General features: G+C 50.8%; 3 protein-coding genes across 6 annotated transcripts; 1 reads left to right on the forward strand and 2 right to left on the reverse strand.

The window, feature by feature from the left end:
- Positions 1-1415: 1415 nt before the first annotated feature.
- On the reverse strand, positions 1416-3488 carry LOC306804933 (uncharacterized protein). 4 transcript variants are annotated; one of them, XM_079312151.1, is made up of 5 exons: positions 2979-3488; positions 2507-2602; positions 2226-2404; positions 1944-2044; positions 1436-1626 (listed from the first exon to the last, which is right to left on the reverse strand). In XM_079312151.1, the coding sequence occupies exons 1-5, from the start codon at positions 3379-3381 to the stop codon at positions 1491-1493; spliced, it is 915 nt and encodes a 304-aa protein (XP_079168277.1). In that variant the 5' UTR covers positions 3382-3488; the 3' UTR covers positions 1436-1490. The 4 variants fall into 4 exon arrangements, with proteins under 4 accessions (XP_079168275.1, XP_079168277.1, XP_079168276.1 ...); XM_079312152.1 differs by having other exon boundaries at positions 1517-1853; XM_079312149.1 differs by having other exon boundaries at positions 1416-1626; positions 2226-2602.
- Positions 3489-11369: 7881 nt separating this feature from the next.
- LOC306804951 (microsomal triglyceride transfer protein-like) lies at positions 11370-21443 on the forward strand. The gene is made up of 18 exons (XM_079312181.1): positions 11370-11561; positions 12605-12786; positions 12995-13138; positions 13597-13704; positions 14245-14361; positions 15155-15294; positions 15366-15519; positions 15701-15858; positions 16051-16216; positions 17174-17281; positions 17388-17600; positions 17700-17911; positions 18345-18442; positions 19116-19237; positions 19480-19707; positions 19881-20005; positions 20210-20380; positions 20630-21443. The coding sequence occupies exons 1-18, from the start codon at positions 11495-11497 to the stop codon at positions 20775-20777; spliced, it is 2661 nt and encodes an 886-aa protein (XP_079168307.1). The 5' UTR covers positions 11370-11494; the 3' UTR covers positions 20778-21443.
- A 3672-nt stretch (positions 21444-25115) lies between these two features.
- On the reverse strand, positions 25116-56484 carry ADAMTS14 (ADAM metallopeptidase with thrombospondin type 1 motif 14). The gene is made up of 22 exons (XM_079312180.1): positions 56289-56484; positions 55514-55917; positions 49272-49428; positions 48433-48629; positions 40987-41070; positions 38879-39035; positions 36016-36121; positions 35769-35912; positions 35093-35225; positions 34858-34971; positions 34545-34693; positions 34180-34355; positions 32549-32682; positions 32243-32366; positions 32053-32133; positions 31143-31306; positions 30516-30681; positions 29723-29855; positions 29376-29583; positions 28181-28307; positions 27663-27764; positions 25116-27138 (listed from the first exon to the last, which is right to left on the reverse strand). Exons 1-22 carry the CDS (start codon positions 56359-56361, stop codon positions 26813-26815), a joined length of 3459 nt encoding a protein of 1152 aa, XP_079168306.1. The 5' UTR covers positions 56362-56484; the 3' UTR covers positions 25116-26812.
- Between the last annotated feature and the right edge of the window lie 1065 nt (positions 56485-57549).

A 57549-nucleotide genomic window follows, 5' to 3' on the forward strand; every position in this document is an offset into this window, starting at 1 on the left:
TTTCTCACTGCAATGTTGATTCTGGACATCTCTGAGTGTACCTGCTGCCCCTGAAAACAACACTGATGGTTATTAACAAAAGGAAAAGACCAGACACATAATTTCCAGGTTGGCAGCCCAGTTGTCCCTCGGTTCCTGTCTTTTAGTGACAGCAGTCGATGGTCACTCCTGCTCCGGTGCTTGGATTATTTTATTTTATATCATTCTCTCTATTTTATTCCATTCACACTTCCCAGCCCTTCCCGTGCCTCTCTTTTTAACCAGCACTGCCACCCCCTGGTCTCTTGCTGCAGCTCTTTCAGTCGTTTCACAGCGGCCACTGCTGGAGCAGCACTTGGAGAACATTTCACACCAGTCTCTCTCTGTTCTATTCCTGTCACTCCTCCCAGCCTTTCCTGCTGCTCTTTCAGCACCTGCACTGCCCTGACAGTCCCTTGGTGCAGCTCTGTTTGGTGACACTTTGGCAGCAGCCACTGCTGATGCAGTATTATTAGACTATTTCATAACATTGTCTGAATTTTATTCCCTTCACATTTCCCAGCCTTTCCCGGGACTCTTTTTAACCAGCACCGCCGCTCCCACGGTGGCTCGGCCCAGCTCCATTAGTGACAGCGGGCAGAGGAGACCCGGCAGTGCAGCTTTTGATTCTGTTTGTTTTCTTCTCCTGATGCAGCTGCAGCAGCTCCCCAGCTGTGCCTCGGTGCAGCTCTGTCAGTGACAAGGGGCTCTGGCCAGGCGGGCTGAGCCAGGGCAGGGCCAGGGCAAGACACAGCGCAGCGCTGGCGGCGTCCGGCGCTGCTCGGAGCCTGCCGGCCTTGGCAGCTCAGGCACACAATGAACCCCAATTGGCGGCGATATCCAGCACCTGCTGTTTCTCCCCTCGTACCCTGGATGCATTTGACAGTTCTCCATTTCCTCCCTCAGAGCTGCAAAGCAAAATGCCCGCCTGCCCCGTGCCCATCCCCGCCCCTTCCCACCGCTCCAGCCTTGTCCCTCTTTCTCTCCCCTTTACTCTGCTCCACTTTCTCCTCCTCCTCTCCCTGCCAGCTCGCAGCAAAGACATTTCACCCCCTGGCACCAGCTGCCTCCTCTCACTCCAGGCACCTGCCCGTGAATCCAGAGCCGCCGTGGCAGCGGGTAATGGTGGGATAGGAGTGAATTATTGCAGGGATGATTGGGCTGGGCTGGGCCTGGCCAGGTGCCCGGTGCCAGCAAAACCGCTCTGTGCCTCTCCTGCTGACCCTGGGTGGGGAACAGAACACATCAGGAAAGGCTCGAGGGACTCGATAAAGGCAGTGCGAGATGTCTCCCCGATCATGGGAATAAATGGCTGAGAGAGAAAAAATTAATTTCATTTATTTTAAAGCAAAATAGGTCAAGGGGAAGAGCATGTGCCAACTGTTCGTCATCGTCTTCCAGGGACAGTCCAAAAGTCTCCCCTTCAGGGCGCTTGGGGATGATTTCCAAGAGCCCAGGGCAATTTGGATTTCCTATTCCAGCATGTTGTGCAATGAGGGCAATCCATGCACTCCAGCTAGCATGGCTGGCAGGATGGGTTGCAGAGACTTTTCCTTTGAACAGCCAGCCCAGCGCTGGCAGTGGGGATGAACAGGCACTGAGGTGACCCTGAGAGCAAATGCAAGGCACAGGGTGCAGCTGAGAAAGGACAGCCCTGTGCCGGGCTGAGAGGGGAAGCTGGGACTGCCCAGTGTGGAGAAGCTCCTTTCTCCAGCCCCTGTTACAGGGGAGCTCGGGCCTTGCTGCAGAGATACGGCTGCGGATTCGAGCAGCTCTCACTCCTGAATTTCTCCTCAGCCAGGCACACACACTCGGAATCGCCCAGGACAGGAACCCTGCAGGGAGGAGCAGAGGCAGCGCTGGTTCGCAGGGGAACACGTTGTGCCCCTGTCCCCCCATGCCCTGCCCGGCTCCCCGGCACTCACCCGGAGCTGAAGCTGCTGCCGTCCCCCCACTGCAGGTGCTCGCCCCATCTGCGCAGCCCCACCCAGTAATCGCCGTTCCCGCGGAGGCGGAAGAGCAAATCCTGCCAAGGAGAGAGCAGTGGCAGCTGCCCCGGCCCCTCGGGGGGACACGGCCCCGGGGCTCCTTCCCTGCAAGGCCCCGGCACAGGGCTGCAGCCCCAGCCCCACCAGCACCCAGCCCGGCCCACCAGCACCCCCAGGCTCCCCTCAGCCACCCCACAGCGCCCGCAGCCCCTCACTCACCATTGCCTCATCCTTGACAATGGCCAGGGAGGCCCCGAGCTCGGAGCACCGCTCCTCAGCCTCATCCCAGGTGCCTTTATCCATTGAGAAGTAGTAGCAGTCTCCATTGTATCCAACCCAGCCAGGGGGACAGCCCAGAATCAACAGAGGAGTCGCATGTGGAACTGGAACCTGTGGTGCTGCAGGGGGAAGAGGAGAAGGTGTGAGGATTGCCCTGTGCAGGGAGCAGGGACCCCGCTCTGCCCCGAGGGGCTGGGCCCAGCCTGCTGCCCCTCCCTTACCTGACTGCACAGCCAAGGCCACCGCCAACGCCAGCAGCAGCAACAGGAGCAGGATCAGCACCAAGATGTGCACGGGATGGCAGCTGAACCACTGGCCTGGAGCAGGAAAGAGCTGCTGGCTGCCAGAAGCACAGCCGGCCCTCGAAGCTGCTCCCCCAATGGGCGGGGAGCACAGGAGGGAGCTCTCAGCCTGTCTGCTCCTCCCTCAGCTGCAGCCAGAGAGCCAAGAGGCTGCACACAGGCAGGGACACAGCTGTGGGGACAGCCAGGGACACCGGGCTGGGGACAGGCTGCAGCAGGAGAGCTGCACAGCCTTGGGGGCAGCTGCGGCTGCCGCTTGCAGCCACTGCTGGGGCCGAGCGCAGCACGAGGCCTCTTCCACACATCGGGAAACAGCCACACACCTGCCAGCCCTGTCCTTGCCAGCTGACACTGGCCCTCCCTCGAGGCCACAGGCGTGCCCTGCACTCACCCAGCAATCTTCTGAGGATGCTTCTGTGCCCATGGCCAGTTGCTGATGTGCCCTGGGGATTCAATTGCTCCCTCACTCTACCATCGCTGTTACAGGTTGCATTCTCCATATATTCACCTTCTGCACGCTCACAAGTGGCATCTCTCTGCTTATGACAAGCGGCTTCTTGTGTCTTAAGCAAATTTGTAAGCCTATCTGCTCGTCCCTCCAGCATATGCAGGAGCTCCTTCAGACGCCGATGAATAGAGCAGAATTCACTCTTCTCCAATTCACAGCCGGAATCCCACTGCTCGGAACAATCAGCCCCGTGCTCCCGACAAATCAGGGATGCCGGAAAAGCCTTTCGGAGATCGGCCTCGGGAACAGCTGCACACCCACGGGGATGGCCCATTGCAAGGGACATGATGACAGTTCCCGGCTGGTCCCGGCCCTGCGAGACACCGAGGCACGGGAAGGTGCTGCCAGCTCAGTCCCGCGCTGTCCCCGCTGCCCGGACGCTGCGGCAGCACCTGCGGAGACAAGCGCAGCCTGCGGGAGTTCTCCGGTGCCCGCAGCCCCGGCCCCTCGGGCTCTGCAGCCGCTGCAGCCCAGCTCCGTGCCGGGACAGGCGCTGACAGCGCCTACGAGCTGCCGCCTGCGGGGACAGGACAGCTGCGCCTCGGAGTCCGCCTGGCGGCAGAAAGAACCAGCAGCCCCGGGCTGCTCAGCATTGTCCCCCGCATTCCCTGCCCGCCGGCCCGGAGCCCGGGGACACCGAGCGCTGCCACCGCCGCTTTGGGTCCCTGCCGGGGAACGGGAAGCGGCTCCTGGGCGAGAAGGCAGCGCCAAGGAGCCTCCAGAGCCCGAGGCAGGCAGGATGCGGCGCTTTGTGCCTCCACTCGGCGCCTGCAGTGCTTTGGGCTCTGAGGCACGTTCAAGTTCATGCCGAGCCAGCCCTGAGCCGGGCAGGGACACCTCCCGCCTGAGCAGCGGCGCCGAGCCCGGGGCGCCACGGCCCAAACTGTGCCGGGCACGGAGCAGCCACCTCCGGGCTAGCGAGAGCCACCGGGATGAGCCATCGCTGCTGCGGCACCGGCTCGTCGCCAGCGATCCGCGGCAAGGAGGAGACCGCGGGCAGCCGCTCCCTCCGCCAGCTCAGGCCAGGGGCACACGGGGGAAGCCGGCGCAAGGAACTCGCCAGAACCGCCCCGTTCCCCTGAGCGCGGCCCCTCCGGCCGCAGCGAGCCCGGGCTGGGGCACAACCGAGCGGGGTCGTACCTGTGCTGGAGCAGCTCCGGGATCGCCGTATGCCTGAAACGCCGTTTCGATCGCATTTTTCGGTCCCTCTGAAGGCGTCACTTTCAACGTGTCATTAATGACTAAATCCGTGGCCGGATTTTGTTCCTTTTGACTGTTCATCGTGCGGGGTAAAAGGCGTGAGGTGTTCTGGAGGCGGAACGCGGCGGGGTTGGGCGTCCAGAGCAATCCACTTAGAAATCACGTCAGCAAGTCGCTTAAGCTGGAATTATAACAATTAAAAGATGCAATTCTTTTGATATAGATATGAGGAAATTGAAGTTTGTATGGTGCTTACTTCTCTTCTACTCAGCTCCTCTGAACTACAAGATGCAGTTATCTTATTGTAGAGGTAAGGCTGAAGCAATTAATTCACGTCTTTAGTACTTCCTTTTTTACTTGTTTTTGCTTTATGCAAAAATGTAAGAAAATTACCTCTAGTTCTTAAGACAGTTGTTACTGATATATTAAAATTGTGGTTTAGGACAAATTTTGGAGAAAACCTCCTAAGGCCCCCAACCCTCCAAGGAGCAAACCCAAGCGGCCCATCCCCCAACAAATTTGGGAAGTAATTTCCTCTGACAGAAGTGTAAAGTATTTGTTTATTCAACGGGGAAAGCACTGCCGAGGCAAAAAAAAACCACAAACAAACAAAAAAAAAAAAAAACCCCAAAAAAACAACAAAAAAACACCCAAAAAAACCCCAAAACAAAAAAAAAAAAAAAAAAAAAAACCCACACAAAACCAAACCCATCCAAAACAAACAAAAAACCCCACAAAAATAAACAAATAACCCCCCCAACAAACAAACAAACACACCTCCTCCCCCCCCCCAAAAAAAATTTCCAAAAAACAACCAAAAGCCAGCAGACCCTCTATCCGCTCTGAAGAGATGACGAATTCCAAAAGTCTCTCATATGGGTGGTAATGGTAACTGCCTTTTCTCAGTTCTCAGTTTCTCCAGCGCTGGGAAATGCAGCTGCTCAGGCCAGACCGCGGTATCCACAGGTGCAACTCCTGCTGCTCCCTCCTGATTCCCAGTCCAGAGCAGGTTCATGTAATTCCAGGAAAAACTGTTGGTGGAACTTCTGTGCTTCATAGTCAAAGACGAACTAAAAGCGAAGGAGAGCTCCTCCTGCTGTCCCCCACAGTGACACAGTCCAATGAAACTCAGATCTCCGTGTTTTGAAGACAACCCCCTCAGACATTGTGCCGCTCCCGCTTGCCCCCCTTCACTCTCAAATCCTGTCATAAAACTACGAAACCTATTTCTGGGCTGAATAATCAAACGGGAATATGTTGGAACTATCTTATATAAGTACTGGTGAGCTCATTTAAGGCTGTGGGAAAACCCTCGCGGTAGTGATGAGTAAAAAATCACCCTCAGAATCATTCAGTTCCAGTATATTGATCATTGCTAGAATGTTCTCTTCTTTCCTTGTTGTAATTGGTTCCTTTTTTCTGCAATAATGTTAATATTCCTAATTGTCCTTCCCTCTTGGATCTGCTCCCTAAATTCCACCCTAATTCCTCTCCTTCCCCACGTTTATAAATACTCCTGACATGTTTTAACAATTCTTTTTGGCCATTTTGCCCCTGTGAATGGAGCTGGTGTCCCTGTACCATCTTTCCCAGAAACTTTTCAGTTTGCTGTGTGTTATTTTCTAATATTAAAGTATTTTAGTTCCCGAACAATCGGGTCAGATTTTCTTTCTGCAGCCGGGCTAGGATGGGTTGGAGGCTACAGGGACACAACAGCACAAAGTCAGCCCAGCACAGCACTCTAAGCTTCAGTGTGGCCTTGCATTGCTGTGGAAAAGCACAGCTACCAGCTGGCTCTACAGCACGTAAAGCCTTTCTCACAGCGCTCTTGGCATCTCCTGAGGCAGCTCTGGGCAGCACAGCCTGATCCTGGCGCTTGTCATACGGTGAATCCCCAGCCAGCTGAGCAACTGGGAGCTGAGCATTGGCACTGCCAGCACAACTTTCTCTGAGCCTGCAGAGACACCTTTCCACTGCAAGTCCCACAGGAGATACTGAGGATTGGTTAAAGTCAGGGAAGCCACATTATGACAATCTGCAGGAATGAGGTCATAGGAATTGCAAATGCTCTTTATCATGTTCTCAAAATAAGGATAAGCCAGACCATTCTACTTTATAGCTTGTCTGAGTTCTTTGATGATCTTTGATCTGATAAACCTCATTATTAAGCTTACATATTTCTACTGTCTTAGCATATTTCCCTGAGGCCTGTGTCTACTCAGCTCACAGCCCTATTGTTTCACATTCTTGCATATTCAGCATTCTTGCATTTCCCCATCCCGAAATTTGCTTTCACTCACCTTTCTGAGAGTTCTATACCTTTCCTATTTCCCGGAGAGCTCCACAAGGTTTTGCCGTTGGTGGGAGCGCTGGAAGAGATACTGGGAACACTGGGAGGGAACTGGGAGCACAGGGAATGGTGTGAGGGAACTGGGAGGGCGAGTGGGAGCAGCGGGAGTGAACAAGAAGGAGCTGGGAGGGGATGAGGAGCACGGGGAAGGTGCAGCGCTCGCAGTTCCTTGGCAGTGCTCTCCCCATCGCTGCCGGTGCTTGCCAGGCAGAGGGACACTGCGAGGGGACTGGGAGGAAACTCCCAGCACTCGGCAGCGGCAGCAGCCCCGGGTGTGACCCCTGAGGAGGGAGAAGTGACAGCAGTCACTCTCCATTGCCTCCCCCCCACCGAAAAAAAAAAAAAAAAAAAAAAAAAAAAAAAAAGAAGAAAGGAGGGTTACGAGAAATAAAAGAGATTTAAATTGTTTACAGTGAAGGAGAAAAACTCCTTTTCGGGAATTGTGTTTGAACTGGGGAAAACCTCGTTTCCTCTATGATTTGAGTGCTCTCATTTGAAGGGAAAAACCCCTTTTTTATGATTTTTGGAGTCACAGTAGGCGGAACATCACCGTTTTCCACTAATTTCATGTTTGACTGGAAGAAGAATGCCTTCATGGCACTGTTCAACGGATCTGAATTGAGAGAAAGCGCTCGATTTTGTTGATCGTAAGCGTGAAAGGCCGGCAGACTCCGAGGTCGCAGGACTCGCTCACGCGTTGTGCTGTTCCTTGTCCTTCCGCGAACCCTTTCTCAGCCCGCTTGGGGAAAGGTCCTTCCGTAGCGTAGGGGAATTTCCATGAGCTGTATAGTTTCGCCTGGTTGCTTTGTAAAATATTTCCCCGACCACCTCCGCCTCCTCTCCTACCCGGCACGATGAATGCAAAGAAGGGGAAAAGTCGCTGCGCCCCCACGTCGGCTTTAAAGAGCGGCGCCCACGCCTGGAGGGTCTGACGGGGACCGAACCGCCGCTGTCGGGCCGTGTTGGTGCCGGTCCGGTCAGGCGGCCCCGGAGCTGGGAGCGGCTCCAGCACAGGTACGACCCCGCTCGGTTGTGCCCCAGCCCGGGCTCGCTGCGGCCGGAGGGGCCGCGCTCAGGGGAACGGGGCGGTTCTGGCGAGTTCCTTGCGCCGGCTTCCCCCGTGTGCCCCTGGCCTGAGCTGGCGGAGGGAGCGGCTGCCCGCGGTCTCCTCCTTGCCGCGGATCGCTGCTGTTAGAAATGACAAACAAAGCTCTCGATATTCAGCAAAATTTAGATTGTTGTATTTATATACAAAGAGCAAGCGGCGCAGGGGATGCATGGAGGCCACTCCCCACTCCATGCTCCACAGAATTTTGGTTTTCAGCTCCCTTTTATAGCATGGTTTCCTTGTAGTCATCAATAATTGTCATTTTTTCGTTGTTATAATTTTACCAGGTAAGCAGTGGCGGTCCGTGGGATCGCTGGATGATGTGAAGTCTCCAGACAATTTGTCAAGTCCCACAGATAACCAACTGATCGTGGTAGATAAAGAAATGGCAGAAATCAGGATATCTGGGCCTAGGGATAGGCTGGAACTGATCACACAAAGGCAGGAAACCTGATTTTGCAGAACCTACTGGGCTGTGTGAAAGCCTTCTTTTGGAAACTGTTAGTAAAACAGAATAATTTAATCATACATTTTCCTTTCTTTAGTGTCATGCTTCATTTCAGACCTGATTATTCTGGTTTATGCAAACCCCAATACTTTTATGATTAACACGAATCTTTCATCAATTATCACACTGGCACAAGCACAGAAGAAGAATCTGAGAGGAATATTCTTCATCATTCTGCCCAGGCTTTGTCAAACACTCCAGCCCCTGCACTTCAGGAAATAACAAGTGACATCAGTGTCAGTGGGCACATTATTATCAATCACTCTTGCACTGGAAAACAGTCTTCATACTGTACTGCTCTTTGCATCACCCAATGAGTTCAGAGACTGCTGCTCAGCGAGCTCCTGAGTTGTGTCTTCTTTATAAATCTTATCAGCCCCCTGTTCAATTGTAAAAACATCAATAAAATGCAGCAATTGAGCATTGGCCCAGGTGCCTCAGGATTTGCAGGTGTTTTCCAAAGAAAGGAAAAAAAGAGTGCTTCTCCCAAACCACTGAGTTCAAAAGTCCATATTACCTATGTATATTTTTAAAAGGAAAAGAGGAACAGAAAAACATTAATATTAATGTGCCAGTGGTGCTCTAGTCTACTTCTCTTCTTCCACTTTTAGCATCTCTAAGAATACTTAAGAGTACTGGCAGCACCCCCACCAAGAGGGTCTCTCTAGAAGGATTTGGTGCTGGGTCCTCACAAAAATCTCCATCAACACTCTCCAGGGTACAAAGGGCACAGAGAAGCCTCAGGTCCATCCAGAAGCAGCAGAAACAGAACAAAAAGCAAGCCTGTAACACAGCCTAAAAACCCCTCTCAAACTCAAGGCTGATCTCCAATAGGCTCCCAGCCCATGGGCGTGGGTGGAGAGCACAGGTGAGGCTCATTGGGGTCATGAAAGTTCATTGGGGCCCTCAGGTGATCACTGACACACCTGGGGCCTCTTGACCCACAGAGCTCCAGAAAAACTCTCTGTTCAGGGATTTTGGAGATTTTTGAGTGCCACCAGTACAATCGTGTGGGAACTGCTCATTCCCCTTCACCTTTTATTTTAGAGGGAAGGATTGGTGGAGCTTGTTGGTAGCAATGGCAAAAAGGGAGGTGACAAGGCAGGAAAAGATGCTGGGGGGCAGGGGGTACTTTGGGGGCTGAAGGTCGTTTAGAAGAGAAGAAAGTTGAGGTTTGCAGGCTTTGATGCAACAGCCCCTGTTGCTTCCATCCAGGCGAGTGCAGCCTGGCCACTCTTTGCCAAAGTCCACCTCGATGTCACAGCTCTGGCAAGGTCCCCACGTGCCTCTCTGACCTGGGCATGGTGACCTGGTCACACTGACTGCCCCTGCTCTGCCCTGCCCATGGGTTTTAGATTAGGTATTGCAGCTGGAATCCCCCATGGATTTCTGGATAGAAATGGCAAATCACGTTTCCCTTGGGTGATACCTGAGGGGGTGGAGGAGCACCCAAGATTCCAGCAGCACTGATTTTCAGACCGTGGATCTGCCTATAGGTGTCCAGATTTCCATAAGGCACCTTTCCAAGAGCATGACAACCCCAGATGGATTTGAGAAAAGTGCTTCACAAAGTTTTATAACTCCCTCTGGTTTCTTCTGCTTTATTCTTTTTCACAGACTCTCTGAGTGACAGGAGGAAGAACCAGGTTTTCTCCTGGTTTTCTATATCCTAGGCCTGGAATCCAAGCCCTTAATTACCAATATGCCACAGGTCTGTTCCACTCCCTGTCAGCAGCTGTTTTTCACAGGCTACTTCCCTTTGCTTTCCTTTCCTTGTACTGTATTGGGCTTCAGCCAGAAAATACTCCATGACCTCACCTTCAGGGCTTGGCCTTTCCACAACCACTTCACTCTGAAATACTTTCTTTTTCCCCACCTTGGATAAATAACTAGAACTTTCTAGCTTTAGTTTGGTTTTTTGGGATTTGTTTTGGTTTTGCTTTTTTCAGCAGGACTTTCATTCTCTGGTGTGCTTTGCTCTCACATTGCATTGCACTGCAGAACACAAATACCCCAGAGCCATAAAATGGTTTGTGTTGAAAGGAACCTTAAAAAATCACCTAATTCTAATCCCCCTGCCCTATCCCTTCCACTGACCCAGGGTGCTCCAAGCCCCTCCAGACTGGCCTTGGACACTTCCAGAGATGGGGCAGCCACAACTTCTCTGTGCACAACAACAAACTGAAAGAAAATGATCTTAAAGGCCCTTCCAACTCAAACCCATTCTGTGATACTATAAAAGTGAAATTAAAATGCTAAAGAGAATTTTTTCAAGCTAAATATGGGGTATTTGTCCATAAAGATCACCAGAAGTAAAAGACATCACATATGGGAAAGCTTTAGCTGGTTTTCCCAGGCAGCTCTCAGCTGGTTCTGCTCTGATTTTCTGATCACAGCAGTGGCCCAAAAGTCCAGTGGTGATGCAGTGCTCTTGAAAATGCCCAAACACCAAAGTCCTGAGGTTTTGATCCTATTCTAATATGCAGATCACTTCCAGAATGACATGTGAAGTGCCTCCCTCTTCCACTCCCCCATTCTTTTTAGCAAAAACCCTTCCCAGGACCCTGAGCTGCATCACCACCACTTACTTTGGTGTCTTTGGAAAACAATTAAACTCAGCAATCAGAAAGTTCATGCATTAAAAAAAAAAAAATACTGTATGGTTAGTGAGCCAAGAGATTTCAAGATGGATTTCAAGATGGATTTCCTAAGCCCTTTCCCGTTTCTTTCTGGGGTTAGCAGTGCTCCCCATCCCCTCCAGCCTGGCCCTTTAAGTAACTTGAGCCTCCGAGCTGCAAATCCCAGCCTCCAACTAAAAGGATGGAAAAGCTTCTTTTCCCCCTTCCCCCCTCCTTTTGCATTTTTCTTTTGAAAGCAACTGTCTTCTGTCCGATGATGGGAAGAGCGAGATCACCAAAGGACAGAGCAGCTTTCTGAGCATCCCCTCCCCTCTCGGGACAAATGGGCAATTTCTCCACCCGCAACGCTTCTGGCAGCTCTTTTCTTCCAGCTCTCCTCCCCTCCCGCCGGCTTTTGGCGAACCTCAGCTGATTTCCAAACCCTCCGGGGCTGCTGGGGGCTGGCACAAAGGTTTAATTATTTGCCTTTTCTTGGCTAAGGCGGGGACAGGGAGAAGGTCGGGCCCCATCGCCTGACACTGATCTTGCTCACTTTTGTCGCACGGTCCCTCTCTCCCACCCCCTTCCTTCCCCGTCTCCAGCCCAGAGCTCACCATGGAGCCGCAGGCGGTTTGGGGATGCTTTTGCCTGCTTTGCTTTTCCCTCCTGACAGCAGCAGAAGGTAAGAGAGACTTTGGGCTGATTTAGGACTCGGCGGGGTCTGGATGCCCGGAGAGGTGAGATGCTCATCCCAGCATTTACCTTCCTGGTCTCCAAGCAGGGAACAGGGACTGGCAAACTGCAAACAGCATCTCCTGAGGCTGGGAAGTTTTAGGGATTGTGGAAATCCTTCCTGGGAGGGTGAGGAAAACCAGAGAGCTGGAGCTTTTTAAACCATTCACAGGGCAGAACTGTAAAAACTCTTCAGTCTGTGTCACAGAGCAAAGCCCCAGGGACTCAGCTGGATTTCCATTGATTCATTTGTTGTTAAAAGCAGCAAAGCTATAAAACATTGCAGAAACTCAGTAAGTGCATCAAATTTGCAAGAGGATTTCAAGTGATTTCAGAAAACAGATTTGACTCTTTTTGTCATGCAAAGGCAACCCTCCCCCTTCAATCACCATTGTATACAAGCAAGAGAAGGGACTCCAAATAAGTCTAGAGAAATAAGATTAAAGCAGAGAGTTTTGATCTAAAGCTGTCTTCATTTTGCTTTAGAACAGTGATTTGATTATGAGTTACAAGTTCTGATGGAAAACCCATAATATGAAGAATTCAGCTTTTTTTTTTTTTCCCCAAAAAACAATGTCTATTGTGCCCCAGTTAATGCCCAGTGCTGAAAAGGCACTGGAGATATAATTCCTGTCTGTGGGCATACTCAGGAAAGTTCCCTTCAGGATTAAAGTGTGTTTATTTGACATTTCTAGAAGTAAAGAAGCATAGTCCCATCTCTGGCCATCATTTTTCAGGTAGGGCTGGAAACACCAGCAGGGATCAGCTGCCAGCCCGGAGAACACCAAATATCCAAAAAATATCCAAACCAGAGGCACAAACAGTTCCCCACAAAACCCCTCCCATCAGCTAGACTCCCATCCCAGGAGCTGGAGTGATACAGATCATCAGCATCCCTGCAAGTCCAGCTGCTCTCTGGGATGGAAGTCTCCAGATATGGGAAGTGGAGGTGATCCATGGTTCTGCACCTCCAACATTTCCATCTTTCCACAGGGGGTTTGCAGCTGCTTTCTTTCCAGCCCAGGACCCTGTATCAGTACCAGTACACCCTGGATGTCCAGCTGCACCACACATCCCCACCATCCCCCTGGGGAGCCCGGCTGCAGGCTGAGACACTGATCCATCTGCAGCGGCTCTGGAGGGACAGAGGAGGGGAAGAGCTGCTCCAGCTGCAGGTGTGTGGGGTGGAACAGCCAGCACAGCCAGGTATTCCTGCTGGGAACACCCCAGGAGGTGCAGCCCTCCCATTTCTAGCCCATGCCAGCTGAAAAATCAAGTGGTTTTTTGGACTCTCTGACCAAATCCATTACCTGCAGGTAAAATGCACACCAGCTTTAGAGCAGGCACTTGGTCACTGCTTTCTTCCATCTCCTGCTGTTGTAGATCCATGACCTGAAGGTCCAACACCAGCCAGAGGAACAGAGGAGCCAGAACAGCTCTGGAGGTTCCCCTGCAGAGATTACACTGAGCCCAGAGGCACAGGCAGAGCTCCAGCAGCCAGTGTTCATCTCCTGGCACAGTGGGAAGGTCAGCTGGATTAAAGCTCCTGGGATTGTTCCTGCCCTCATCCTAAATTTTCTTGGCTGTGAAGCCCATTGGAGCTCCTGCTCCACCTCTGGTTTCAGAGCAGAAGGAACTGGACTGAGTGGCCAGTGTAGGACCCTACATGAAGTGTCATCCTCCAAAATGACTCAGCTGGGGCTGCAGAATCCCATGTTAAAGCTCTTCAGTCCTAACCATGGGATATAAGCTCCTTTCTGACCTTCTCCTCTAAAGCTATGGAATGCCAGGGTGGGAAGGAAAGGGAAATTTTGTGGTTTGCATCCACAGAGCTCATGATATTGAGGGGTAAGGTCCTCCTTGAGAGAATTCCTCAGGTGCCTACAGGGTGTTCCCAGGCTCCTTTTTGCCAGGGAAGGCAGCAGAGAGCCTGCAGGGACCCCAGAGACATCCCCTCACCCAGGCACCACCTTCTGCCCTCCCAGGTCAAAGCTTTCTATGGGAATGAAGCAGAAAACATCCTGATCTCCAACCTGAAACGAGGCATCATCAGCCTGTTCCAGCTTCAGCCCCACGCTGGCACCACAGTGGAGGTAGGTCCAGAACTGGGGCCACATCTGCCCAAAATCCAGGGATGCACCAGGGGAGCTGGCCCAGGAGCCTATCCAGCTCACAAGCTTCTGCAGAGGGGGCAAAATTCAGGATAAACAAGATTGGATCTGCTGCTCCAACCAGGCTGTGAGCAAGGATGAGTCTTGGAAAGGCAGAGGACTTGAAATAAAATAACAATTTTCAATAATAGGCACCCTTATGAAATCATAGCCTTTCCCTGGACAGTAGGAACAGAAAAATCTCCATAAGCATTCCTACCAAGCAGGATTTGTTTTGCCAGCAGCCAGCTAGAATGATCTGTGAACAAGATGAAATAACCTCAGAACCCCAAATGCAGCAGATGCTGCTGCTGGCATTAACCTGAATTTGCAAAGATGCCCAGATGGACTTGGAACTATCCAACCATCCCGATTGACCCCACTTTCTAGATTTTAGAGCTGATCTCTTCATTGGGTTGGTCTTTGTGTCTGTCCTCCCCACAGATCATTTAATACTCATGGTCACTCCTGTTTGTGTTTCAGGAAGATGCCTCTGGAAGCTGCCAGGTCACCTACACTGTATCCAACCATTCCATCACCAAGACCAAAGATCTCCTCAGCTGCTCAAAGCCAAAGTCTGGATTCACCTCCCTAAACAAAGCAAGTCCATTGCTCTCACTGTGGGGGGCTCAGCTCATGTTGAATCCCTAAAATCTATTTGCAGGTGGGCTTGGATTCCCATTCCCAGCTGGCTCCAGCCTTCTGCACCAGCTTGGGATGGGACTTTTAGACCCATCCTGAAAGTGGGATGCACCAACATCCCCCAGGGGGGTCTTGAGGTGTCAAGTTTAACTCTTGTTACCAGTTGTGACCTGTCAGCTGATCCTTCTTGGGAAGGTGGAGATGCAGGGATGTTTCCTGGCTCTCAGACTCATTGGATTGGGGATTAGTTTGACAGGATTCCATTTTGCTTAAAGCAGCAGCCTGTGTTCAGCCCTGATATAAACAGATGAAATCCCGTGGGTCTTCATGCAGTTATAACCAAAATTTAAGTGTTTTTTAATATTCTAAATATAAATTCTATATTATATACTTTACTATACAAATCCTACTGAATTCAATATAAAAAAGGACATCACCACAGAGACCCCACAGGCCCTGGCAGGGGTCTCAACACCACCTTGTTGTGCAAATCCCTGTGGTGTCACCACTCTGCCTACCTGCATCAGCCACAGGTGAGAGCATCCCCTTGCTGGTCCTCACCTGGTGAGGCCTTCTCTGGGAAAAATGCAGGATTTTATGGATTTTCCTTTCCTAGGTTTTTCAAGTGAAGTAGGTGACTGTGTACAGGAAAGTTCTTTTTCTGTTAATGTAAAGAGAGAAATCTCCTGGGGAGAGGGCAAGGGGAAAAAAAAAAGTTGCATTTTTTTCTCCTTGCTTTTCCTTTTCCAAGATTTTTGGGATCGAGTGGCAGCCCTCCAGCAGAAGCCAGTATGTGGTGAAAGACAATCTGCTCCAGTCAGTCCTGGCAGAGGAAAACCACAGGGTGGCTCCAGCCCTGAGATCCCACTCTGGCATCAAAATCAGTTCAAGGTGAGCGAGGATCCCTGGCCATGGAGGATGGAAATCACAAAACTTTCCACTGATTATTTCTCCCTTCACAGGCAGCAGCTCCAGCTGGTGTCTCCTGCACTGCCTGGGCCAGCAGAGGTGTCTGCACAAAGCCTTAAGGATGTGCTGGCCAGCACAGAGGCACAGCCCCAGCCCCTGGGCATGGCCAGCCTGCCCTTCAGGAGGGTCTGCACCCACTGCCCCTCGGTCAGTGATGCTACCAACCCCCAAAACCCACCAGGGGCTCCCCCACAAGCTGGACACTTGTAGGGTTAAACCCCAGTGGTGCTTTTGGGGGGGCTGGTTACTGCTGCTTTGCTGTAAACATTATCCCATGATAACATGGGAAAAGAGGCTAAATCCCACCTAACAAAGCTCACCTTTGCAGCTGAGAGCTTTCCTGAAGACTTTTGACAGGCAGAAAGTCCAAACAGACACCTCAAAGGTGACGACCACCTGGCAGTTCCAGAGGTTCATCCAGATGTTTCGCAGCGCCAAGAAGAGGGACATCCTGCAGCTGCTGAGGAGAGCACCCCAAGAGACACGGTGAGGATCCCTGGGACTCTCTCTCCAAAATTCCCAGAGCTGGACAAGATAACCAGGGACAGCTGGTGCTGCTCCAGGCATCCATCCCTGCTCCATGCAGCCATCCTGACTACTGGCAGGCTTCTCTGGCTTTTCCTAAAGCCTGTCCTGCATGTTTTTTGTGCCACTGAGACTTCCCTCTTCCCACTCCAGCCCCTTCCTCGTGGAGGCAGCAGTGGCCACGCAGTCTGTGGCTTCCTTGGCAGCGCTCTCAGACTTCCTGGATTTCAGCAAAGAGCCCAAGTTCCTCCTGGAGACGTTTCTCTATGCAGCAGCTTTCTCTCCCAGGCCTTCAGGAGAGCTTCTCCTCCTCATCTTAGTGAGTATGGACATCTCTCTCTTCCTCCTATTCCCCTGGGATGGATCCACACACCACGGAACAAGGAAAATATTTCTGTAGAAATTGATTTTCCTGATCACAGGGTTGTTTTATGTGCATTTAACAGAACACTGGTGATGGGAGTAGACGCTCCTCAGAGGAAAAGAATTCAGCAGAAAATGCTTTGTATCAGTGCATTAGAGATAATAAAATCTTAATTTAGAGCCATAGCGTTTTATCCAATTAAATCATACACAACCTCCTTTGAGAACTAGTTTTTCCTTACTTGATTAGGAAACATTTTGAGATAAGAGGTTGTAATGATTTGAAAGCAAAATTGGTGAGAGACTCCACATCAGAAATACAATTTAATAGGAAAAATGAGAAAAATAAAATACATGCAATAGCACAAAAGAAAAACCACTGACAGAGTCAGATACAACCTGACACCCTGCTAGGTGGGGTGGTGGTAGCAGTCCAGATGAAGTGCTCTTGTTGAAGGAGTGATCCTGAAGAAAGGTCTGCTAGCTCTTGTCCTCTGGAAACCAGTGGGAAAAGGCTGCTTTGGTGTTCTAAATCTCAGTTTTTATCTACGTGGAAATGTTTGGCTCCTCCCCCTGGCTGGAGCATCTCCCAGTGGGATGATGTAATTTTATCAGTCATGCAGTGGGACTCAATGGCCCATTGACAGGAGATATCCCCTGGAGGAGAAATGGGTTGTGGAAAAGATAAAAAACACTGCCCCACCTGGTTTTTTACAGCTGGCCCATTAGCAGAGGATATCTCCCACAGAGATGAGAATCACTGCCCCACCTGGTTTCAGCAGATGGTGATAGAATACATAGTTTTGGGCACATCTTTACATTGTAACCTAGGACAGAGATAAAACATACTCCTCTTTTTTTCCACCCTCATTTCTTTTTTCTTGCTTCCTACTATCCCTTTCCTGATGCCCAGGACAAGCTGGATGGGAAGCAGCTGGCACCTGAGATCTGGGAGACAGGGATAGTTGCCGTGGGCTCTCTGGTGGGCAAGCTGTGCCAGCAGAAGCTCTGTGGGCTGCAGGTGGGTCCTCTGCAATCCCTTGGGACACCCCCCAAATTCCAGGAGTGCCCAGAAAATCTCCTGGAATCTCTCCTCACCTGCTTCTCCTCCTGCAAATCCCGAGCAGGTGGTGGAGAGAGGGGTGGAAACCATCCTCAGGGGTCTCAGAGATGCTGAAGAGGAGCCCAAGGTGGTTATTTACCTGCTGGCCCTGGGGAATGCAAGGCTCCCTGAGACCATAACAATCCTCCTGGACCACGCTGAGGATGGTCCCACAGCTGTCACAGCTGCAGCCACCTCTGCCCTGCAGAGATTCCCCACTGCCCTCATCTCCAGCAAGGTAGGAGAGCAAATTGCTGAAGCTTGGTGCTGCCCTCCCCACTCAAAGCCAAGCTGCAGAGGTGCATCTGCGCCCTTTTAATTTCCCCCTCCTCCTCAGGTGAAGCGAGTGATGAGGAGGATTTTCCACCAGAAGAGGAGGAGTTATGACAAAACCTGTCGCCTGGCTGCTGCAGAAATCCTCCTGGATAACCACCCCTTACCCATGGATGTCATCAACATCCTGCTGGCCACCAGTGAGATGGAGACTGAGATGGCCACGTTCCTGCTGCTCAAAGTGCAGAACAGCCTGAGTCACCACCACCTGGCAAAGTGGGGTTTGAGGGCATGGGTGCAAGTTTCCCTCTGCTCTGCATCACCTTTTTCTCCTCCTCCTCCACAATCCAGTGGGTTTGGACCAAAAGTTTTTAAAATGTGCTAGCATCACTTCATGGGGGCTGTCTGGACATTCCTGGAATAACAAAAAGGAGAAAGATGCCACACAGCTGGGTGAAACCTCACGTTTCTTGTCATCCTGTCCCATGGCAGCAGAACCCAGGCAAAAATATCTGCCTGGTTTATCCTAATAAACCAGAGGAAATGGAAATTCCAGGCTAATCCAGATCTAATGGTTCAATTTTTTACTCTGCTCTGGGCATTCAGCAACCATGAGAAATATTCTGGCAAATGATATTTCCTTCTGCAATGAGCACTGACCTTTTCTCTCCCTCCCAATGCTGATAAGTCCTTTGCCTCTCTTTTCCAGGAAGATAATGAAAGACATCATGGGAGACCCACGGATAAATAATTACAATTTCTTCTCTAAAGTTGGCATCTCCTCCTCTTTCTCAGGACCTCTGACAGGTGACAGGGCAGAGGACACTCACACCATGGTCCCCTCAGAGGGTTAAAGGAGGTGTTGGTGGGAAAATGCAGCTTCCAGAGGAGGATTCAGGTCTATAGAATGCCCCAAAATCTTGGGGAGGTTTCTGAGAATGACCCCCAGCAGCAGCTGGCTGCCACCCCTTGAGATATGAACATACCCTTCTCTAGCACAAACTTTGCCCAAATCCTTCTGGTTTAAAAGAGAAGCTTCAGCTGCAGATGAAACCAAGAGCAGATTGCTGGTGGGAGTTTCTCTGCTATCCCTGACAAGTCAAGATATTTCACTCCATTCCTCAGTCCCTTTAGTATTTTTAAGAAAATCTTCCAAGAGGAGGATTCCTGTAAAAGAAAGAATCAAACTTCAGAGACAGCAGAAACCAGCTTGCTATACATCTGCTGAGTTCTTCATCCCTCAGCTCACATTTCTGTCCCTCTTCAAATTAGCTCAGTCTGGCCTTGCAGAGGGTCAATGAAGGTGGAAAGGAGAAAAGAAAAAATCCAACTTTGCAATGCTAAATAATTTGAGTTTGCAAGAATGAAAGGAGAAAATGCAGACTGGTACCATGGGTTTGGGTTGGAAAGGGCCTCAAAGATCCTGTTACACTCTCTTCCACCAGACACCCAGGGGTGCTCATGTCTCTCTGCCTTCCAGTCACCCAGGACCTGACTTCCACTTTTGGGCTGGACCTGCTGTTTTTGGAGGGTGGATTCCTGAGGAAGAGTGTGTCTGATTTCTCCCTGCTCAGCCATGGCCAGCGGCTCCATGCAGCTCAGGTGGGAGAGGGGAAGGTGACAACACCAACCCAGAGATGTCACTGCTCTCCCTTTGTCCCCTCTTGTGTGCTCTGCATGTCCTGTATCACAAACAGGCAAATTCCCAAATCCCCAGAATCCCCAGACACTCCTGATACCCCAAAAAACAGAGGATGCAATGCTGATACCTCAGGGGTGGCTGGGATGCCTCATCCCAGTCACTCCAACACCTGCTCCAAAGGGTCCCTCCACTTTTCTTCCAGATCACTTTTGAAGCACAAGGGATGGAGTCAATGATGGGAGAGAACCTCTCAGAAGGGGAAGAGGAGCCAGAGCTCATGGCTGGGATGTCAGCCACCTTCTTTGACATCCAGCTGCGGCCAGTCATCTTCTTCCAGGGATACACTGACCTGATGGCCAAGGTCCTGCTGAGCAGTGGAGGGCCCACCAGTGTGGTCAGAGGGAACCTCCTGCTGATGGACCATCACCAGGTACTACAGTGAAATGTTCTGCACCCCAGATACAGATATAGGATCCAAGAGTGAGCTGGCACTGCCAGATGTGTTTTGGGATTGGCAAAGCAATGGATGCAGAGATGGGACAGCAGCCACAGTGCCAGCCCCTCATCCTGGTCACAGGAAGCTCTGCCTTTTCCATCTCCCAGGTCATTCCTCTGCAGTCTGGCCTCCAAGTGACCGTCAAACTCCAGGGTGGGCTGGGGCTGGACATTTCAGCTGACATGGACGTGAGCATTTGGGAGCAGGAGCTGAAAACCAGCGTCAGTGCGAGGTCAGCAGGCAAGGAGAGAGCTTGGCTCTGGGAATGGGAATATCTGGGAGGTTTGGGTGGATTTCCACAGCTCCCTGCCCTTCTCCTGGTGGGTGCAGCCTTTCCTTCCCATATTTTCCATGGTCAGACCTCTAACTTAGGGGTTATGGGGTTTTTTAGTGCTCACTGCTCTGTGACCAGACCCTACATGCTTCTCTCTCCCAGGGGAAGCCTTGCCATGGATTTCCAGGCAGAACTAGATTCCCCTTTCCTCCAAGCCACCCTGAGGAGCCAGACAGAGGTGGAGACCTCAATCCACTTTGACACCAAGCTGAGGTTTTCCAGCAGCCCTCTGCTGATGTGCCTGCAGCTGAGAGAGGAACGGGTCCCATACAGGTAATCCCTGGGTACAGCCAGATCCTGTACAAACATCCTGGTGGGCTTGAGGTAAAGGAGGACTTCTTGGGAAGAGGGGAGAATTGTTGGTTGGTCAGAATTGGCAGGGATGAGACAAGGAAACCACAAGTTCCTGATATGGGTGGATACACCATCCATAATGCCACCAGGAGGTGGTGACTGGGCTGGGAGGAGAAGGATGAGATCTATCACAGCCTCCTGACCATCCTGCTGTCATTTGTCCCCCAGAGAAATCCTCACAGTTTCCCATTCTGCCGGGAGCCAGGGCAGCACTGCTCGGAGGGGCCGCCGTGGCTCCGTGCCTGGGAGGGAATTTGCTTTGCACCAAACCAATTCCAAGGTCTGCAACCTCCTGCTGAGTGCAGAAAAGGAATAAGGAGTCAGAGCACTTTGGGGTTCTCCTCCACAACCACCTGTGAATCATAAAATTGCTGCTATAAGGACATCAGAAGGGAGCACAGGAGGAACTGCTGAAGAACAAACACACCCTTTGCCCCCAGACCTGCCCTCAACCCCAAAGACTGAGATTTCCCCCTCTGGAATCCTCCCCTTCATGGGGAAGGACCTTGATGGAAGCCAAGCTTTTCCTCAGCCCTTATTTTGCAACTCAATGAGTTTCTGAGAGCCCAAGAAACCCTCCTGGAAGATTGCATCCCAAAATGTTGTGTTCTCTCCCCATTTATCAGAGCTGCCAGGAGCAGACACATCTGCAGGGAGCTGAAAGTTACCAGTGGAAGGAATAAATGACATTCCTTGCTTGGGAGGTTGAATTGTTATCATCCAGCACTAGAGGGAGCCTGGTGAGGAAAAAGCAGCATTTCTCTGTTCTTTCCTAATAATGTGCCTTGGAAGTACTTTTAGCCTTTTTTTGGTGTGTGTGTTACAAAACAACCTTTTTAGGAAAGAAAAGAGAGATATGGAACTTCTTTTTTCATTATGAGCTTGAAATGTTAGCACTGAGTCTCCTGGTTCAGTGGGGGAAACTTGCCTGGAGACACCAATTACATGCACTTTATGTGCTGAAATAAATTCCATGTATTTTTATATTGTCTCTGTTTGACTCTTTCCTGGACACATGGATGGGAAGATGGGAGAAGCACTTCCAGCAAGAACCTGCTTTCTAGGCCTGAATTTAGGATGCCCCTTTTCTTCTTTCCCCTCCTCTAGAGATTCACAAAGGCAGATTTTCCATTTGGCTAATATTTACTCCAAATCAGCAGAACTTCTAGTCCCAAAGGATACTTTGCCAGAGGGGCCAGGTTGTGTAGCTGGGATTGGAGTCGGGAATGTGTTTCCAGTCCCTTTGGAAGGGGTGAGGACACTTGAATAGGGATTTTACCAGTTTTGCAGTGCTGCTGGAAGCTTTGCTGTCCTGCTGAGCCACTGAATCCTGAAGTTTTCCAAGCTCTTCCAATGAATTTTTTTCCCCAGTCCGAGTTAGATACTCAAGCAACAAAAGCAATGAAGTAACATGAAGTCATTAATTTCCTTGGCAATGGTTTAAACCCTCCCAGAAGGGAACTTTCAGCCCCAAATCTCCAGGAAAGGTGACACTGTGCCCAACTGGAATGGAGTCACCTCAGTTCAGGTGGGACCTGGATGTATTTTATCCTTGCAGAGATGGTGGCTTCACCACTGTCCTGAGCAGCCTCTTTCAGTGCTTGAGCCCTCTCTGTGAAGATTTTTTTTCCCCATTTCCAACCTCCCCTGGCACAGCCCGAGGCCGTTTCCCCTTGTCCTGTCCCTGTTCCCTGGCAGCACAGCCCGACCCCCCCTGGCTGTCCCCTCCTGGCAGGGAGTTGTGCAGAGTCACAAGGTCCCCCCTGAGCCTCCTTTGCTCCAGGCTGAGCCCCTTCCCCAGCTCCCTCAGCCTCCCAAAGAGTCATTGCATCCAGCAGCAAGGGCAAGGGACAGTCAGGCAGGGTTGGAGTGCCAGATGTGACACCAGATGTGACTCCTGGTGAAGATTCCCCACTATCCATCTCCCAGGAATCTTGCAAGTGGAGCCGCAGAGCAGCAGTGACCTCCAGCGGCTGCAGCCAAACCCAACAGAGATCCTGGGATCGAATCCCTCCTCTCCAGCTCCCCAGGGATGTCACACAAGCAGCACAAGAGATCAAGGGATTTCTGCCATGGACCAGGGCTGACCCTTGGCAGCCCCTCACTCTTCTGACCGTTTTTGGGTGGCAATGCCATCCTCTCCTGGCCTCCAGGCTTGCCAGCACAAGCAGTTTTCCATGTTTTCTTGCCCCCTGCAAGTCACTCTATTGCCAGGACATCCCTCAGGAGAGCACATGGACACTTCTCACCAAACGAGGCAATAAAACATTATCTGCCTGTCTATTCCAGCTGGCTGCAGAAACAAAACTATCAAGAGAAAGAGTGCACAAAAGTGAAGGAATGTGGCTGAAAGAGTGGTGAGGATCGGTTCTCCTTGGGAATTTAATGAAGAGGCAGCTCTGAAGTGCTGGGACAGAGCTCTGATCAGTCACTTCTCCCTCCCTGCAGGAAAAGCTGGGAGGGAAAGCTCAAGGCCAGGGCTGGTGAGTCAGGCTGGGAAATGGCTGAGCCAACAAGGCTCCAGGGCTGAGATAAAATCCTTTGGCAAAAGCCATGGGAAAGAAATCCGAAATTTTCCTAGAAAACTGTTCCACCCACTCCATCCTGGCCAAGAGTGTGAGTATTGAAGGGATGCAATACTTGTCATGGGAAAATTAGCAATGAAGAAGGTGTTTGGAGACACAGCCATAATCCAAATTCCCATGATCTGCCCCATCTCACAGCACCATAGAATCCCTGGCTGGGTTGGGTTGGAAGGGACTTTAAAACTCATCTCATTCCACCCCCTGCTATGGGCAGAGCATCCTCCACCCAGACCAAGCTGCCCCAACCTGGCCTGGCCATCCCATCAAGAAAAGCCACAACCACACCAGATGCAAGCCTTGAAGTCTGTCCTATCCCTTATAAACCCAAAAATCCCTCCTTGCCCAAATAATTTGACTGCTGCAGCCTAAAAACCTGAAGGTATGATGAGCTGCAGTGATGCTGTGTGGAAAGGAAGAATCCAACAGAGAGGTGGAAGAATTTTTCTGTAGTAAAATCCAAAGATGGTTTTCAAAACACCTGGAAAAGCAGCAACAGTGCAAAGATCCAGAGGAATCCAGTGTGGCTGGATTTTAAGGAATGACCTGGTAGGGTTTGGGTTTAAATTTAAAGAGAGGCCACTAAAAACACAAAGAGAGGGACTGAATAACTTCCTACCAAAAGAAGGAGAGGTTCCAGATGTGTGCATGAGACTTTTAAAAGGGTGTAAAGCAGGGAAGAGGAAAATAAAGCCCTTTTTGAGGGATTACAGCATCTCTTGTATGAGAAATTGCCTAAAAACCCCAGCAACAGGAACTGGTTTTTGGCACCAAACAGGAAAAAAGAGGCTGCCAAAACACACCCTGACACTTCTCTGGCCTCATCCCTACCCTGGTTTCACCACTTCACGTTTTTTTACCTGGCCATGGCATCAGGGGCTCTTTTTGGCCTGAACCAGTAATACATCAATATTTATTTTTGCATTGGGTTAACTATTTATGTGTATATCTATATATGTATATATCTAGGGATTTTCTTCCTCCTCAAAACAGCAATGTGAAATTCTGGCTGATAAAGAGGAGGGACTGTGTTGAAACAACACAAAGTAAATCCATTTCAATAACTACACATGGGTCACACTCATATTTCCCCCTTCACACAAACATCCCCAAAACAGATCAACAGCAAGAGATTTTTTTTGTGGATTTATTTTTTTTTTTTTTACATTATGTTAGAGTTCAAAAAAAAAAAAAAAAAAAAAAAAGAACCCAACAGAATTAATAAATATTAAAAGTTAAAAAGCTCTGAATCTCGTATGTACAAAACTTTATACATCATGGTAACACTGGACAAGGTTACAGCACAGGAGTGACCCCATGCCTCCACCTGGCTTAGGAGGGTGCAGGGGATTAGACTCAGCTTTTCTCCTGGAGACAGGACAAACCCAGCCAAGCTCAGCCTGCCTTCAGCTGGAATAAATTCCCCATCCCTGGAAGTGTTCAAAGCCAGGATTGGGATTGAAGCAACCTGGTCTAGAGGAAGGTGTCCCTGCCCATGGCAGGAGAGCTGGAACCAGACCAGCTTTAGTCTTTTCCCACCACAACCATTCCAGGATTCCATGAAAGTCGTGGTGCCAGGTGCCAGCCCTGCAGCATCCCCACCCCAGAGCACCCACAGCTGGTGGGGAGGTTATCACACCCTGCTTAATCTCAGCCTGAGGTCAGGATCAGCACCTGCAGGGCCCCAAACACCCCCAGGGACCCCAGCTGTGGGTGCCAGGAGCTGGGCCAGCCCCCAGCCACAGCTCTGCCCCGAGTGCAGCAGGGAACCACTGCAAATATTACTTAAGCTATAAAGCACCAAAGCCTAGGCCAGCGTGGAAGGGCTGGGAATTTCAGGGGAAGGATGTCACAGCTCATTTTTGAGGGGGAAAAAAGGTCTTTTTGTTATGCTCCTTGGAGAGCAAGCAAAAGGTTCTCTTTGGCACAATAAATAAATGCTGGTGCTCCCATGGAGGGGCTGGCAGGGGGCACAGTCGTGGTGGCAGCATTCCAAGTGGTGAATCCCACTCTGGCATCCCCACAGGATCCCCTGTGGGTGGTAATACCTGCATGTCCTGGATCTGGGCACCCTCTATGTGGTCACTGCCACGAGGTGTGCCAGCTGTGTGGCTCAGACAGGCTGGGGGGTTTTCTTCCATGTTTTGGCATGGCCACCTAATGCCAAAGGGCAGCACCCAGGAGCCCAGGGACCTCCAGCCTCAGGTGATTTCAGAGGAGTTGGAAAAATGCTCATCCAGCTGTGATTCAGCAGCAGGAGGGTGTTGGGAAGCTCCAGGGGAGCAATGCAGAGTCCAATGCTTAAACCACCAGGAATGCAGAGGGGTCTCCATCCATTTCAGTCAAGTATCTCAGCTCTGTCACAATCCATGCCAGGCAGGGAAAATCACCCCAGCAAGCCCTGGATACCTGCAGAGCTTACAAACACTGTCCCTAGGGGTGCCACATCCTACTCCTTGGATACTGGGGAAGCAGGACCCTCAGGGCCAGCAGATGCACCCACACCATGCATGTTCTCCCAAGAATATCCCACTTGGCAATGCCAAACTGGTCTATCCACCAAGCCTTGCCTTCCTGGGACTCCACCTCCCCATTCCCAAAACTTCCTCCCCCCCAGATGCCCACCTTCCCCTGCCACTGCACCCAGAGGTGCCCTAAGTACCAAAACCATGTAAGCCCCCTCAGGGACACCTTTGTCAGGAGGATTTTGAGGAGTGAAACTTGTCAAGGCAAACCCTGTGCCCAGAGCTGGCCCAGCACCCAGCAAGGAGAGGGCAGCCCAAGGCTCCTAAAGTGCTGTGCAAACATTTAGTACTTGGCACAATGATTTGTAATGGCACCAATCACCCCCTTTCCACCCCTTCCCAAGCAATGAGAGGTGTAGATGAATCTTTGTCTCTCTCCTCTCCTTGTAAATGGCCCTAAAATCCACTCCTGGCTTCCCAGTTATTCCCAGTTCCCCCTGGAAGTTTTTGCTGTCCCATAGGCACTGGCTGTGAGGGTGCAGGGATGAGGCTGGTGATCCTGGGGAGGCTGGGCATCAAGGCTGGCCTAGGGCAGTATTGGCTAAAAAAAAAAAAAGTCAGCCCCAGGTGACAGGTATTTTTGACATCAATTTTTGGTCTTTGACCTGTGGTTCTGATTGCTCACTTTGAAATCTCCTGGACCATCTCCTGCCTCCAGGACAGAAGCAGCTCCATGTTTGTCACATTCCACCTTCCCCCAGACATGCTTCCCAAACTCCCTACCCCAACAGGGAGAGCCCAGAGCAGCAGTTTGGGATTTTCTCACATTTCCCCTCTCCCCACCTCACCACTTCCCTCCAGTTTTCCCACCCACCCCAGATTCTCAGGATCCTCCCTTTGACATCCCAAGCTCCAGGGCTGAACAACCAAGCCAGGACCCTCCTGTGTTGCTGCTTGGAGCAGGGGCAAGGAAAATGCAACATTAAAGCCACCACCCTCCCACATCTTTTTAGCACCTTGGGAGGAAGCAGCCTGTCTACCTGCAGCTTTTTTTGCTCTTTTCCACCTCTTTTTCCATGGCACTGTCAAAAAGCACCATGGCACAGCTGGGAGGGCAAGTGGGATCATGAGAAATGAGTGGTTTTCCCAGGAATTTTTGGGTGCTGAGCCGGGTTATTCCCAAACCTGGCAGTGCCACCCATGAAAACCATCGCTGGAAGTTGGGGGAGAGAAAAAAGATGAGGAAAGGGAGGGAAGAGGGAGAAAGGCTTTCCCTGCCTCACAATGAGGTGGTCCCAAGCAGGTTACCTGGCCCCCTGGCCCCTTCCTGGCTCCCTTGGGGCTGGCAGCTCCCCTGGGAAAGCACCACTGCTGGATATCCCAGGTGCTGGAGTGGGGTCCCCACCTGGTTCCCTCTGAGCTGGGGTAGTGGGGTAGGGGAAAAGCACCGGAGCAGGGCTGGGAGTGGTGGTTCCTGGGGGAATGCCAGTGCCAGGGGGTGAGCCCGTGGTGGAGGAGGCTTTCTTCCCACAGGATTCACAGCAGAGCTTGTTGTATCCAGGGATGGAGCAGTAGCGAGCCAGGACCTCCATCTGGCAGAAGATGGACTTGTCCCCAAGGCAAGGCTCCCCTGGAGAGGGACAGAGCAGCACAAAATGTGACATTATTCTCCCACAGGATTTACAATGGAATTTCCAGAGGGAACAAGGTACTGCCTATCCACACAGGAAGTGAGCAAGAGGGACCTGGAAAATGAAGCCAAAATACTGAAGATTCTGTGCATGGAGAAAAAACGGAGAGCAAGGGATGCTCCAAACCAAGATGCACTGAACACAAGCTATGAAGGGTTTTAAGGGGAGAAAAACCAAAAGCCATCTCCCTACTTTAAAAAATTCCAAGGTAAAAAGGAAAAGGCCATAAAAACCGGGAGGCAGAAGGAGAGCAACAGGGAAACTGCAGGACCCGATCCACCACAAGGTGGCAATGGAGCACCAGGCTATGGAGCAGCAGAGGCGCGTGGAATTCCCCAGGAGCGCTGCTGGATGCGCTCCCACCTCGGCACCGCCCGCAGGGAGGTGCAGAACACTTCGGGAGGGATTACACGAGCAGGGGCACTTACTGGAGGAGATCCTGCCCCCCAGCACGGGCACTTACTGGAGGAGATCTTGCTCACGGGGTTTTTGGCTCCGTCCTGGGGCAGCCGCTGCCCTTTGGTGGTGCCATGGTCACCGGCGTCGGTGATGCTGGAGAGTTTCCCTGCAGAGAGAGCACCACGATGCCCAGCAGCCAGGGGCAGGCTGAGAGCACTCAAAATACCTCGGGAGGGTGGTCGTTTTGTTTTAAGGGATCTCCTTAAAAATTAAATCCCTTCAGCACCCAGCATTTAAGCCACTCAAAACCCACCCAAGATAAACTCGAGGGTGCCCATCTCCATCAGCTCACCACACCTTCACACTGCCACAAAACCCAAAACCAGACAGGGCTAAGAGCAAATAAGGGAAATATTTTGTCTGACTTCTAATTTTTTTTTTTGCTGACAGCAGCATCAGAGACGTTCAACACAATGTTGTCTGCTGGCATCCCCTGAAGCCACAACGGGCTGCAGGCATTCATGGGGGTTGATCCCCATCCCAGTGCCACCTCCTCCTCCTCCTCCTCCTCTCTCCTCTCACCTGGGCAGAGGGCCATGTGGCAGCCCTGGATGGTCTCTGGCTTGTCACCCTCGCAGCGGGCGCCGCTGTCGCTGCCCTTGCACACAACCTGCCGCTGCTGGACACCTTCCCCACAGGTCACTGAGCACTGCACCCAGACAGACAGACACACAGACAGTCAGTGACAGTGTGGGGACAGCCCCCACACCCCCTAGGATGTGCTGATGACTACTCCTCAGGTGGATATTGCTTTCTGTCTTCCAAACCTTCTCTGCACAGGGATGCTCTCCTTTTTTTTTAACCCTTATCCCCCAAAATATAAAAGCCAGGCTTAGAGCTACCTGGTCTAGGGGAAGGTGACCTGACCAAGGCAAGCAGTTGGAATGAGATAGGCTTTAAGGTCCTTTCCAACCCAAGCTATTCCAGGACCCTGTGAAAACATCACTCTCTCTTGTAGCCTTATCTCCACCGAGGCTGGATGGGACTCTGAGTAACCTGGTCTAAAGGAAAGTTAAAAAGATGTTGGACTAGATTGTCACTGTGGGGTCTCCTGAGCCTGAGATGCCACAGCAGGACATAGGGGTGGTTTAAAGTTCAGGTTTTCTCAGCCGATCACTGAAGAAGATTCAGGAGGCTGTTTTCTGAGGGTTTCAAGATTGTTTATTCTTTCTTATCTAAGAAACTCTTTCTCTAGCTAACAGTGGTCTGTTCAGCCTGAGATCCGAGGCACACTGCCTGTCCTTGGGGCAGGACTTGACTTTTATACCATAAATTACGTTGCTAACATTTACAATTACTTTCCAATACATGACAATTTTGTTACACTGTCCAGCTCTGTCCCAGACTAATCCAGTGATGCCAGCCTGGCACTAACATGGATGGCATGAAAAAGAAGAAAGTAAAGACACACGCCCTAAATCCTCCATATTAGCTTCAAACCTCCTAATATAAACATTTTTAAAAAATCACTTTTCTATCCTCTAACAATCTAATTTATACTCTACTTATTTTTTGTGGCTTGCAATTCTTCCTGCAATGATGGTAATTATTCCCAGGGGCTTAAATCCAGTTCTCAGGAGTTGTGGGCACCACACCAGTGCTAGGGAAGCCAGGGACTCCCACACTAGACGACCACTTAACCAAATCACTCCACATTTCTACTCCACAACCCTTATAATCACCTGCCCCCCACACCCCCTTTCCAGTGGTTTCTCACCTCAGACCAGGCTCCTGTCCTCCACTGTGCGGGGCAGGGCAGGCGGCCGCAGGGCCGGCGCGTCTCGGGGCGCTGCCCGGGGCAGTACTTGGTGTGCAGGGTGCGGTTGGTGCCGTCCTGCAGGCGCTGCATGCACTGCACAGCCCGTGCCTGCACCCCCAGCTTCCCGCAGGAGCGGCTGCAGGCGCCCCACTCCTCAGCCACCCACCTGCAGGAGGACGTGGAGAAGGTGTTGGAGGCGATGCTTGTGCTGGGAAGCGGCTGGGAACGCTCCCAATGCAACCCCAAATCCCAAGAGGAATGGGAGCACCTGGGGTCTCTACACAGAGGTCCAAGAGAGGACTCACATGGGCTGGGAGCATTCCTGGAGGTTACAGCGCCTCCGGATTGGCTTGGGCTTCTTGCTGTTGTCACAGAAATTCCTGTGCACCATCCGGTTGTCGCTTTTCCGACGGCAGCCGTACTTGGTGTACTGGACGCCTGAGGGGGCAGAGTGTGGGAGGTGAGGTGAAGGGTGTGGGAGTCCCTCCAGGTTCCCTCAGGTCCCTCTCCTGCATCCCTGCTGGGGTTTTTGCTCTCAGATGTCACCCAAGGTTTGCTGAGGATGCTGGTGTGGCTGCTGGACCCTCCCCCTTCCCCCCAGAGTCCCCCAGGCTGCTGTGGAGTGCACACAGCTGGTGGAAGATGTCCCAGCCTATGCCAGGAGTTTGGACCAGGTGACTTCTAAAGGTTCCTTCCAACCTAAACCACTCTGATTCCCAGAGCACAAGGTTTTCCCTATGATCAGAGGCTCAGATCCCAGTGGCCATATGGAAACGGGGCTTTCACCAGCAAACCTCATGCCTACTTCTGTGCAAACTTCAGTAATGGTCATCTTCAAAATCACTGTTTCTTGGCCCAAATCCAGTTAAAAACAGCCAAGGAATTAAAAAATCATAGCAGGTCCATGGATAGACAGACAAAGGTACATATACACAATCCTGCAAGCCCTGCTTCTGTAAGAAATCTGGCTAAAATGCACACTCAAACTGCTTTGCAATAATTTCTCCTTGCCAGAGACACCCCAAGGGGCTCACACACACTCTACTATATCCAAGTATCCCAAGCATGCTCTGTAGGCTGTTAGGAAGAGGAAGTTACCTCCTCCACAAGCCTTGGAGCACTGGGACCAGCTCTTGAGGGCCCACTCGTAGGAATCCATCTCCTCCAGCAGGACATTGTTATTTCCAATCATGGGCAGCAGGTCTTCATGGATGATGTACCTGTACATGAGGCTGCTCCTCACCTCCTCCTCCTGAGGAATGACCTGCAGGCCCAGAGGGAGCAGTCAGAGAGGGGGAAGAATGATGCCATTGGAAAAGGACCACATGGCAAGGTGGTCTATGCCCAAAACTGGGGACAAACGCAGGGATGGATGGCAGCCCAGACCTCCCATTCCCTGCATGTCCAGGGAACCCAACCTCTAATTTCCCACATACCAGCATAACTAAAATGGGATTTGGAGCCACAAGCATTTCCTGCAGAGCAAAATGCAGCAGGACTCAAAGGCAAGTGCCTGAGCAACACATCCTTGTGCCATTCCCTCACGCAGCTTGTCACGCCTTGCTTTTGGCTGCCTCATTCCCTGGATTCAATGACATGCCCCACACTCTTCCTCTGCCCACATCCTTCCATCACCTGCCACATCATACCTCAGACCACCTCTGGTGGTCAGGCCACCTCCTGGTGGCCCCCAAGCCCCCCAGAGCCTGTGCCAGCCAGGCTTACCAAAACACTGATGGCCTCGTGCAGGGGACCACTGGTTTTCAGGCTCTCCTTGCCCTGTTCCACAGTGTATTCCCACTCCAAGCCCATCTCAATGAACACTTGGCTTTTGGCTTCTTTGTCCTTGGCATTCAGGATGAAGTTCCCTGTGGCCTGATTCTTGACAACTGGAGGAGAAAGGAGATATTTTCAATATCATTCCCTCTGGTCACTCACTTTGGAGGATGGGAAGGACATAAACAAGACCCTCTTTGGTGGGAATTATGAGAAAAGGGTTGAGAAAGGGTGAGGGGAGAGGTGGACTAGTGTTGGAACCCTGAAACCTGGGAGTTTTGATCTTTCTGTGTTTTCTGACCCTGACTCCCAGGAGAGCACTGCTTTGACTTGAGGCCTTGGAGAAGGCTTCCAAATTTGAGTAATGGAGTTAAAATCACAGGTGTGTAGCTAGAATAGAAGTGTGCAACTTCACATGGTGAAGGATTTGGAATTTTTAGAATATAGAAATAGGTATGGGACAAGATGGATGTTCTTGGGCATGGTCTCTTTCTGTCTTCTTTCTTCTTCATGATTTCAGGTAGTAGTTTTTGGTTGGATAGTTAATGCTGCACTGCAGGTCACAAGCGTTTGGTTATTGGGTCAAAAGGATAATTAATAAAGGTGTTAGCTCTTTGTTGTACTGTTTAGCTTTAAAAGACCTTTTCTAACTAGCTAGATTCAGCTCCATTTTGCTCATTTTTAGCAGGTAACTAAAAGAAGTGTTACTCTGTACTTTAATAAACAACCAAGTCCAAACATGAGAAAATTTGTCTCCTTCATGTTTTAATCCTGACTCTGAGTGAAGATAGAAGAAAATGAAGACAAGCCACTAATTAAGTGGTGCAGTTAGCCCAGCTACAGACTAGGGCATGCTCACCAATGCTGTGGGATGCTGGCTCCATCTCTTCTATCTGAAGGTGCCTTGCTCCAGCTGGGATCTCAAACATCTTCAAAACACCTGAAAGGGAGGGATGGAGGATGGAGGGAAGAGAAAGAGCAGGTTTCCTCCAACCGGACACAAGAATCCAGCTCATGAATCTGCTTCCAAACCCAGCCAGCCCTCTCACCTGGCTGCTTGGGGGTCTTGGCCAGCGTGCCCTTCACCGTCCGGCAGTGGGAATTGTCCCCACCACAGACCCCACACTTGTCATCCTGCTTCAGGGAGCCAACCTCCTTGTCACAGCCGACGTGCTGCCACCCAGGGAAGGAGAGACCAAGCTCAGGGTTACATGGGGTTACAGCCCTGCAGCCCAGCTCCACCACCCCTTGCTGCACACAGGCTTGGTCCCCAGGGGCAGAACACCTGTCCCCAAGGGGCTGAGCTCTCTCCTGGCTGGGGAAAGGACAGGGACAGCCCCACAAGAGCTCCTCACCACGCACTCGCCGCGGACACAGACGCTGTAGGGGTCTCGGTAGCTGCAGCGGGTCCCGTCGTGAACAACCTGGTTCATGAACACCACGTCTCCTGTGCCCTCAGACTGGCAGATCAGCTCACACTTCTGAGCATCTGCAGCAAAGGAAGAGGGGAAGGGGAGAAAAAGGGAGGTGGGGGGAAAAGGGGTTGTGGAAGTTCATTAGGGTGAGTGTCGTAGGTTGCAATACAGGATGTGACCAAAGGTATCTATGTTATCACCATCTGTTAAAAAACAGGTGGGGCGGTGTTCTTTATCTTTTCCACATCCCATCCTTCCTCCAGGAAGATATCTCCTGTTAATGGCCCATTGAGTCCCAGTGCATGACTGATAAAATTACATCATCCCACTGGGAGATGCTCCAGCCAGGGGGAGGAGCCAAGCCTTTCCTACCCAGATAAAAACTGATATTTGGAACATCAGAGCAGCCTTTTCCCACTGGATTCCAGAGGAAAGCCAGACCTTTCCACATCATCCCTGGACGTTCAGAAGAAAACTGCACCTTCTAGAGGAGCACTGCTCCAGCTGAACCACATCTGCCACTGCAGGAGGATGCAGCCACCATTGAATGGGACTGCTGCCAACACCCTGACTGACTGACAGGGTGTCAGGCTGTATTCTGACTCTGTCAGTGTTTTGGGATTGTTTTTTGTAATACTGTATTTCTATTTTAATTTTTCCTAGTAAAGAACTGTTATTCCTATTTCCCATATTTTTGCCTGAGAGCCTCTTAATTTCAAAATTATAATAATTTAGAGGGAGGGGGTTTATATTTTCCATTTCAAAGACAGGTTCCTGCCTTTCTCAGCAGACATTTGTCTTTCAAACCAGAACAGGTGAGTGAAGACAGAAACCCATCTCAGCTTGTACCCCTGAGTACAGTCACAAATCCAAAGCCCAGGATATTCACGTGGCTCATCTCCCAACACCATTTGCTGCTCAACAGCCTGCACTTTTGCCCGGTACACTCAGGAAATTAAGGAAAGGACAGGACATGCTATGTGAGGCTGCAGTGCAAGTAGGCAGCTCTTTTCTGGAAACAGGCTGGGAGAGCTGGTGTTGTTCAGCCTGGAGAACAGAAGGTTCCAGGGAGAACTTAGAGCCCCTTCCAGTACCTGAAGGGGCTCCAAGAAAGTTGGAGAGGGGATTTGGACAAGGAGAAAGGCCCAGAGTGACAGGACAAGGGGGAATGGCTTCAAAAGGACAGAAAGCAGGGTAAGATGGGGTATTGGGAGCAATCCTATATTGTGAGGATGGTGAGGCCCTGGCACAGGTTGCCCAGAGAAGCTGTGGCTGCCCCTGGATCCCTGGAAGTGTTGGTCTAGTGGAAGCTGTCCCTGCCCACGGGTGCAGGCCTGGAATGACATCATTGTCAAGGTCCTTCCAACCCAAACCATTCTGTGATTCCGTGATTTTAAAAAGCTAGCTGCTTCATGCTGGCTTATTGCACAACAGTTTCCAGCTCAGGAGCTCCCCACTGCCCAACATCTGTGCAGCTGGCACAGTCTCCATCCCAGGGTGATGGCCACCAGGGCAGAGTCCTCTGGAGGAATTTGGCCGCTGCTCCTTGGCTAGCACCCGGCGCCACTCACCGTCATGATGCTCGTAGGGAAGCCAGGAGTGCTTGCTGTTCTGGTGGGTGTAGTAGGAGTTGCGCTTGGAGCACTGCTGGGCACGGAAATCCTGGTAGGGCCCCGGGCACTCCTCGGCATTGCACACCTGGTACTCGTAGGTGGCTCCCGGGCACTGCCGCCCTCCGTACGCCGGGCTGCAACACAAAGCCGGCGGGTGGTAAGAGAGCTGGAAAGGGGGATGGCGAATTCCCAGCCTGAATACACGGCACAGCTCCCGCAGGAACAGATGTCCCCACCCCTGCCAGCGAGGGGAACAGCCAGGAGCCTCTGGCTGGCGGCCACTTCCAGCTGGGAAGAGGGAGGGAGGCAAAGCGCAGACGTACGGCGGGTTGTCGCAGCTCCGGCTGCGGGACCGCACGCCTCCCCCGCAGGTCCTGGAGCACGAGCCGAACTTGGACCAGGAGCTCCAGCTGCCATCCTGGCTGTAAGGCTGCTCAGACGTCTTCCAGATGCAGTGGCCCTTGAAGCACCACTGGAAGGGAGGAGAAGGAATGAGTTCCAGACCTCTTCCAAAGCGCTCAGCACCACTGGAGAGCCCTCCTGCACCGCTACAGAAATGGTAAAGCACGGGAGGAAGGTGCTCTTCATCGTGCCCTTGGACACATCCCTCCTACAGGAAGCAGGACCGGCCCCTACCTTGCCAGGAGAGCACTCAGTGCCATCCAAGGGCGGCCCCTTCTTGGTCTTGCAGAAGTAGGGGTTGTCCGGGTGGCTGCACCACAGCTGCTTGCAGGGGTCGAAGGTGCGGAACTGGGGAGCACAGAGGAGCTGGGCTGGGACAGCAGTGGCCAGTAGCAGCAGGCTGGTGGCAGCCAGGCTGGCTGGGGATCCCAGGGAGGGGGGACAGGGTGGCCATGCAGCCCATACTCACCGCCGTGCACGTCTTGTAGCCCACGCCGAAGTCGAAGCGGCACTGCTCGTCCATGGAATAATTTATTCCAGGCAGCTCAGGCAAGGTGGGCCACTGGTGCTCAAAGGGGTCATCCAGCAGGCAGTCATAGGAGCTGCAGAGTCAGACAGAGGATTTCCTTCCATCAGCCCATCCCTCAGCTCCAGGCCACTCTCCAGATTCAGCTACTGAGAAATTTGACTTGTCACGGAATCCCAGAATGGTTTGGGTCAGAACGGTCCTTTAAGGCCATAGAGTTCCAGCCCCTGCCACAGGTAAGGACACCTTCCACTGTCTCAGGCTGCTCCAAGCCCCATCCAATCTGCTTTGGACACTTATAGGATTCTAGGGGCAGCCACAGCTTCTTTGGGCACTCTGTACCAGGGCTTCACCTCCCTCACAGGAAAGAACTTTTTCCTAATATCCCATCTAATCCTGCTGTCTGTCAGCTTGAAGCCCCTTGCCAAAAGTCCCTCTCCAGCTCTCTTGGAGCCCCTTTAGGCACTGGAAGAGTCTCCAAAGTTTCCCTGGAGCCTTCTGCTCTCCAGACCGAACACCCCCAGCTCTCCCAGCGCCACTCCACCCCTGGGAGCATCTTTGGCTACCAGAAGCCACCAGTCTGAAGGGAGAGCACCCCTCCCAGCTGGCAGGGGCGTACTGGATGTATCTGTTGAGCTCCTGCTTGCTGCAGCGGGACCAGTGGTAGCGGTGGAAGGCAGCCTGCACCAGCGGCGCCATGATGCTCCCCATGCTGGTCTCATCGGCGCAGCGGTTGCCTTGGCCATCGTGCTCCATGCCCAACCTGGAGGGAAGATCCCAAGGCATTCACAGCTGCAGCAGCAGCAGCAGCAAGCCCCCTTTCCAAAGAGTGGGGCAGCACCACCCCTCTGCCCCCCATGGCTTACACGTGGCCGGTCTCGTGGGCGACGACGAAGGCAGAGGAGAAGCCGTCCTCGTGGTTGAGGGTGCAGCTGCGGAGAGGGTGGCACATCCCCGTCACAGGAGCGTAGCCTGGGGCAAAGAGAGCAGGGAAGGACAGAGGGGAGGAGAGGAGAGAGAAACCCTTTGAGAGAGGAGGGGGGGAAAATGAAAAATCAAGGAAAAAAAACCACCCTGCAAATATATAAGCTGGCTGCGCTGCAACAGAAGAGAGAACAGAGGGAAAGGTGCTGAAGAGGTCACTTGGATGGCAGCCCAAGGACTTGCTCAGCAGTGTGGCCACTGAAAGCCAGCAGAGGTTGCCCTGAGGCTTGCTGGCACCACTGTGCCCTTGTGCCAACACACCTGGGCAGAAGCAGCACCCACAACACCCCGCCAGCATGGGTGGCCATCGCCTCCCAGCCCAGGAATGGCATCCCCCACCTTCTTCTTCATTTAAAACTAATAAAGAAGGAAAAGGAGAGAGAAGGGAAGGCACGAGGCACTCCCCAGATGCCTGCCAAAACCACAGCCCTGCTCCCCACAGGGCACACCCACTCATGCACCCACCCCAGCCCCAGGACCCCTGCCCTCGATCAAGTGCAGTGCAGTGGGGCAGCTGTGGGCAGAGGAATCTTCCCCTGCCCAGGCAGCAACACATCACCTCCATTTTGGTCACTTTTCCTTTCTTTTTCACCTTATTTCTGCCCAATTCAATCAACTTGTTGGCACACTCCAGAATTTACTCCCCAAAGTTTTTTATGTGTGTTGGTTTTTTTCAAGGCTGACCCTTTTTTGGCATCAAGGGAGTTAGTGAAGGAAGGACTTACAGGTCAGAGAGGGAAAATCAGGGCAGGACCATGCTGGATAACCATGCCCTGGGGATTGGGATGCTGGAAGAGAAGGCTCAGTGAGCCAAGAGTGGGCAGCAGCAGGAGAGGGATGCTGATGAGCCAAGAGAGATGAACATTCCTACACCCACCCTGAGGGGTAAATCACAGAGCCCCCCATCCTTGTGGGATACTTGATCCATACCAAGTCACTCCCATAATGGGGTTTAACCATTGAGTAATAAATCAAGCCATGGATAAACCATTTGAAAAGACTTTTTTTTTTCCTCCTGTGAAACTTTCCACAAAAAAGAATAAAGTTGTGGGAAGCATTCTCTACAAGTGTTTAGGATGAAAATGGGCTGAATTCCCAACCAAAGAAGCTGTGGATGGGAGATGGGACAAAGGAATATCAAAAGGTGGATGCTCACAAAAGCAGTTTTCTGTAATGAAGACTCCAGTAAGAATTGGAAGGAGTATAAAAGGTTCTCCACAGTAGAATGATGGTGAGAAGCAACTACCTGGAAAATATTTAATTCTGAGAACAAGCATCATTCAGCCCAGGCCAGAAAATCCACCCACTGCAGAAGGAAACAGAAATTCTTTGGGTGTTGACAAGACCTCTACAGCAGCAAGTAATAAATCACAACCCATCTGTCCACTGCTTTTCTCTTCCAAGGGCAGGGATAATTTGGTGCCACACTCTGGCCCTTCATTCCTGAGCTTAACAGGGGTGTCAGGGACCTGCAAGGACTTTGTTTTGGGGGAAAAGAAGCAAGAGCAAGCACAGTGTTATTACTCCAGCAGCCCAAGCAGAGGGAAATTCCTGGTGGATGAGAAGCTCCTTGTGCCATGCAGCACAGCAAGGCAAGGACACAGCAACCACGGGGGTTTCTGCAGAAAGTCCTGGAATGTGTGACAAGCAGAGAGCCAGATCTTCAGGGAAAAAGGAAAGGAGGGCTACTCCATCAATCTCACAACTCCTTCCCACCAAGGGGCAGCCTAGGGAGTCTCCCCCTTCTGCCAAAAAAGGTACTCTCATGAATGAATGTCTTTGGACACAGTCACTTTGCCAGGAAGGGTCCAGAAAAACGAAACAAAAGCTGGTATTTAATCCATGTGACTCTGGACAAGGAGATCAGGGCAGGTCACCAGCTTGGCACAAGCCAAATTCTGCTGTTTGGTGGCCACAGCACACTCAGAAGGGTTTCCAGCTGGATATCTCCTGAGGTTCATCCCCTGTTGAGGGGGATCCTTTTCAGGGAGGTAATCCAAGTTAGGACAGGTTTTCTTCTCCACCTTTCCTTCCTCCTGTGCACACCAGGAGGATTTGGGCTATAGATCATGGTGACAATACCCACCCCATTCATGGCATCTGAGGGAGCCTCCTGATGGAATTCCAGTCCTGGCCATCAGTGTGGAAATGAGATGGGAATTTGGAAGCAGCAGGCTCAGAACTGGGAAAAGCCACCTCTTGTGATAACACCATTTTCCTAACGGAGCCATGAAACATCAGAAGGTTTTCCTGAAAATTTTTGTTAGCAAGGCCTCCAACTTCTCAGACCACACTGGCACAATTTCTGCACCAAGAGGGTGAGTTTGCTCTAGTAAAACTTCCTCTTTGGCCCAGGGTTTGTTGAATGCTCCTATGTCCAAGAAATAAACCCATATAAAAACAGGTTTTAAAAGTCCTCCAGAGGACAGAATAAACTGATTGTCCCCATGGGGGTCCCTGTGGTATTTTTTATATTTTTAAGAAGGCATTTTGGGCCAAGGGGATGACTGGTAAAATTAAATCAAAGAGCAGGAGGCTAAATAAATCAAGATAATCCATTCAGGCTGATGCTCTGATTAATTCTCTGTCTCTCTCTTCTGCATAAAAAAAAAAATACCAATTTTTATAACCTTTTTCTGGACCTTGCTGGCCAAGAAAACCAGACTGTGCTCGCAAGAAATCCTCTCACCCCTTTTTTTCCTCCCCCAGCAAACTGCACATACCTGACCGAGACAAATACAGTACCTTGCATACCTGCAGGCCCAAAATCTTGCCTGGTGAGGAAGACGGCGTGGTCGTGGTGCTCGGCGTGCTGGGGGTCGGAGCGCTGCTGGGAGTGCGCCCAGCGGCACACCTGCTCCAGGCTGCGCGAGGGATTGCCCCGCTCGATCAGGCTCACCGACTGCGGGAGAAGGGACACACAATGCGGGGAAGGAAGAGGTGTGGCACTCCCTCTGGCTTGGGTGGAAACGTAGGGTGTGGGTAGAAATGTGGGTTCTGTCACCAGCTGTTAAACCGGGTGAAGCAGTGACCCTTATATCTGTGGCACATATCCTCTGCTAATGGGCCATCTTTAAACCAGCTGGGGCAATCATCTTTATCTTTCCACAGCCCATCCTCCCTCCAGGAGATATCATCTGCTGCTGGGACATTGAGTCCCACTGCATGACTGATAAAATTACATCATCCCACTGGGAGATGCTCCAGCCAGGGGAGGAGCCAAGCCTTTCCTACCTAGATAAAAACTGAGATTTTGGACAGCAAGTTATCCTTCTTTCCACTAGATTCCAGAGGAAAGCCAGACCTTTCCACATCATCCCTGGACCTTCAGAGGAAAACTGCACCTTCTACAGGAGCACTGCTCCAGCTGAACCACATCTGCCACTGCAGGATGCAGCCACCATTGAATGGGACTGCTGCCAACACCCAGACTGACTGACAGAGTGTCAGGTTGTATTCTGACTCTGTCAGTGTTCTGAGTTTGTTCTTTCTAATACTGTATTTCTATTCTAATTTTCCTAGTAAAGAACTGTTATTCCTAATTCCCATATTTTTGCCTGAGAGTCCCTTAATTTCAAAATTCTAATAATTTGGAGGGAGGGGGTTTACATTCTCCATTTCAAAGAGAAGTTCCTGCCTTTATTGGCAGATACCTGTCCTTCAAACCCCGACACCCCCCTGGAAGCCAAGGAGGTTTTATCCCAAGAAGTTGCAGGAGAACTCGCTTGGGAATAGTGGTGAGCTGAGATCGCTCCTGGATTCAAACATCTGCTCATTATTTCCTACATCGTCCCCTGAACCTGAGAAGTGACATAGCTGGACAAAGCAGCTGCTTCCAGAGCTGGCTTTGGGGAGGATAAATCATCCCTAGAAGAGCCTGGCAGTTCCCATCCTGCCCTATCACCACAGCTCCAAATCCCTTCCCCTCCATGGATCAACCTCCAGCACGGAGCACAAATGTTGCTGGGAGGAAGCCAGACAGATTTTTGGCTTTCCCATCTAGAGATGATGTTCCTGGTCCCATGGAAGCCTCCAAAAATGGGCCAGCCTCCATCCTTATCCCAGCTCCTCAGGACCATCCCTGGATCTCCAGGATGTGTTGGATTTCTGCCAGCCAAGCGTATTTCTATAATAAGGAAGTTTTTTCCAAGACCTAACTGGTCTTATTTCTGGATCACACACACACACAGACATCACTGTGTTGAGTCATTAACACCCTTGCTCGAACACTTCCTGTGGGACAGGGGCATGCCCCAAAAAAGTACAGAAAATCACATTGTTCTGAAGAAAAATCTGGCTGCTATGCTCAAACAAGCCTTAAGAAATAAGTGCAGTCTGAGAAACCACACAAAAACATCTCAGCAAAACTTCCCACACTTTTCCTGGCCATGCCCAAGCCATGTAAAGGCTACAGGACAGCCAGTGAGCCAAGTACAGGAGATCCTGACTCTGGTTTCTCCTCACTGATGTCCAGCTCCTCTCAGTGTGGGGAGCCACCTTTATCCCATCATCTACAGAGATCTGATGAAGCCTCTGTGGTTTTCCCCACATCCCAGAGCAAGCACATAACAGCAGATCACACCCACCCACCACCTCCCTGCGGGTCTCCTAGGCTATCCAGGGGGCTATCCAGCTCCCAAAAACCAGGCTAAGGAGGGTTCAAACCCACCCCTGCTCAGCACAGCTGTCTTTTGGGCTCTGACAACTGCTACGTTTTCCCAAGCCTGGGCTTACCTAAGTAAATATTAAATTTTATTAACAAAATTATTAAATATTTAAAAATTAAATTATTAAATATTATCCAATTATTAAATAAACATTAGAGCACCTCCTGCTCTCCACTCTGGATTTACCTGACGATATCCCACCATGATCATCCTGACCAGCACGATGTTGATGTGAACACCCAGTGACTCGTCATGATAAATTTCATCCACCTGAAAGAGGGAGGGAAATCCAACAGGAAAGAAGTTTGAGGCCATCCCAGCTCTCAAGCCCCTCCTGTCCTCCACGTTCCCACGTTCCACACCCTTCCAGGCTTACCAAATACCAGGTGCAAAGATCTCATCCCCCTCCTCCCACTGTTTTTTTTTTTCCATTTTCCCATGTATAAGAAGCACAAAGTCAAAAAGCCAAGCTGGAATAAGCCAGAATTTCCCCAGGAATGGCTCAGATGGTCAATGACATCACCCATCTCCATCAAGGGCTGAGTTTCCTCCACTGCACATCTCAATGAGCCATTGCCTCTTTGGAATATGAACCATCAGAGGGATGGAAATGCTCCAGACTTCAGCATCCAAAGGAAAAAATGGCTTTTTGATCCAATCCTTTGCCTCTCCCCAAAGCCAAGGCCTTCCTCAGTTGCATCAGTGAGTCAAACCTGACCTATGGATTTAGAAATCCCAGGAGAAGGCAACACAATGAAGAGAAGAGGGAGGGCTCATGAGTCAGTGAGATTTGTACCATCCTCTCCTGTTAAAAATGACCTTGCAAAGGAAAGAACCATCTTTAACCTTTTCCTTCTGCGTTTCCAGGATGAATAAACAAATTCTGCTCCTAAATGCTACCAAGAGAGCAGGACATCCAGATGGGAAATGTCTCTGAGAGCTGAGCCCAGTGACACAGAGAGGGACACGGGGTGGGCAAGAACAAACCCACTGAGACCCTGCACCTCCTGCAAAGCATGTGGGAAAACATAGCCCAGGGAAGAAAAACACCCTGATTTTTGAGAATGGGACTTTCTTTTTTCCAGGAAGCCTCTCAAATGAACAGCTCCACAAATGGGGGTTCACTGCATTTTTAATATTGACTAGAATACATGTTTTGATTAAAATCTACTTTTTCAGCACTGCCCAAGGGGGCACTAATTTGCCTCAGCTCCATCACAGCTTTCCTGACTAGATCAAGGTTATAAATCCAGATTTATGGATCTTTTCTATTTTTTCCTCCATTCCTTTGGGTTTTTTCAATCTTACATCAAGGGTTGTTTGACAACTACCTTTTTACTGCTGCCCAAGTCCAAGTCAGCCATTCCCCAGTGTTTTACAAGTCCCCCAATTTCCAGTTTCCTGAGATTCCATTTGAAATACCCCCAAGTTTTAAACACAAAAAACCCAGTTTTAACCTTTTCCCCATGACAACCAACACTCCCATGGGGTGCCTCCAAGCCATGCAGAGAGGCAATGCAGATCCTGAGCCCTGAATGCAGAAAAGTCGATTATAAAAAATTAAAATCAATCAATAAACTGTCAGTCCATCCCCATTAATGCATCCCTTTGGATGCAGAAGCTGCAAGAGCCTGCAGGGTATTTTATTCATCAGTGTGGAAAAATAACACAACCAAAGGTTGGTCAACCCATCCTCAGCTCATCCCTGCTTTCTGTGGGTGGGATGCTCCCTCACCCTCCCTTTTTTTTTGTAAGAATAATGAGAATAGGATGGATTTTTTCTGAGCCCAGCCCTATTTTGGGGGGGGATGTGCACAGAAGGGTGGAAGGTCACACAGTGCTGCAGCTGCAAACATTACTCAGCCCTACAGACCCACTGAGGTATGAGGGATCCAGCCTAGCAAGGAGCTCCAACTCCCCAGGGATGTCAGGCTCAGCCCTGGGTTTTAGGATACAGGAAGCTTTGGCATCCCAGAGAAATCCCATGTTATTAGTTTGACCCCTTACAAAAATATTGGTAATATGGCAGGGTGGGAAATTGGGGAGAGAGGGAGAAATTAAAACTATGCTTGAAGAGATGCAGGACCTGGGGGGTGGTTTGGGGAACAAAGACAAGAAACCATTTCCTTCACTTTCCCAAATCTTCACCCCCAGCACTCATCAGGAGCTGGAGCTTCAAGCTGACAGAGGGTAGGATTAGATGGGATATTGGGAAGGAACTGAGGGAAGTGAGGCCCTGGCAGAGGCTGCCCAGAGGGACTGTGGCTGCCCTTGCATCCCTGGAAGTGTCCAAGGGCAGGTTTGATGGGGCTTGGAACAACCTGGGATGGTAGAAGGTGCTCCACCCCACAGAAGGGGGTTGGAATGGGATGAGCTTTCATCTCCCAACTCATCCCATGATTTTAGGATTCTATGGTGGTCCACCAGTGCTCTGCTGCTTGCTGCCTGCTCCTGAGGAGGCAGCTCCTCAATCCATCAGGATGAGCCACATTCCTGCCTCAGGGACCTCTCTACAAGCCATGACCTGACCTTGCAGTGACTGGGAGCATAAAGCAGAGCAGCACAGACCTCTCCCTTCCCAGCTGCACAGGATATTTTGGCAGGATGCTCAACATACCCTACTGTATTATTCCAAGATGGATTTAATTCCATAAATCTTCCTTATAAAGCACTGCTAAATCTCACTCTCCTTCAGCTGATAGGGACCTGGTACTCCCTCTCTCCAGCCTCTGAAATGAAGACTTAATCTAAAGCCCAGCCTCTGTTTAGTCCAGGGTTTGGGCAGGGATCTGAACCTAACCCATACCAGCTCTGCAGTGACCTTTAGGGTTAATTCAAAAAGCAGATGTGGAATCAGACTGCCCAAGGCTACAGATTTCCCTTCACAGCCAGATATCAATAATTGATCGACGGGCAAAAAGAATCATATCAAAAGGGCTTGGTGCTGGCTGCTGTGAGGGCTGCAACCCTGTAGACCCCAAGTATTGGGGCAGGGGAGGAACATCAGCAGGGCCAGCTTCCCCCAAGTGTTCCAGTGCCTGTGGAAGAAGTGGGGATGGAGCTGGAGGGGCTGAGCATCACCCTGGAAATGGAAATTTCCCTGGAGAGCAGCTTGCAGGCTTGGAACAACTCCCCCTGCCCTCTGCAGGTGCCATTAGCAAGTCAGTGTCTTCAGAGAAGCTTCTTCCCCCAAAAATACCTGTTCAGCAAAAGGCTCCAGTAAAGGGACCCACATCCCTGAAGCCACAGGATAAAGATCTTCTTATCCCTCTCATCCACGCTCAGCCTGTTTCACACTATCACCTTGCAAGAAACACTCCCCTCTTCCATTTAAAATGGAATTTTCCCTTCTATTAAACAGCCCAGCCATCGAGGTTCACTGTGAGTTAAGGACAAAGCAGCAGGAATCACCACCCCAAAGACTCCCCCCAACCCTGCAGCAGCAAGGAGACAGTGGCAGTGCTGTAGAATGAAAGGAACATTACAGGGCAGGCTGCCTGCCTAAATCCCTGCAAACCTCTGGCCAGCCCCGAGTCTGCAGCCCCAGACGTGAGATCCCGACAGCAAAACCACACTGGCAATGAGGTCTAGACCTCTCTGTTCTTCAGGGAAGGAAAACAAAGGGAGAGACACGAGAAGAATTTGCCAAAGCAGCAGAATAGCTGACATTTCAAAACGCTGGGATTGCTTACTCAGAACAGCCAAGTCATCTTTAAACTCCTTTCTTTTATTCCCCCGCTCGGTTTTCATGCTGGTGGATTCACCTTGAGCCTCTCTGGGGGGTTAGGAAGGGAGGGGAAAGTCCCCCTTACCACATTTTTGGGCTTGCATAAAGCATAATGTCACCCCTGTGGGGAGGAACAGAGGAAGGGGAGATTTGTTCTGCAGGGCAAGATTAGATTTGATCAGAGCTCTCTACAGAATGAGGCATGTTGTCCCAAAAAAACATAGCAACAAACATATATGGGGGGAGGAAAAAGTGCATGGACACATGGCAAACATCAGAGGAATTTTTGTTACTATCAGTTAGCAAGGAAGAGGCTCATAAATCTCTCACCTAAGAAAAAAAAAATACACAGGTTAAAATTAAAGCTGAAGGTTTAATTTTTGTCCCCAAACCTTCTCTTCTGTGGGGTCTCAGTAGCACTCTTTGTTGCTCTGCCCTTGGGAACAATAATTTCAACTGCAGCCAGGCATGTCCCAGCCTGGAGAGGGCTCTGACTCATGGGGTTTCCCTAGTAACCCAAAACAATGGGAAAACACCAAGTACCTTTGCATCCTTAACCAAATCATGGACAATATCCCTCAAAAGGCCAGGAAACCAGCTGAGGCCAGGGCCAGGTTTAACACAGCCATAGCTTGGCCTCTCCCTTCCTAGTGGAGCCATCCCCATACTTGAAAGGATCAGGGATGAGCAGTGGGAAGTCTGGAGGAGAAAACCAAGAAGCCCAACTCCCTGAATGCAAGAGTCCAGAAAGAGCAAAGCACTGAATACTCAGAAATATTCAGAGCAAAGCATTGAATATTGCCTCTCCTCTTCCTTTTCCAGGGGTGCTGGATCCCCTCCTGCTTCCCAGCCCTTGATCTCAGCAGTCACCATGGCTGGGGGATCCTAATTTTCCTTCTTTAAGATCACAATCCCTGCCACAGGCAGCAAGCAAGAGAGGGGAATGGCTTTCCAGAGCCACCACATCACCAAATGTTCATCCCAAGAGCCTAACAGACTGTTTTTGGTTAGGTGGGCACAGCAAAGCTCAGCTCAGAGCAGAGATAAGCTCAGCAACTGATAGCAGAGGGGGAGCTGTGCCTTTCCCACTCACTCCAAGCTGACCCCAAATTCCATCTGAGCCAGGAAGGGAAGGGCAGGCTGGGAATGCAGGCTGGGAGCTAGCAGGGAAGGCAGCCTGCCTGCAGGGAAGCTCTTAGGTGCACAAAAGGAGCAGTCATCCTCATGTCAGCTTCCTGGGATGGACACAACACCCTTCACTGAAAAGCATCCACATTTCTGGCAGTGAAATAAGGGCTGTGGGGTTGGTTTCTTTAAAAAAAAAAACCTTCTCCGTGACAAATCATTTATCACCAAGCTTCAGCTGACACAGAGGTCCTAATAAAGGGTTTTGTGTCTTGGGAAGAGCCCCAGGATCTTACCTACAGCAGTGCTGGGAAGGGATCTGTGTCCTCAGAAAAAAACAGGAAAGTTTATCTCTACTTCCAAATTCGTTGCCCCCTTTCCTTGGGATTGAGAGGAATGATGGATTTGTCTTTACAAATGTGGGTCTGCTGGTAGATAAAACCAGCAGTGAGAGATAAAAGAAACAGTGGGAAGGATTCCACTGATTGATGAATGGAAAAAAAGATATTTGCCTTTACAAACAAACTGTAGGCTTGCTGATAAATGGAATTGGATATTGTAAGATGAAAGAAAAAATGGAAAAAAATCATGAATTCCATAAGAAATAAAATTAAAAGATAGAGTTATACATTAGAGGGGAATCTCAGGTATCAGGTGTTTGGGAAGTCTGTACCCCTCAAGTATTTTTGCCAATGGGGAAAGAAAGAGGGAAGTGCAGATGGGAAGTTGGGATAAAAAGGAGGTTAAGTCCTCCAAAAATTTGAGAGATCCCAGGGGAATGCCCCATGGCCTCTCCTTTTATTCAAATAAAATAAAAGGACTCCTCAGTCTCCTTTTTAGGCATAAATCTCTGGTGTTATGGATTAATTCTCCTGACAGGACATATCTTGATAGGCGAGCTCTTGGACAGGAGAACTTTCCCATTTGGCTCCCTGACGAACTCCAGCCCAGCTCGTTAAGTCCTTTCCTCGTTAGAGGGCTGGCCAAGCCTCTCATCCCTCTTCCCTTCGCCTCCAACTAATGGGATTAATGTTCATCTGTGTGGTCCCAGCAGGCTCCTCCTCTCTCCCTCCCTCTGCCACCCAGGCCAGAAAGCACAACTCTTTTTTTTTTTTTTTTTTTCTTTTTTTTTTTCTGCTGAATCGGGTGTTTTAAGGCAATCCGAGCCGCTAAGGAAACGAGGCGGCGCCGAGGGAAGAGGAGGCGGACGGAGGTCACGGCAAAACTGGAAAGAAAACGCACTAAAAACCAGAAAGAAAGAAGGGGAAGGGGGTGGGGGGGAGAATATATAGAAGGAAATAATACTTGCTGGAAGTATTTGTTGCCTGTATTATCCTGGGGTTTTTCTCCCCTCTCATTAAAGTCGCCGACGCCGCCTTTAATTGAATAGGCAGCGGGTTCTCCCTTCTCCCAGCGCAGCATCCCGAGCATTCACTCCCTGAAAAGTGCTGCCCGCGGGGTAGGAACCATGAAATGCGCCTGAAAACCGACCTTTTGATTAGAGCTGACAATCCCCGGGCCATCCCCCCTCCCCCGGGATCGGAAAGGAAAAATGACATCATCTCCGACCCCCGTAACGTGGGAAGAGCCAGAGGGCTTCTGTGGCTTCCCCCTGGCAGGAGGATTTAATACACCGAGGGGAGAAACGCTCAGAGAGCGAATTGAAGTGATGCTGAGAGCATGGCACCGCAGGCATCGGGATAACACGGCAGAGAATAAACTCTGTGATGAAGGTGTTTGCTTCCTCAACATTTTCCCTATTCGGGACCAGCCACTTCACTCATCCTTCACCCCACCCACCCTCTCATCCCCCAAACCTTCCCCACGTTGATAATTTCCCCTTCGTTGCCAGCCATATGGCAGAAATAATGCCCAAACCAACAACCAAGCACCCAAAAACATCTTTACAGCTTGGCCATCCCAGAGCTGGTTGAGCCTTTTGAACATTTTCCACCACTACATAAAAGAACACCTCAAAAAATTAATAAATAGAGGCAAGGATAAAGCATGGAAAACAAAACAAAACTGGGAAAGAGAAAGAGATCCTTGAGCATAGACCATATTTGAAGGCATTCAGGTGCTGGAGGAGCAGACCTCCCTCAAGATGACTGGATGAATAAATACTGATACTTCTACATCTCTCAGGACTCAGGGAATATGGATGTTTTTATCTTAAAAAGGAATGAAAAGGGGTGTAGAGAACCAGCACAGGCTGCCCCGTGCCTCTGAATGAGGAGAGGTGCAGGAACTGTAAAGTTGCTCTAAATTCCTTTTCAAATCTATCCTGAATGGTTATCCAGGTGCACAGGTTTCCAAAAAGCTTCTGAAAAGCTCTAAAAATATTTCCTCTACCAACAAATAGTATTCAGAATAAATCATCATTGCAAAACAAATTACAAATATTGTAATTACTAACTAGATAAGCCACGGCCATTCTCTTTTCTAGCATTTGCTGAGACTTCAGTGACAAGGGGGAAATAGTCTCAGCCAGGAGAAATTTTTGGGTTCAGGTGACAGAGAGTGACAGCACCACCAGCCTTGTAATTTGCAAGGGGAAGGTGGTGGAGATGAATATCAAAGAGCTCTGCTTTCCACCCCTCCAATTCCCACAGATATTAAATGCCAGAGCCCCAGTGAGAAGGCACAGCCCTTCCTGCAGCACCGCTCCCCCTCCCAAACCCACTTCTTTTCCCGGGATAACAGATTTGCAGCATCAGACGAGCACTAAACCCCGGGAAAGGTGAGATCCACACCCCCCACCTTAGCAAGCCGAGCCTTACTATGTTCATGAGGGTGAGGACATAATTCTGGACGTGCTCCTTGCCATGGAAGCGCACCACAGAGTCATCCACAGCCAGCAGCACCTCGATGTTGTAGTCGTCCTTCCTGGCGTGGCGCCGCTTGCGCTCCGCGTCCCGCAGCCGCTCTGCCATCAGCTCCAGGGAGTTGGGGAGCTCCCCCACCTGCACCCCGGGTGCTGGGAGGGAAAAGAAAGAGCCTTTGAGTGACCTCACACAGCGGTGATACTCCACAAAAAGTAGAAATTCAGTAGGGAATATATGGAGGGATTCAACTCTAACAGGATATTGAGGTCCGGCTGGTTGCTGGTCCAGCTTGCTCTGTGGTGGGGAAATGGCTCTGAATTGTGAAGACCAATCCAAATTATTCGACTCAAGAACCTTAAAGGTTTTTTCCATACTCGATCCTATGATCTGTTAAAAAGTCAAATCGAGGCCACGTTTCTTAGAATCATCACAGAAGGGTTTGGGTTGGAAGGGATCTTAGATGTCATCATGTTCCACCCCCTGTCATGGGCAGAAACATTTTCCACTATCCCAGGTTGCTCCAAGCCCCATCCAACCTGGCCTTGGACACTTCCAGGGATGGAGCAGCTTCTCTGGACAACAACTTCCAGAGCCTCACCACTCTCACAACACAGAGCTGATCAAAGCAGCACCTCCAGCCCACTTTCCTTCCCTTCTCCTTGACTTTACCAGTTAAATTGAACCTGAAGCCACAGAGTGAGACACATACACGGGCTCATGGAAGGAGAAATCCTCTCCCCATGTGAAATACTTATTGCCAGTGTTGGGAAAGGCTGGATCCCAGCAGCCCCTACCTTGGGGATGAAGGTCGTGGCGTGGCTCAGCAGCATCCTGCCGGATGGCCGAGCGCCGATAGACCACGTGGGCCCTGCCGTGCTCCTCTGTGTCCTGCTGGCCCCTCTCCAGGGGCTCAATGAAGAACTCATTGCTGTCTGTCCGAATCAGGCCAGCCTGGACTCCACAAAGAAATAAGGGAAAGAGGGGGAGAAAAAACAGTGTGGTTTTATGTAAGTGTGGGGGGATATGCACACTCAATGTACTCGTTAAAGATTGATGCACGCACAAAGGGGAAAGGCATCCCAAAATGATCCTACTCCATCACACTGGGATGGTTCTAATACCATGCTCATCTATGACAACCCTTAATTTCTTCTGTAGATGGGGGAAAAAAGTAAAAAAGGAAGGAGAAACCAACCAACAAAATAAAACCCAACCTGGCTGCAAGTCAAGTTGTGTCTTTATATGGCTGCAAAACTCTGTTCTGTCACATCCATGAGTTGTGCTGGACCCTGAACTCAGGGATGCAAGGCTGAAGGGGCTCCCAAGACACTCCTGAGCCTCCCTGAATCCTCCCCATTCCATTCCCATTTTGCTGTTAGCATATCTGCCATTTCACTGACACTACGAGCTGCAACAAGAAGAAGGAAAGGCAAACCATTCTCTCTGCCCCATGAAGTACTTGGGAATTAACCCAGGGGAATCCCATTGGAGCAGAAGCTGGAAAGCATTACAACTCCACGTCCCAAGCACAGGGAAGATGAATGACAGGGCAAACATGGCTGGAAATGTTGTCCTGGCTACCGACCTGTTCCTAATTAACACCAAGCTCCCATCAAATCCCCCTTACATCAGCCTGAGCGCTCACACCCCGCAGCGCCGGCCGGCTCAGACCTCAGGCAAGGAAAAGGATCACCAGGATTTGGCTTCTATCCCATGGGCAGCCCCCCCCCCAGCTGGGCATTTTTCCCAGCTCCCTCCACGGCACACGCTGCGTTCCTTCCCTTGCTGTTGAAGAGCTGCCTGGAAAACGCCAGCAGAACTCATGGAGCAAACTCTTCCAGCAGCGTGGACCTGCTGGAGTTCTCATAAGGCTGTTGGGATGGTTCTCGTCAAATAAAATATAATAAAAATAAAATATACACAGAGAGGTGTTTTGGACAGAGGCTGGGGCTCTTCCAAACCCGCCTGGTTCTTTGGGTCCCCTCTGTGCTCAAGTCCCTTTGGATTCATGAGGCAATGGCCAACCTGACTCTGTTGGATTCCATCAAATTGCCTGCTGCACTTGGGTTTTATTAAGTGCTTAACTCCACTGCAAAGTGAGGATATGGTTTTGCTTTGGTTTTGTTTTACCTTCTCCCTGAGGAATCCAAGTCCCTGCCTGACACATGTTCTTCCCACAGGACACATCCAGGCCAAACAGGGCAGCCAGGGATTGTGCCCCCACTCTCAGCCAAGGAGATGAAGAACACAGCCAGGTTTAACCTGGCAGGGTGGTGGTGATGAGGCAGAGAACAAGCCAGAGAGTCAAACCACCAGTCAGGTTCAGTGAGGGTTGGGCGAGGCCATGATGATGGGGCAAGGCACAGAATCATGGAATACTTTTAGTTGGAAAAGCTCTCCAAGATCATGAGGTCCAACCATTGACCCAGCACTGCCAAGGCCACCACTAAACCACATCCCCAAGTGCCACATTTATACATCTTTTCAATCCCTCCAGGGACAACAACTTCCATGAAGAAATTCTCCTAATTTCCACTTCCAAAACATTGTTCTTTATTATACCATAAGAGAAGGAGCACAAGCACTCCCTACCCCAGGAGGAGCCCTTCTGGGACACCACTACCCCCTCCCAGCCCTGCCACAGGGTGTTTCACTCGGGACCAGGCACCCCAAAGCCGGTTTAAGGGTTTAGGGCCAAAGCCGGGACTTGCTGAGTCAGGCGGCCGGAGGAAAGCTGTGCCGCCGCGCTGGGGCAAGGCTGGATTAAAATGTGAAAGAGCCTGGTCCCAAGCCACAGCCCACTTGGGTTTGAGCTGCTCTACAGCTCGTGACTAATTATATCAGGCTCAAGGAATAAAGCAGCCCAGACTTTCTCCCAAAGGCGGGACGCAACGCACCGCCGGCTCCGGGGATGAACGGCGGTAAAGGGGATGGATAATGAAGGGATTTCTGTGTCCATCAGAGCAGAGCAGCCCAAGAAATGAAACAGAAGCTGCAGTGGTCACCCTGGCACTCATAAAAATCAATGTAAAAACCAAAACAACCCAAAAACCACCATTGCAAGAGGCATGCACCAACGTGAGGAGCAGCTCAGGTTGTGTTTCAGCATTTTGGGAAGGTTGTAACATTAGGGAGGCAGCAGAAAAGGTCAGATGCCACCCAAAAAGTCCCGATCAGCTTTTCTTGGGCTTTTTCCAAGAGTTCAATTCCACCCTCGGCGATCAATTAGCCATGTGCTTCCCACTCTTGATTTTAATTTGGTTTAATAATACCAGATCGAATTAAATCAATTGGTGGGACTACCATCACTGCTTTTTCTAACATGAGAGATGCTGTCTGCAGCTCTCAGGGAAGGTATTCCCAAACTAGAAAATGGCCCTTTAAAGACAATTCCACTGGAAAGAAGGAATACATACACCAAACTCACTCACAGAGGGTGAAGTCTCTTCTCCAGCTCTCCTGTGCCTCTCCAAGCTAAGGGAGAAATGAACTCCAGCTTCACTAAGGGGATCCCCCAAGATCCAGAGTAAGAAACTCTTCCTCCACTGCTGGATGAAATGCTCCAACTCCCACAGGAATTCAGGAAATTCTGACACTGAACACAGCTGAGATGTGGAAAAATTAATAAACTGCTGCACTCGGCCAGGGAAGCTAACAGGAGGGGGGAATCCAGATGCGTGCATAGTATGTGTTTTTCCTATAAGATTCACACATAATTTGGACAAGAAGTCCTAGAAAACCAGGCAGTGTGAACACTGACACCACGGATAACAGTGCTCCCCTTCCATCCAGAGGGCACCAGGCATGGTCCAGAGCTGCTCCATCACTATTTTCATTCCTCTCCGCTTCACAGGCTTTGCAGCCCATCAAACACAACACTTTACCTTCCTTGTCTCCTTTTCCCTGGCCTTTGTGCCAAGGACAGAGGTTTTTGGGGTGGCTACAGGCCAGGCTTTGCCAGGTGACCCAAGCCAGGCCTCAAATGTAGCTCCTGGTGGAGTGAGGACATGGAGACACACTCAGCACTAATTAATTAAGTGGGTTTTCAGCCCAAACAGGACTTGGTTTGCATCTCACTGCCAAAACTTGGGATTATCACCTGGGAGAAAAGCCCTCATACCCATGTAACACCCACACCAGCTGAGGTCAGTGGGATCTACGTGACCAAAGGGACATTCTGCACCATCCTTCTCCCCATAATTATCCTACAGCTCAGGAACTGCAAGGAAAATCCTGGAAGACCAAGCCACACTTTTTTCACTGGGGCATCTCTTTTTGGGGCTGTTTCCCCCTCCATTCCCTATTAATTACTGTTCCTGAGGGCTTTTATGTCCTGCTTATCTGCTGCCACCCATCTGAAGCAAGCCAAGGCCACAGGGATGGAAAATGCTGTCTCCACAATTTGCAGCTCCATGGCAAATCACCCCAGGGAAAAGCCAGGCACACAAACATGGTGTCTGTGGGTGATAATCCTTCACCCATCTCTGAAAGCAGGAAGGAAACAAGGTTGACCACACACTGCTAAAAGCCAGTTGGGGAAAATCTGGGATGCCTCCACTGCAGCGAGACGTGTCCGCCGGCGGAGATTTCTGCCTAACGCTACTTTACCAGTCAGGAATTCGGTGGCTTAGATCAGCTTTGAAATTACATTATGGGCGACAGCATCTTCCCACCCTGGTACGAGACACCCTTGCAAAAAAAATAAAAAATAAAAAAAAAAAATGAAAGGCCAGAGATTCTCACGCGTGGATGCCCGTGGCGAATGGCAGCGGCGGTGGAAGGTGCCACGGGAAAAAGGGGAAAGCATTGCCTTGCTAAATATGGATTTAGGAAAGGCTTTGGGTGGACTTTTACAAGAGCTGGGTTCTGGTTTTGTTGTGCGTTTTTTTTTTTTTTTGCTTTTTTATTCTTCCTCCCCTCTGCTCCTCCCCACCCTATTTATAATCTCGGTCTCCGTTTACACACGGGCTAATCTCCTTGTGTACACAGCCCTCATCCGCAGCATCCCGGAGCGCTTCCTCTGGCCAGGATCCGGCTGCCCAGCGCCTCCCACGCGCACTGGCCCGGGCTGCCAAAGCCACAATCCCCTGCCCAAGCTCCTGGGCAGATTCCAGAAAAAAAGTCCACAGGAATTCTCTTACCTCCAACCCATTAGCGATCCTGACCATGTACATCCCCTCCCAGATGCTCTGCTGCTTCTCCAGGTCATAACATCATCCTCCCATCCCATCCACACCTAGAACCAGGTTTTCCATTTCCAAAATCAAGCTCTTTTCACTGCTTTTCAGGAATCCTCTTGATTCCCCCTGCTCGTCCAAAGCAGACTGAAAATGTCAGAATCACTTAAGCCAGAGGGTCATACAGCCAGAAAAGAGAAACCAACAGTGATGTCGGATGCATCACAAGGGCAAGGGAGCCAAGCACCTGCTTGCCCCCTTCTGTCCTTCACAACACCATGGGAAATTCCTGGTTGAAGCCAGGATATTGATTTGTTGGCCACTGAGCAATAAATTTATTGTGGGAAATAGGAAAAAAAAATCCTTATCCTGGGGGAAAAGCCGCTTTTTTAAAAGGGTGGGCTTGGGGTACCACGAGTGGCAGGATACAGCTGTATAAATCCACATGGAAAGCATCCTGTGGTACAAGCTACATCTTAACCCAGCAGGAAATAGGGAAAAAAAAAATGCCAACCAACAAGGTGTGCTGTGAAGGGAAAACTTGGGGTTAAACCTAAGGAAGGCTTGGAAAAGTTAAATTAAAGCCTGCTTGGGATTGACACTAACAACAGAGTAGGCTCTGGGGAAGAGAATTCCCCAAAGCTGTGCCACAGCAGGACATGGATCAGCTGCTGGTTTCCTCCAGCATCCTTTTACTGGGGTGAGATCTGCCACGGAACCTGCACACTTCAAACCCTGGTCTCTGTTCCAGACTCAGCACTATTTGCTGGAAATATAGGAAATGCCTTTAAAGCTTCCAAGCCTGCCCACACTGGCCAGCCCCAGCACAATCCGTGTCCTGGAGAAATGTCTGCAATTCCCAAAAGGATGCTTCAAAAGGTGTGGATTACGTGCTAAAAAAATTTAATTTCTATATGTAGGCGAAATATGTATTTCTAGCTGTGCTGCCCTATCATTTCTGCTTGTACAGTAGCACCAGGCACTGTATAAAAAGAAAGGAATGCCAAATTGTTTGTGCTGGTGGACAAAATTGGCTTAAGGAACTCCCAGAATAAAGCAACTAAAAAAGCAACACATTTAATTTTTTTTTTTTAAAAGACACAAAATAAGACATTTCTTCCAACCCTGCAGTAACTTTAAGTGGTACCAGGGGAAAATAGCAAACTCTGGCACCTAAAACAAGATTTAATTGGCTCAAAGGAAATCTGAAGGGCAGCAGGCCAAGGGTATTAAAAAATAAGTGCTTCCCCAAGCATATCAAAGATAGGGAACCCACAGGCACAGCAGATGCCGGGGATAAGGAGGTAACAGAGCCATTTAAAGGAATTAAATCACTGTGGCAGCAAACTACTGATGCTGAACTGTGCTCAGAAAGCCAAGAGCCTCTGAGCCCTTGAGTGATTAGGGGAAAAAAAAAAGAGATGCAAAAAGATGCTGTAGACTGCAGCTAACAGCGATTTCAGTATGTGCTTGAGCTCACACAGCATAATTTAAGAGGTGGGAAAGGCAGAGAAAAAGTTCCCAGTGCAGTCCCAAGGTAAAACACGGGTGGGGCAAGGGTGGGACAGCATCACCATGAGTGTGGGTCCCCGTCCCAGAGGCTGAGATGTGACAGCATCTGGGCAGGAGGCAGCTTAGGCACAGGACTGAGCCTTTTAAATAAACACTGGAGCACAAACCAGCCTGATGGAGTAGCTGACACACAAGGAACCTGCTGCTCTCAAGGGCTAAAGGGCATCATACACAAAGTACCACCAAAAAATTGGGTTTCAGGACACCACGCTTCACCTCTTAAGAGCAAACCACACCAAAACACAGGCAGCACACACAAAGCACCCCCCCAGCATCCTCCAGCTTACCAGTCCATCGCAGTTGCTGATGGCCACGGCAGCTCCAGGCATCCCGGAGATGTCACCGGTGAAAAGGCACCGCTGCTGGAGGGGCTCCCGGAAAAGCACCTCGAAATCCTCCTGCCACTCTGCCACGGCTCCCGGCGGCAGCAGCCGGCGGTTGGGCCTCAGCCGGAGGTGCAGCTCCTTCCCAAAAACCGTGACGTTGAAGTAGAGCAGGCGGCGCTGGGGGGGCTCATCCGGGGGGCTGCGGGGGACGCGGCGGGACCGGGACGGGTCCGGGGGACAGGCGGGCTGGCCGAGCCCCGCCGCCGCCTCGCCGGACACCACGTGCGACAGGAAGCGACCCCGGCAGTCGGTGCTGAACGGGACGATCACTCCATACTCGCTGAGCTTGCCGGACAGCAGGAGCTCTGCGGAGACAGCGCCGAGCGCAAGGGGCCGTGGGCGCGGAGCATCCCGCCGGGATGGCGGGGGCCAACCCGAGCGGGGGAGCCTTCGGCGAGCTCCATAACCCCGACAGCTGCTTTTCCCGTCCGCTTTGTAGTTTTAAGCGGGTGCGTCCAACGTAGCAGAAGGAACTCGGGCTGACGTCCCCTCGCACGCCAAGCACGCCAACTATTTCTCGCCCAGCCTCCATCTCCCCCAGTTCCCATTGAAACCTAAGCCCCCCCACCAGCGGATTCCTTCTCTCCCTTCTCCCCATCCTCCGGGGTGCAGCCACCTGTCAGCCCCCACACCCCCCTCCACCCCGGGCCCCCCGTCCGCGGGGCAGCCGCCGTACCTGGGGCGCTGCCGGCGGCCAGGCAGCCGTGCAGGGGGACGAGGCAGGAGAGCACCAGCCGCAGATAATCCATTTGGGGCCGGCGGCGGGATGCGGGGCCGGCGGGATGCGGGATGCGGGGCGGGCGGCGCCCGGCGACCGCCTCCCCCCGCCGCCGCCGGGGCCGCCGGCGCTCCCGCCGCCGCCGCCGCCGCTTCTGCCGCCTCCCGGGCGGCGTGGGGCGGGCAGGGGGCCGGGTCTGGGCCGGGGGGTGGGAGGTCGGGTTCGTTTTAATTGAATTTCTTTGAATTTTGTTCTTAAAATAAATTTTTAAACATAGTTTTCTTATTAAAGGCGCGCGGGGAAAAAAAAAAAAAAAAAAGTTCTCGCGTTGCCTGTGGATCGTTCTTTTCTTGGAGATTTAAAAAAAAAAAAAAAAAAAAAAAAAAAAAAAAGCCTTTTCGGGCAGCCCTCCCTCCTTCCTTTCCTCCCTCCCACCACCCCGCCTCTCCATCCCTCCCCGCCCCGCGGCCGCCCCGGCTCCAGCGCTGCCCGAACAAAGGCGAGACGCGCCGGGAGCCGGGGAGCCCCCCCAGCTCTGCCCCTCTCCCCAAATCCCACCTCCCGGCCCCTCGCTGATGGAGATGCTCCACGGGGAAAGCCAAATCGTCTCCCGGCTTAGAGCGCTGCCGCCGAGGTAAACATCCTGTTTGGAAACATCTGGGATGTTTTCCAAATGTGGAATTGAAGATGCCCCATCCCTGGCAGTGTCCAAGGCCAGGTTGGATGGAGCAGCCTGGGATAGCAGAAGGTCTTCCTGTCTATGGCAGAAGGTTGGGGGGGGAAAAAAGAGTTTTAAGGTCCCTTCTAACTCAAACCATTCCATCATCCCATTTAATTTTTATTTCTTCCCTCTCCTCCTATTTTTAGGAGGAAACAGACAGAAAGAGGCATTGGCCTTGCTCCTGGATGCATCTTGCTGGCTCTCCAAGGAAAACCCACATGCCTTGCCTTTTCCAAAGGGCATCACCACTGAGACTCACAGTCCAACACGTGCTGTGCTTCCTCAGGCTCCTCCTCCTCGCCACCCTGACAAGGGGCAAATAAATCCAGTACTCCCCTAAAAAAAACTCAACAGAACTCAACAAATCCAGCATTGTGGTAAAAGGGCTTCCCACATCATGGAATGGTTTGGGTTGGAAGTGATTTTCAGTATCATCCTGTTCCATCCCTTTGCCATGGAGAGGGACACCTTCCACTATCCCAGATTGCTCCAAGCCAC

The sequence above is a fragment of the Erithacus rubecula genome (assembly GCF_903797595.1).
Source record: "Erithacus rubecula genome assembly, chromosome: 9".
In the NCBI taxonomy this organism is placed as follows: domain Eukaryota; kingdom Metazoa; phylum Chordata; class Aves; order Passeriformes; family Muscicapidae; genus Erithacus; species Erithacus rubecula.

Coding starts and splice junctions, on each gene's coding strand:
- LOC306804933 (XM_079312149.1), bottom strand. CDS start 3,381: ATGTCCCTTGCAATGGGCCATCCCCGTGGGTGTGCAGCTGTTCCCGAG. Junction 2,603..2,978: donor CATCCTCAGAAGATTGCTGG/GTGAGTGCAGGG, acceptor TTCCTGCTCCAG/GCCAGTGGTTCAGCTGCCAT. Junction 1,627..1,943: donor GGCAGCAGCTTCAGCTCCGG/GTGAGTGCCGGG, acceptor ATTTGCTCTCAG/GGTCACCTCAGTGCCTGTTC.
- LOC306804951 (XM_079312181.1), top strand. CDS start 11,495: ATGGAGCCGCAGGCGGTTTGGGGATGCTTTTGCCTGCTTTGCTTTTCC. Junction 12,787..12,994: donor AAGAGCTGCTCCAGCTGCAG/GTGTGTGGGGTG, acceptor CTGCTGTTGTAG/ATCCATGACCTGAAGGTCCA. Junction 17,601..17,699: donor CTGCCCTCATCTCCAGCAAG/GTAGGAGAGCAA, acceptor CCTCCTCCTCAG/GTGAAGCGAGTGATGAGGAG.
- ADAMTS14 (XM_079312180.1), bottom strand. CDS start 56,361: ATGGATTATCTGCGGCTGGTGCTCTCCTGCCTCGTCCCCCTGCACGGC. Junction 31,307..32,052: donor GCCAGCATCCCACAGCATTG/GTGAGCATGCCC, acceptor TTTCTCCTCCAG/TTGTCAAGAATCAGGCCACA. Junction 27,765..28,180: donor CCACATGGCCCTCTGCCCAG/GTGAGAGGAGAG, acceptor CTCTCTCTGCAG/GGAAACTCTCCAGCATCACC.